The 72,089-nt window shown below is 38.4% G+C and overlaps 5 protein-coding genes across 12 annotated transcripts; 1 reads left to right on the forward strand and 4 right to left on the reverse strand.

Moving 5' to 3' along the window:
* Positions 1-2,713: 2,713 nt before the first annotated feature.
* LOC125197997 (BTB/POZ domain-containing protein) lies at positions 2,714-6,668 on the reverse strand. 3 transcript variants are annotated; one of them, XR_007172330.2, is made up of 4 exons: positions 6,001-6,668; positions 4,777-5,718; positions 3,742-3,933; positions 2,714-3,641 (listed from the first exon to the last, which is right to left on the reverse strand). XR_007172330.2 is itself a non-coding variant. In XM_048096470.2 (3 exons), the coding sequence occupies exons 1-2, from the start codon at positions 6,571-6,573 to the stop codon at positions 4,780-4,782; spliced, it is 1,512 nt and encodes a 503-aa protein (XP_047952427.1). In that variant the 5' UTR covers positions 6,574-6,668; the 3' UTR covers positions 2,714-3,933; positions 4,777-4,779. The 3 variants fall into 3 exon arrangements, 1 of the variants encoding a protein (XP_047952427.1); XR_007172331.2 differs by having other exon boundaries at positions 2,714-3,403; positions 3,511-3,933; XM_048096470.2 differs by having other exon boundaries at positions 2,714-3,933.
* Positions 2,986-3,906, forward strand: LOC125189686 (chitinase 2-like). The gene has a single exon (XM_048086939.1). The coding sequence runs from the start codon at positions 2,986-2,988 to the stop codon at positions 3,904-3,906; it is 921 nt and encodes a 306-aa protein (XP_047942896.1).
* A 3,267-nt stretch (positions 6,669-9,935) lies between the features above and the next one.
* LOC125190210 (putative serine/threonine-protein kinase PBL7) lies at positions 9,936-14,239 on the reverse strand. Of its 6 annotated transcripts, none has more exons than XR_016130161.1 (5): positions 13,931-14,235; positions 13,073-13,320; positions 12,292-12,945; positions 10,537-11,566; positions 9,936-10,260 (listed from the first exon to the last, which is right to left on the reverse strand). XR_016130161.1 is itself a non-coding variant. In XM_048087435.2 (5 exons), the coding sequence occupies exons 1-5, from the start codon at positions 14,046-14,048 to the stop codon at positions 11,264-11,266; spliced, it is 1,251 nt and encodes a 416-aa protein (XP_047943392.2). In that variant the 5' UTR covers positions 14,049-14,232; the 3' UTR covers positions 9,936-11,263. The 6 variants fall into 6 exon arrangements, 3 of the variants coding, with proteins under 3 accessions (XP_047943392.2, XP_047943391.2, XP_047943393.2); XR_016130162.1 differs by having other exon boundaries at positions 9,936-10,263; XM_048087435.2 differs by having other exon boundaries at positions 9,936-11,566; positions 12,292-12,683; positions 12,756-12,945; positions 13,931-14,232.
* Positions 14,240-23,689: 9,450 nt separating this feature from the next.
* Positions 23,690-27,968, reverse strand: LOC125187682 (mitochondrial hydrolase YKR070W). The gene is made up of 12 exons (XM_048084307.2): positions 27,636-27,968; positions 27,438-27,541; positions 27,305-27,340; positions 26,931-27,004; positions 26,807-26,847; positions 25,929-26,000; positions 25,642-25,831; positions 24,729-24,824; positions 24,553-24,620; positions 24,251-24,440; positions 24,082-24,165; positions 23,690-23,974 (listed from the first exon to the last, which is right to left on the reverse strand). Exons 1-12 carry the CDS (start codon positions 27,755-27,757, stop codon positions 23,921-23,923), a joined length of 1,131 nt encoding a protein of 376 aa, XP_047940264.1. The 5' UTR covers positions 27,758-27,968; the 3' UTR covers positions 23,690-23,920.
* Positions 27,969-28,668: 700 nt separating this feature from the next.
* Positions 28,669-31,911, reverse strand: LOC125191063 (mitogen-activated protein kinase homolog NTF6-like). Its single transcript, XM_048088525.2, has 6 exons — positions 31,570-31,911; positions 31,356-31,485; positions 31,114-31,251; positions 29,568-29,900; positions 29,200-29,383; positions 28,669-29,108 (listed from the first exon to the last, which is right to left on the reverse strand). Exons 1-6 carry the CDS (start codon positions 31,752-31,754, stop codon positions 28,945-28,947), a joined length of 1,134 nt encoding a protein of 377 aa, XP_047944482.1. The 5' UTR covers positions 31,755-31,911; the 3' UTR covers positions 28,669-28,944.
* Between the last annotated feature and the right edge of the window lie 40,178 nt (positions 31,912-72,089).

Raw genomic sequence — 72,089 nt, forward strand, 5'->3', positions numbered from 1 at the left:
CGCGATCGTCACCTCCTACGCAGTCTCCGGCCTCTCCGCTCTCCTCTTCGTCTTCTGCTAGACCGAATTCGCCGTCGAGATCCCCGTCGGTGGTGGATCCTCCTCCTTCCTCCGCCTCGAATTAGGGGATTTCATCGCGTTCATGCCGCCGGTAACATTTTGCTCGAAGGACTCATCGGCGCCGCCGGATTAGGGCGAACCTGGTCCTCCTATCTCGCTAGCATCTTCAGTATTAATCCCGATTTCCTCTGATTTAGTGTTAATTCCTTCTTTAAGGCTTCAATGTGCTAGATCTCCTTGCTGTATTAATAATTTTGTTAATTGTGAACGGAATCGCCATGCTGGAACGAAGCATTCATCAAATTTTTCCTTAGCGAAGAAATCCACGCCGATTTGAGAGCAATTTCCTGCTGCATTTTTCTCATTTTTTTAAAAAAATTTAAAATTCTAATATTAACTCTTAATCCAGTCAAAATGTAATTAAAATACAGTTCCGTCAAATTTTAACAGTTCCGTCAAATTCGGACCAAATGTGACCCGTTTTTATTTGTGAGGGACTGAAAATTCAAAAGTTAATGTTCCGGACCAAAATTAAAAAATCAATATGTTTAGAACCAAAAAGAGACTTTAGTCTTTAAAATACGGTAATAAGATTTGTATATATGACGGCAGTGTGTGCAAATTCATTACTACTTCATATGGTGTAATTTATCAGTAATTTTGTGTATTAAGGTTGAAATGATAAAATAAAATTATTCAATATGAAAAAAACATGATCTATTTTTGTTACAAGAATAATTATCAAGAATGTTTGTGCAAATAGTAAATTTTTTCATAAACACCCTGGCCCAACAGACTAGTTAGAGAGTTATTTATTGAGTGCGAAATATTTTTAGTCCGAAATAAATAATGGTAATAACTTAAATGTGGGTTGGTCAAATTGATATCGATATTTTGGTTCTACAATATAGAAATATGATAATCTTAGTTAGCTTTACTTAATAGTAATTATTTTTTCATTTTCTTTGGTTTACTATTTCTGTTTTTATATAGATTTCTCCCCTTGCGGCATTCTCTGCTTTTCACGTACTCCTTCCGTCCCAAGGAGGATGCCCTTCCTTAAGTGACACGAGAATTTATGCTAACTTTATTTTGTGTATGAAATGGTTAAAGTAAAATAAGAGAGAGGGAATAAAGTAGAGGAAAATATGTTTCTATTTTTAGTATGGTGTCATTTTAATTGGGACAAATAAAAAAAAGTAAAGTGGGTTATCTTTGAATTTTGACTCCTCCACTAAATTAGTCTCTATTTATATATGATAAAAGTGAGAGGCACATCCTATTTTGAATCATTTTTTCCTCTATCTTTAAGGCTCTGTTTCACTCTATAAATTTTAAATTACAATATGTGTCAACCAATATCATTCCTATTAGTTTGATACTCCATGAAAATACTAGTAGTACATTGTTGTCACTCTTCTATACCTATTGCTCGTCAAGGCAATCAAATCCCCTGTCAAATGCCACCTACAACGCAACAAATCCAACCCCACCATCATTTACACTGCCACCAAAGTTGATTTTCTTTTTAATCAAACAGTTTAACATAACACAAGAGGGAACTCGCAATTCCCAGCAAACGGCCGATTGAAAAAAATATCATAATCATTTAATTCTCTTTTATTACTTGTACTAGTTTTAAATTTTTTTTCTTCCATGCTCCTTTTTTGTTCATGTACTCGAACCAAACGTCACCTTAATTTGAACTAATTGAAGTAATATATAATTGCACAAGATTCCGCTTTCAATTCCAGTATTGAATAACCGCGCGTTAGAAATATTTACTTTATAGGTTTGCTCACATCTTAAGCCCAACGGAAGTTAATGGTATTCAATAACATCATGTCATCATCTATAGATTGACAACTATGAAATTAATTCTCATCTGTCTTTTATGCATCGCAAACATTTAATTTGGCTTACATCATGATAAACAATGTATTTTTAGATGATTAATCCCTGTACTTATTTGTAGGCACTTCAATGGTGGAACAACTTACCCAAGAATTTAAAACTGCTTGGTGATCGATCCCTTGACCATTTGAATAATAGGATAGACGAGTCTCATACCACTGAACCACACCACTTGGGTGTGTACGTGACCTCTTTAATTTGAAGTCCTACGTTTTAATAATCTGTATGGAAATTAATCAAAATCATGTTAGAAAGAATTATAACAATATATTAATATATTATGTGCAATTGGTCCATCTCAACTAGTACTACCTTTTAATTTGTACACTATAAATTATTTGTCGTTTTTCTATTTACATATATTTTTTCTTAGTTGAAAGTTGGTAGATGATATGGGAATAATGGGATTGCAACAAATTAACACTTATACTCACAGTTTATTAGTTCAAAAAATCAGTGGCATGGTCCAAAAACTATTCGAAATTAAAAGGTTCAAACTGACTACATCAAAATTTAGTAAAGTTTTTCCCGAAAAAACTCCATAAATTGAGGTGAACAATAAATTTGATGTAGTTATAATAGAATCAACTACACATTATTTGTTATTTAGAGGAGCTTTGCTAATATGCCGGAAAACTGAGTCATGACCATAACTTATTGAGGCTTTTATTTCAAGCATGATTTATAGAACGTAACGATCAGTTATCATACCATTAAATCAAAACACGACTGCAGAGGGTGATTAATTTGGTCTTCCTCTTAAACTTATTTGCAACACTCAAAATCTATTCGGCAACTGCAGTCCAAAAACAATGTAACAATTTGTACAAAACCCTAACAAACAAAACCATCACCCTACAATCAAATCACAACGCATTGTTAGAGCTGATCATAACATACAAAATCAACCGGCACCATTAATAGAAGAATCACACCAAAATCCAATTTCACATAGCATAAATATGCCTTATTTGTATATCCACACACACACCACAAAAATCGAAGAAAAAAATGTTAAGTAAATTTGCTCTTCTCTTCATTTTTCTTCCTCTCCACTCTCTGTTCTTCAATCTCCCGACGATCGGAGCAGCACAGCCGGAGAAGCTCTTCCGAGAATACATCGGAGCTGAGGACACCAAAGTGAGATTCACAGATGTGCCGATCAACCCCAGCATCGACTTCCACTTCCTCCTCTCCTTCGCCATCGACTACACGGATGGAGCCCACCCGACTCCCACGAACGGTGATTTCCGAGTCTACTGGGACACGAAGAACCTCAGCCCGTCTCAGGTGTCTGCGATCAAAGCTAAGCATGCAAATGTTCGAGTAGGCATGAGCCTTGGAGGTGACACCATTGGCCACAACAAACCAGTCTACTTTCATCCTAACTCAGTCAAGAGCTGGGTTGCAAATGCAATTCATTCCATAACTGAGATAGTCACAACTTACAGTTTAGATGGAATCGATATAGATTACGAACACTTCGGTTCAGATCCTGATACATTTGCCGAGTGTATCGGGCAACTTATCTTCTACCTGAAACAGAACAAGATCGTCTCCTTCACCTCCATAGCACCGTATGAAGATGATTCTGTCCAGCCGTACTATCTAGCTCTGTGGAAAAAGTACGGCCATCTCATCGACTACGTGAATTTCCAGTTCTACGCCTATCCAAGGAGCACCACTGTTTCTCAGTTTCTAAAGTATTTCGACGAACAAAGCTCTAACTACAAAGGAGGCAAAGTTCTGGTGAGTTTTGGGACTGACGGGAGTGGCGGGCTATCCCCTCAAAATGGGTTCTTCGATGCCTGCAGCGAACTGAGCAAGCAGGGGAAGCTTCATGGGATCTTCATTTGGTCTGCAGATGACTCCAAGAAGGCTAATTTCAAGTATGAGAGACAGTCACAAGACTTCTTAGCCTCTCAAAAGTGAGGCTATTATTTCACAGCTCGCTTTTAACTGCATACATACACCAAAAATAAAAACTAAAAAACTTGTACTCTTTCTGAGGGGTTGTATTATACCACTGTAATCGTGCCTTTTTTATTCTTTTTTTTTTTAAACTTAGTCTTGTGCCTCTATGTAAGCCCCAAACTCACCCAAAGTGGAAAGAGGTGAAAAGTCACTTATATGAGATATACTAGTAACCTATCAGTTACTTCATAAATTTTCTTTATATTCTGTAACATATGAGATATAGCAGTAGATATGACTCACTGACTGATCTCAGCCAATCTCTCTTTGCTATCTGCCCTGAAATGTGGCGTGAGAGACGATAGGTAGTTCACTTATGCGAGTAGAAAATGAGCCGACATTATTAAAGAAAATTAATCAAGCCTACTGGAAAGAAACTCTATTTTACAGAATTTCCGCAGTCGAATGACAAAAGGGGTAAGGTTACCAGGGTCTTCTTAACATGCCAGCAAAGACTAATTTCATAGTAACAAATATATGAAATTGTGCAAGCTTCAAAAGATTCCATCAATTTTGCTGATAGAATGTGTGATTAGTAGCTATGTAAACGAGTTACAGAGACATGGATGGAGGAAAATTAAGTAGTGAACTATTAATCTGATGAATTAGTTCAACATGGAAATTGAATATGTTTTCACACGGTTTACTTGGAACTACATGGTGGAAGTAGAAAGCAATTTTAACTGCACAACTACTTTTTCATTGATCTAGAATATGATGTCATTCTTATCAGAAATTAGAAGAACAAGATATAAACATATTGGATATGGGAAGGAATGAATTTTTATTTACATCATTACATGTGGCATGGAATTCAAGCAAACATACCCATCAGTCTGGAATATCACAGACAGCTAGCTGCAATTGCGACTCAATTGCATATTGTTTCACAAAAGCCCTTCTCCACCAGATTTCAAACGCTCTCTGAATATTGGGACAATCGTCGCCCTTGTTAAGAAACCTGTCAAACCACTTAACCAAAACCGATTGTTGTTGAGGCAGTGGTAGAGTAAGAATTGTTTGACTAAGCCCCTCCTCAATCAATTTCCTATCAACAGGTTTCCCCCCTATTCTCATCCAACCAAAATCGTCGTAAAGAGCTTCCAACCAAGTCGACAGCAAGGCAAACCTAGTCTCCTTAGGCACTAGAATCTGCCCTCTCCCAATAGAAATGCAGAGTTGGGCAGTGATCTTGCTTATTTCGTGGCGATACATAGTAGGTATCTTGGAGTGAAGAAGTGCTAGTTCCTTCTGGTCAGCCCATAAGTCCACAAACTCTTCCCCCAAGTTTCTCTCTATAAGGATGCCAAGAATCCACTGCATATTCTCAGCTTCTCGAGAAATCTCAGCCATTATAGCTCCTCGGTCTTGCCTGCTTTCATCCAAGCCAGTGGTTCCAGATAAGCACAGAACAAGAGAGCCTAGGCACCTGTGGCAAAGCTGATACAATACATCTCTTGAGATATCAAGGCCATCCTTATCATCTTCTTTTAGCAGTCGAGATATAAACCCTTTCATTTCTCTACGGGCCTTTTCATCTTTGGCCTGCAAGACACCTAATGACAATTTCAAGAAGACACTCTCCAGCCTTGAAGATGTTGAAGGGTCGGCTACCACTCTCTGTAGCACAGTTTCTGCTCTTGAACAATCAATCTGGAGTTGATTTAGATGCGAAACAACACTCTCCTCTTCTCCCTCAGACCATGGCACTGCTTCCAGATACTCCAAACATGCCCTAATCCCATCCTCAAACATAATTGCACAACATATCTGCAAATGCCAAGCAACTCTGGCATAAGAACATACTATCTCATTTCACTAATTTTTCACTTATTAAAGGCAGAACATACCACATTGCTACAACTTCTTGCTAATTTTCACATTATTAAATAAACAATCTCGAGATTGTATCTTACTTCCCAGTTTGAACTCAAATTATGCGTTTATGAGTCCAGATTGAGTAGAGAAAGCATCATTAATCACTCTAGATAAACATTAACAAAGAAAGAAAGGAAAATTGAAGTGGTTATTAGGAGAGAGGGAGAGGGAAACCTTCAAAAGGGCCAAGATCTTGGAGACCTCCATGCCGAGGAGCTTGGTCTTCAATTCGGCAGAGTACATGAGGACGACAGCCTCCACATAGACGGCCACGTCATCGCACTCGAGAATCTCGACAGAGTGGGTCCCGCTCCGGCGAAGTTTGTCGGAAAAGAAGCGGCTTTTGGCGGCCAAGACGCGTAGGTGGACATCGAGGGTGACCCGGAAGGGCGGCGCATCGGGCTCCGCGCGGCCCGCTACTGTGAGGGTGACGTCGGCAGGGCCCCATTGGTTGGAGATATTGAAGGGGGCCTGGGAGAGGGCGGCGGAGACCCTTTCTTGGAGCTTCTTGCGGGCTTCGAGGGCGGGATTTGGGTCGGCCGACATGATCTCGAAGAGGGTAGGGCTGTGGTGGTGGTGGTGGTGAGGGGTAGGAGAGAGAGGAGTGAGGCGAGAGGGGGAGAGGAAGGGGTCGGAGATGAAGCCCTGCTTGATCATTGTGGACACTAATTGTTGTTGCTGGTGGAGTCTTGAAGACATGGGTTTGTGGTGGGTGGTGGCGTTATTGCTCTTGCTATCAGACGCCATCGAATTCAGGAGACTGAAAGCACGCAAAAGGAGTAGTGGGCAATGTGCATTTAATGACTCCTTTGGATAAGAGACACAGGGAAGAAGTAGCTTTTTTACTCAAGTAGGAAGAATGGGGTAATTTTAGCCATTTGTTCTGAGAAAATATTGCCGTCATGCGACTATAATTACAACACTTATATAGCATCCCTTATAAAAAATTTGATGCATAGTACTTTCCGTTTCAGATGATCCTTTTTTTACCTATGTTTTATAAGACGAAGAATAATATAGAAAAGAGTGAATTACATAAACGATACCTGATCTTTTAAATGATACCTGATTTTTATTTTATAGAGTGAACTACAAAAATGGTCCCTGGACTATGGGTTTATCTCGCCCATAGTCCCTGGACTTTAAAAATATCGCCAGTAGTCCCTGGACTAAGGGTTTATCTCGAAATTGGTCCTTTTGGATTTTTTTGGTACGAAAATACCCTTTGATATTATTTTGGAGGGTTTGGGCAATTTGGTCTTTTTACACTTTTAACATTTTAAATCTGATATTATTTTAGTTATGTACTAACTTTGATATTATTTCAAAATTATCATTCTTCTTCCATTTTGTTATCCTTCACTGAATTTGTTTTTTTTTTATTTCAATATTAGACTTAATTTTATAAAATTAAATTTAATATTTAGATTTTTAAATATCAATAAATTTTTTTAATGAAAACTATTAATTCATGGACACTATAAATATTGATTAAAACTATTAATTTTTGTTATTTAAATATTCAATTGAATTGAAGAGGTACAGAAAAATAATATATTAATCATGATGGAAAAATAAGAGTTATTCTATTTAGTCTTCGTTCGGTTGTTATAATTGCTTGTGATTAAATATTATGAAGTTGACTAAAAATTTGATCCTACTTAAAATTTTATATAGGAGTATTTTTGTTGAAATTTTCTAGTAAATTTTGATTGTTTTCAAATTAATAAACGAAAATTATATTACTTTTACATTAGATGCATATTTATTTCAGAATAAATTGTGTTATATAATCTATTTATGTATTAAATATTGATTAAAACTAAGGTGTTGTCATACCTTATTGATTACATAGTACTATACACTATCAAATATTGATTATAACTATTAATTTTTGCTATTTAATAATTTTTATAATTAAAAAAATTTATTGATATTTAAAAATTAAAAGTTAAAATTTTGTAAAATTAAATCTAATATTGAAATAACAAAAAACAAATTCAATGAAGGATAACAAAATGGAAGAAGAATGATAATTTTGAAATAATATCAAAGTTAGTACATAACTAAAATAATATCAGATTTAAAATGTTAAAAGTGTAAAAAGACCAAATTGCCCAAACCCCCCAAAATAATATCAAAGGGTATTTTCGTACCAAAAAAAGCCAAAAGGACCAATTTCGAGATAAACCCTTAGTCCAGGGACTACTGGCGATATTTTTAAAGTCCAGGGACTATGGGCGAGATAAACCCATAGTCCAGGGACCATTTTTGTAGTTCACTCTATTTTATATTATTTTTGGTACCTATTAATCACATTTTTGGTACCTGATGTAATATTCATCCCAAAATACCCTCTAAACAAATTCATTTTTCCATTTGTGTCATAAAGGGTATTTTGGGCATTGACAAAATTAGTAGTACCAAAAATGATATTATGATACATTCTCTCATTCTCCTCACTATTTATAGTACTATTATGATTAATCAATATTAATATTATTATTTTGATTTTATAAATTAATAATTAATTTTTTTTTATATATTTAATCATAATTATAGTTATAATTATATTTAATTATTATAATAATAATATTATTATAATAGTAAAAACTAGTAATAATTAATAAATAATAATTATTATTTTATAGTATTAAATTAATAATTAATCAATATAGTCTTAGTCAAAATTTAAAATTGTGAATTGTATTCATAATAATAAAGAGTTAGTAATATTTTTAGTTAGGTGTTTCAACCCTAAAATGAGTATAAATAATTTAATTAAAACACTAAAAAGAATGCAATTAGATGTATGTATAAAACACTAAAAAGAAAGAAGAAAAAGAGGAAACATAAACTAAGGGGAAAATAAAGAAGAAAGGAAGATAAAATACTAAAAAAAAGAAGAAAATGTAGAAAAAAGAAAGAAGAATAAACTAAAGAAATAAAAAAGGAAAAAAAATCACATATTTGGTTCTATTTGATTAAAATTTTCAAAAATATCCTCCATAACAAAAAAAATCATATATTTAGTACCTAGGGTTATTTTTGTCATGGGGTATCAAAAACGATATAAAATAAAGATCAGGTACCATTTATGTGTGAAGGTGAAAGATCAGGTACCGTTTACGTAGTTCACTCTAGAAAAAAACTCGTTTGTCATTATTTTTTCTTTATTTTAACTATTTATTTTTATTTTTTTAAAATAAATGCGAAAAAGAAAGGGATCATCGTAACCGAGGAACTACAAAATAATTGAAAACCATTATTAATCTCTTCGAAAAAATAATTTCTGCTAGTAAAAATAGATTTATTTTGTGCATAGTAGTACTCCTTGTCACCTGTGTAGAATAATAGGAGTAAATACTAGGAGTTATATTTTTATTTGGTGTACGACACGTGACCAGTTCGCATGAAGGGTTCAAGATCTCTGCATAACCTCTTACTCTAATATAAATCGTGGCGGTAGCAGCAGATTAAATCACATGCAATTTATGTGTTTGCATATTATACTTGAATAATATTTTCAATCGTTGATACTCAGATTTAAAGCAAAAAACATTATACGCAAATTAATGACTATTCCATATAGTAGTAGTATTTACAATCAATAACATAGAAATTTGAATATTCTACAGGAAAACACGTTTCACCCCGTAATTCATCTTCCCAATCATGCCTCCCAACAACATAATTTCCAATTCTCATACGGATTAAGAAAACGCATTTAATATCCTTTGAAAAACTTAATATTAGTAGTTAGTGGAGAATCATATTTCGCCCTTATTTAGTGCTCCACGCTTCATTTTGACAAATTACCACTGCTAACAGAATACAGAATACAGTATTATTTTTAAAAATTCAGTGAAAAGATATACTGAACTTTTGGGATATCCCAATAGATGATGAACTGCGATCAAGAACCTCAGGGGACCGGTGGCTGTCTCCGACGTAGGAGACAAAGCATGTTTGGCACTGCAGCATCGAGTTTGTGGAAAGCTGTGGCGGCGGCCATAGGAGACGAGAGGGGTGGTGTGGTTCAACATTAAAGTAAACATTTCCCAAAGACGAGGAGAAGAACTTGCCGGTGCAGAGGCAATCAAAGCAAGTAGCAAATCAAGTGAATTCATTTGCAGATTTGGCTATATTTTCTAGTTTTGAGTCTATAAATGTTACACATTTAGCAACTTCATGAATTGGAGCTACAGTGTGGTATACTTGTCTGGCTTTTCCTAGCATAAGAGATCAACAGTGATTGAAACCTCACCGTTCGCTGCCGTAGATTGTTCAAGTCTTGCTCATCCAATCACTCGGAATAGGTATCGTTGTTCAGAAGCTGTACGCCGGAAATCCATGAAAAAGGTGGGAAGAACGTTGCGTTTTGTGCCATCAGTCGAGCAGCAGCGATCCATTCCTCCTTGCTATCGAAATTCACTGCTTTTTATACACAAAACAAACAATCAACCACCACTAGTCAAACTATGAATTTTATTTTCCTTTTACACAGACTCTGAAGATCTGGAAAACCATGACATTCCTGTTTTCTCTGTGATGCACAAGATCTGTACAATTCATCGATTTGATGGATGAGCAGTCAAACTAAATTGATTAAAAAAAAAGTCATTCCTTAATCGTGCGTTTCCGCAGCATAGAGAAAAACCTCACACGCACACCAGAAATCAACAGTCAATTAACATCGTCTAATCTTACCGGAGTAGGAAAAGCACCAGAGGATGAAGAAGCAGAGAAGCACCACGATAGGAATGAGATGCACCAGCTTCTCCGGCAATCGAGACTTCAAATTCTCCTTCTTCCCGGCGGAGGAATTCCTCTTGTAGAGCGGAAGATTAGCAGCCTCCTCGATCTTCCCCTTGGGAGAAGAAAACGGCACCAATCGGGGCTGCGATGCCTGCGGCAGCTCCACCGCGCGAGAGGTTCCTGCTTGTCTCTGCATCGTAGAGAGAGAGAGAATGGAACGAAACAAAATTATTCCTCTCAATTCTGTTAGTCACATTTCGATTTCTGTTTTTTATGTTTAGCATTCCAACTGATTGGCGGGAAAACTCTCCACAGTCACGCGCTTTGCACGCGACTCGTCTCTCTCATTTTGCTTTTTTTTTTCCTTCTCTCTCTAACAATAATCACAATAAAAAACCCAATAATATGTAAAAAAGCGAGAAAGATATAAGCTGCACATTTGCACCTCCATCCAAGTAAAAACCAACATAAAAGTACCAAGGCAATAATAGCTCTAAAACAGCCTCTCTATCCCTGTAGTCTGTATGCAGCAACAAATTGTTGAATAAATAGTTAAATACACTAGTAAAGCCGATGTTATAATAACTTGTAAACATCTATCTCTCCCCAAAAGTGTGGATTTACAGAGTTGAGTGGGAGTAAACTCCCTGATGGTCAAAAATGGTGAGAGTGGAAGCAGCTATATACTCTGCCTTCCCTGGGCTTGGTTGTCGTTGTCGTTGCGTTGGCCATATCCTTTTGATCTGCTTCGCGGAGTTTCGGGGCCTTGGACACCGTGGACACTCGGGTCATAGGCCTGCGAGGCAAGATAGTTGAGGGCCGTGACAATGTCAGCAACGAGGGGCCTCATGTTTGGCTGCTCTTGGACACACATTGCAGCTATTGCTAGAGCTTGGTATAGCCCTCTCACTGGGTAATGCCCTTCCAACGACGGATCAGCCATTTGGTGGAATCTTTTGCGGTCCTTGAATAGCGGCCTTGCCTGTCAAAAAATATCACCACCAATCAATATTCAATACAATGACAGTTAATTACATGGCATTCAAAGTTTCTGCTTCGACATGTTCAACGTATTAATAGCTCAATTATATGGAAATGAAAGCTAGGTCCTGTGAGCACCCCTAGTTCAGGCAAGCCTGGTTAAGCATCATTGTTCCGAAATGATTTAACGAAAAAGATTATACTATTTGAGATATATAAACACATATCATCACCTCACACATAGATGGGAATTTCTGGTAGAAAACAAAGCACCATGACCATGAACACTGTTAGGGATTCACACATTCGACGTTCATTCATAAAGGAGTTGGTCTGTATCGAATGAATATAGCAGCCAAAAGTTGTAATCTTCATTCATATGGCCAACCAATCATAATCAGCTATCATGCTAAGTTAGTGGAGCAATTTCGAGTGGCCTAACTGGCGAAACATCACAGCCAGCAGTTCGTTAAAATCATTTCATAGTGCCCGGATGAAAAAGTTTAACCTGTTGAACATGGACTATAAACATTACCACCAAACTACAAAAGCAGACGGTGCTTGTAGCTGATGTGACATTTCTCAAAAGGCCACACAAAACGAGCTATGTTTACTTCATAATATGGCACTTTTGATGGATACAATATTGTTTGAACTGAAAAGGCAATGACGTTTCACGTGGAGGTAAACACTGAACAATAAAGTATAGAAATTAGAGAAGCTTACCCATGAGACTAGATTTGCCTCTGGACCAGATTTTCTATTGTCAATGGCTCTCCTCCCCGTGATGATCTCAAGGAGAACAACACCAAAACTATAGATATCCGATTTGAAGGTGAGTTGACCTGTCATTGCATAATCAGGGGCACAATATCCATATGTGCCCATAACTCTGGTGGAGACATGAGTCTGATCACCGGAAGGGCCGACTTTAGCCAAACCAAAGTCAGATAGTTTGGGATGATATCCATCCCCTAACAATATATTGGAACCCTTCAAATCTCGATAAATAATGGGAGTTTTCATCTTGTCGTGCAAATACTCTAAGCCCCGGGCTGCACCAGCTGCAATATTCATCCTTATGTTCCAATCCAGCTTTTTCCTTTTCAGTTTAGGACCTGTAGCACAGCTAAAATGTCGGGTGAAGAGGGAAACGAGAAACTGTATGTTTCCAACTGGGCGTGACATACCGTGTAAGTGGTCCTCGAGAGATCCTAGAGGCATGTACTCATAGACTAACAGCCTCTGATCACCCTCAGCACAATAGCCAATCAACTTAACAAGATTGGGGTGGTCAGCCATACTTAAAGTCATAACTTCAACCACGAATTCCCTAATCCCTTGACATCCACCGCGATCAAGCTGCTTGACAGCCACAAGCTGCAAATGCACAAACTTTCAATAACTTCTCTTTAAAAGAAAAGGACGAAATAATTGATACACACGAAAACAAGGAGAGCAAATGGCGAAGAGGTACTATACTCGTACAACTTTCGATCTCACTGACCTCACCAGTGTCCAGCAAACGACCTTTATAAACTCTTCCAAATCCCCCTTCTCCGAGGAAATTTTCCTCCTTGAAATTCTGGGTCGCCGCAGCTAAGTTGGCAAAGGTAAAAGTCCGCGCTTTGGACTCCCCATCACGAGAACTCTTACTACCGCCATCTGCTTCGTTTGCTGAGGTCTCCACATGAGCTGGATTTGCAATGGAGCGATCCTCTTTCACAACCTTGGGCGAACTAACATTACGCGTATCTAAGCAATAATACAGCAACAGGATATTGAAGAATCAAAGGTCATTGAAACAACAAACAGAATACAAAAAAGGAGTAATGCATACAGGCAAAATTAATTGAAAATTTTCACCTCTCATAACATATTCTGAATAGTTACAGGACAAAGATATGATGTCTGCATTTGATGATGCAATCCAATCTCAACATAAAAACCTAAATTCTATAAAAAAAAATTCCAATCTTTGGATGCAAACAGGATTAGAAAGACACACGCTTGCGTATAAATTCAACATCACACATTTGCTCATGAAACAAAACACTCTAAGAAACATGGTTGTTTGAAAATCCATCAATAAGCGAGACACATAAATCGAAATTCATCAAACCCAATTTCAAAAGGAAAAAATACCAAATTTCCGCATAAGATCATCAAACGAATCCGAGAAGGTCACAAGCAAACGTCCAAATATCAAAACACGAGATTCGAAAATCATCAACACGATCTTTCTAGAACAAACGTCAATAATTCAAAAATGCGCGGAGAAGAAGAATAATAAAAATCGATTGCATTCGTGAAAACACAATTGAAAGAGAATCTTTTTTTTTACAGAGACTGATCGTGAAAATACCTGGTGAGTTTTTGGGCTGATCAGTTGTTTCAGAGAGGTTAATTTTTCTATCAATACTCGTTTTCCTCGTGTCCTTCTTGGAAATTGACGATTCGCGAGAGCAGAGGAAACACCCCATGGCTTCAACCTTTCTCTGTTTCAAATGCTTATGCACACGAATAAATTTAGCGGCGTATCTTTCTCTCTTTCTAAGCTACTGATGGAGAGCAGAGCCTATGGAAGAAGAAATTATTTTGAAACTACTTCTGGAGAGAACACGAGACAGAAGAAAGAGAAGATAAAAAAGAGTGATTTTTAAAATTGCTGATTGTTTGCCAATAAAAATTGTTGTATCCCAATTTCGCTCCCATATTTTAGCAAAATTTATCAAATAAAAAATTAATGTTTTACAGAACATACTATACTATAATAGGTAGTATTTATTATTCTTAAAAATGGGTACTTTGTTACATATACAATTAACAAATTAAAAAAATATATTTATAAGCACCATCTCATTAAATTAGAAAATTTAGCAAATATATAAAAATTGATTACAGTAATATTTTGAAACGACTCAAAATTAAAAAAATTATTACTATAATTAATAGACAAGGAAAGTATTGTTTATTTTGTTATGTAAATTAGGCTGGAAATTTGAGAATGTTTAAGAACAGTAACTTTTTAAGTGATGGGTGAGTAATTTATTTATTTTCGGGTTGATTTGGTGCATGCCACGTACAATAAATCCTACTGATCATCCACTAATGACGGCCGTCCCTCCTACGTCACTCAATTTGATGACGCGTAGAGCTGTGATTGGCTCGAGGTCCCGCTAGAAAAGGGGGATTCTTCGGTCACACGCCTGTCACGTTACGCACTGCGCAAAAAGTGGTGTGCGAGCTTTGTCTGTCAAGGTAACGGAACGTTGTCCCGTTGGATGAGTGTTGGCAACGCGCGTTATTTAATGCGTGGGATATGCGTTGACCTAGGCTTTATAGAATCAATAAAGTAATGACACGTGGATGATTAAACCGATGCGTATTAAATTAGGGATTTGATAACACGGACAGACTTTTTGCTCATAAATATTTGGGGGCCAAACATAAAAAATGATAAAATTGTCATATTCCCTATTTTTATATACTTTATTCCTTCAGCGATAATAGTCACATTTTACGTTTACCATAAATAATACTTCCTCCATTTCACTATGGTTAAGGCGAAATTTTTCGATACGGAATTTTAGAAAATAATGTTAGGTGTGTTAAATAATTAAATAAAAAAATAAGAAAGAGGAAAAAGTCGAGAAAATAAAGTATAAAGTGAATAAAATAAAGATAATAAATTAAGAAATAATAAAGTAAGAAAGAGGAAAAAGTTACTCCCTCCGCCCCACATAATTTTACCCATTATTCCATTTTAGTCTGTCCCATATAATTTTACCCATTTCACTTTTATCATTTTTGGTAGTGGACCTCATATTCCACTAACTCATTCCTACTTACATTTTATTATAAAACTAATACTTTAAAAGTAGGACTCATATTCCATCAATTTTTTCAACTCACTTTCTATTACATTTCTTAAAACATTTGTTGAAAAAGTTAATGGATACCAAGTCAAACTGTATAAAATTATGTGTGATGGAGGGAGTACCACATAAGGAAATGACTCAACTATAAAGAAACTTCCCGAAATAGTAAAATGACTCAACTACAGTGAAACGGAGGGAGTAAGTAAATATTATATTCCACTAACTCACTTCACTCACATTCTATTATAAAATTAATATAAAAAATGGACTTTATATCCATTAACTTTTTCAACCCACTATTTTTTACTATATTCTTAAAAACTCGTGCTCATAAAATATGTGACTCCTATTGTGGGACGGAGGGAGTATTAGTTTTATACTAATAAAATGTGAGTGGAATTGAGTTGGTATTGAGTTGGTGAATGTAGGATCTACTACCAAAAATGGTAAAAGTGAAAAGTGATAAATTTTTAAGGACGGACGAAAATGGAAATAAGTGACTAATTTTAAGGAAAAACATAAAAGTACTAAAGTATTGTTGGTAAAAAATGGTTTCCAAAAGAATTTTCAAAATTAGAAAGTGATTTATTTCGTGGAACAAAGAGAACATCATTTTTTTTTTTATTTAAACAATTTCACTACTTTAAAACTCTTTGATCCCATATTACGTCACGCGTTTTTTTCTTATGGAATTTTAAAAAGTGATATGTAGTTATATACTGGTAGTAAAGAGGGATAAAATATAAAGAAGATACAGTAGAGAAAATAAAATCTAAGTTACTAAAGTACAAGAGAGAAATAAGAAAAATTAAAACAATGGAATTTTGTAAAAAAATATAAATGATTCAATTAAATTGTGGAACACGAAAAGGAATTTAATTCACTTAATTTGAGAGCGGAGGAAGTAATATTTGTTACAAAAGAAATTTATTATTATTTCATAATAATACATTGTGATTAACATTTATTACATCATCCATGAAAAAATATTGTTTTTCATCTCCTGAAATTAGTCATTATCTATTTATGTAAAATTTCTGTTTTTTAATGAGATGTTTCTCATTTTTCACTAATAATATTATAGTCATTTTTCTCTCTATCTCTTATTTTGCCAATTTAACATTAAAAAGAAAACTCTTTTGCTTGGACGGTTGTAGTATAACAAAATTGGAATCCAAACAAAAAATGCAAACCACAAAATCGGTATATGAACCTAAATAATTATTTCTTTGAGAGCAATTGGTCGTTGGTATCATGATTTTTGGCTGATTTCTGAAATTTATCAAAAACTTAAAATTTGGTCGTAATTCGTAAAGGCCACAAACTTTATTGTTGTTAATTCCCCTACAATCTCTAAAATCAGAAATAATGTGATAAAATCAAAGTTAAGAGATAAAGTATGTTGTACTTCGTATATTTCTAAAAAAATGACACAACTGTAATAGAACAATAAAAAAAAAGAAATAGGAGTAATATTTAAGCTTTATGTGGATGACCACACCATGTTTGATTGATCTCTTTAAAAAAGAATTATTTAAAATTATATTGTTCTGATATGTAGTACATCAGATATAAATTTAATTACTACTATATTTGTTTTTATTTTGAGAATAGTAGTAACAATATTAAAGTGAATGGTTTTTATGATCTAAGTTTTAAATTTATGGAAATTTTGAAATTCGACCAAAATTATGATATACTCCATAATTTTTGTTATTAATAGTATTAATCATGAAGTAACGTGATAATAATGGACTTTTATTGAATAAACATTAACATAATAAAATAGCAATAAATTATTAGTGAGATGTTGTGATACACGGCAGATTATGGAATAAAAAATATCTTATGCTTTTGTTTTAGCCATTTTTAGCTTAATTTATCAATGAAGATTACGGAAATGAAAAATCACTTCTGCTTTTGTATTAGAGCATCTGCAATGGTGCTTAGGCCAGCAATAGGCCAGCCATTCTCTCCTCTGCCACGTCATCAACACTAAAAAATCCACCTGCCAAATCAGATTTAGGCCAGCCATAGGCCAGCCGCAATAAAAATAATTCAAAATATACTACATTTACGGAATTAAAATTACGATTAAATTGCGGAATTAAATTTACGAGACATATACGGGAAAATTCATTAATTGCATTTAAAAAAGGTACATAGATAAATAAAATTACATTTAAAAAGGTACATAATAAAGAAAAAAAACTATCGTCGTGCAATCCTCCGTGCCCACAACTCTTCAATTATATCCTTTTGGAGTTGAATATGAGCATCCACTTGGCGCATGTTGGCAAATTCCTTGAGGCGGTCGGCTTCATCGAGAGGTACCCCACGTCGTACACTAGGGGTGGCCGTTCCGTGGCTTGGACCGGCTTCATCGTCATTGACCCAACTAGTCAGTTGTACGCCTTCGTCTTCGACGATCATGTTGTGCAGGATAATGCAGGCGTACATTATCTGGGAAACGCATCCGACATCCCACAAACGCGTTGGACCCTTAATTGCCGCCCATCGAGACTGGAGCACACCAAATACGCGCTCCACGTCCTTGCGCGCCGACTTCTGTCGTTCCGCAAAGTAGGCCTTCTTTTCATCACTTGTTTGTCTGATCGTCTTCACAAAGACCGGCCACCGAGGGTATATCCCATCCGCCAAGTAGTAGCCCATATCATGCCGGTTGCCGTTGGCCACAAATGAGACGGCTGGACCGACGCCCTGGCACTTCTCGTTGAAGAGGGGAGACGAGTTCAGGACGTTGAGGTCGTTGTTCGACCCGGCTACCCCAAAATACGCATGCCAGATCCACAGCCGGTAATCAGCTACGGCCTCGAGGATTATCGTGGGATTCTTTGACTTGTAGCCGGTCGTGTAGGCCCCCTTCCAGGCAGTCGGACAGTTCTTCCACTCCCAATGCATACAATCTATGCTGCCTAACATCCCGGGGAACCCATGCTCCTCCCTGTGCATCTGCATCAAATTCTGACAATTTTCGGGAGTAGGGCTTCGAAGGTACTGCTCACCGAAAACGCTTATCACGCCCCCCACAGAAATCCTTCAGACATTTCAGGGCTGTCGACTCACCGATGTGGAGGTACTCATCCCACATGTCTGCCGCGCCTCCGTAGGCCAACTGCCTGATTGCCACCGTGCACTTTTGAATAGGGGTGTGGCCGGGTCTGCCAGCCGCATCGTGCCTGAAGCGGAAACACAGATATTGACGCTCTAATGCCCCAACGATGCGCATAAACAACTCCCTGTGCATTCTAAAACGCCGCCGGAACATGTTGGCGGGAAACCGCGGGTACTCTGAAAAGTAGTCGTCGTACAGCCGCTGATGTGCAGCTACGTGATCCTGATCAATCACTGCTCGGCGGTGGACAACTCGTGGAGGGCGAGGTATCGTCTGCTGTTCCACCCTACGCATGTACCGCTCCATCTCGCGGTTCATGTAGGCATTCATAGCCTCGTTCATCCTCCGTTCGTACTCCTCAGCATCCCCACCACTACCACCACCGCTACCACCCGCGTTACTCATCGCGCGATGATGCTCTTGTACAGAAAGTTAGAGAGAGAGAAAACTCGTTAAAACAAGTGGTGCAAATGAAAATGAAACGAAAATCGCGTTTATATAGGTTTGAAAAAAAAAATACAAAAATCGGCGCTGGCCGATCGGGCCGCCACAATGGCGGCTAGCCGATCGGCCAGCCCACGCCGATCGGCTCGCCGGTTAGCCGCTTGCCGCTTCCAATGGTTCGGCTAGTCCAAAGAATCGGCTAGCCGGTCGCTAGCCGACCATTGCGGATGCTCTTAGCCACGTTGAGTCGTAGTAGTATATTTTAGACTAATTTATTAATTAATTTGTAAGTACATTTTTGTACAAATGGACAATAATAACTTACACACTTTTCTTTGCATATACTTTTTCTTTTAAGGTCGTGGTGGAACAAGGGGAAGGTCGAAAGAACATGCACAAATCACAATCCATGTTTTGATCATTTGATGTTTTTCGACATGAATTTTCGTAGCTCTTAATAAATATTACTTCTCCTTGTCATTTAGGTTATGCCGTTGAATCATTTTATTTTTTCGCAAATATTTTTTTTTCTTACTTTACTATCTCTTTCTCTCTCATACTGTATTCCCTTTATATTAATTTCTTAAGAAAAATATCCATTTCCATCCCATAATTAAAATACATCAGTTTCTTAAATCTCATATTTAAAAGAAATATTTCAACTATCTTGGAACGAAGGGAAGTGGAGTAGTATTACTTAAGAGTTAATAAACCGTAAAATGCAAAATATGAGAGGAAAAAATAAGAGAGAAAAAGAGAAAAAATTGATAAAATATGAGAAAATTTTCATTTTTGACATGAGACTATTGTTCTTGGACACTGCAAAATAGCAAAATGAGACTATTTTCATGGACGAAGTTAGTAAAATTTTATAAAATGGAAGGTTTTAGTAAAAGTTCAAGTATAAATAAATTGAGATGACTATTAAGTTTTATAAAAACTTATTTAGCTAATACTATATGAGATCCATAAAAAAACAAAAGGTGTGATACTGAAGTGATTTATTTAAAGTCCAATTATCTTAAACATAAATTAAGAATTTATTTTAATACATACATAAGATATATTATAAATAAACATAGAAATAAAATAACACAAGAATTAAAGTCTAACATTTTTTTCAGTAGAACACTCCATTGTTCATGCTTGTCTTGGTTCATTATATAAGGACTAAAATTGAATTTTTCCAAAGGAAAAAATTGGGTAGCCAACGAGGGTGACACAATAATATAATATCATGAAAATGCTCAAGTATATTCTTATTGCTATCTTGGAAAATAAAATAAAAAAAATTTAGTGCAAAACCATCATTAATAATGGTCAAACACTGAGTTATCTTTCAATGGACAAACCTTTTAGTAGGCATATATATCACGTTTATGTATCACGAATTAAGTTGTGTAAACCTGTATACTCCATAAGACAAATATATAGAACTTCTAACAATGAATATAGAGCTGTTTTATATATGTGCAATCGAATATTGAGCTGTTTTACTCGAAAAGAATAAATGGAAATATTCATGCTATCAATATCATACCAAATATATGGTTATACAAAAAATTCGTTACGCCACGGTACACTGTGGTATAGAAAAATTGATACTGTTGTCGTACTGAAACTATACAGAAAATTGCGGCATACCGAATAACCAGAATTTTTGGATACAGTAAAGTGTGGTATTTAATTATTTGTTCACCCCTAATTAATAACAAAATAATAACAATATAAGCATTTATACATATATATTTTGCAGGATGGTGGACATAGCTTCTTTAATCGTTCAAATTTATACTGTAATGATAGAACTTTTTTTTCTCGAGGCACATATCCCACGTGTGTGGTGGTAAAGCCGTGAAAGATTTTTAATTAAGCTAATCAAATTAGGATTTATTAATCCGGAATATTATAATTAAGTCGCCGAAAGTGAGGTTGATTATGGAGCAAAACCTAATCATCTTCTATTTTCTCAACTGTTTGGGATCCCAAACAAGATTGACGAACTTATGATTGGCTTAAACTGGGATTAACCACAAATTAGGTGACATATAATTGTGCACCTGTACTTTGCCTAAATATTCCAAATCCTAGTCATTTTTTGTCGGGAGGAATAAGATGTCTAGACGGTATATGATTTGTATTTTCTGCATTATTTTAATCAGAGGGGTGAAAATGATTTAAATTAATAATTTACGGAGACGTGTTCTTCTTTAATTCACGACGTTTGTCTTTAATTCCTGATCCTGGAGTGGGTGAGGAGGGGGCAATTAGAATTTTACAACAAATCACAACTATTTCTATTAATTAACATTTGGACCGTGTAATGATTAAGATTTTGTTTGAACAGGTTTTCTCTTGAATGAATAATTATGTTATACATAGTTTTTTATTCATTTGAGACTGGTTTGTTATTATATAGAGGTTGAATTACAATCAGTATATATCCCAATTGATTATTAGAAACTATAGAAATTAACTCCATAGTATGTCCACAATCCTTGTCACCTTGATTAGCGTGAAACAAAAATAGCTTAGGACGGATGGAATATAATGTTTAAAGACATATATTATGTTAGGATCGTTTTCGTATTGTGTCTAATTATATTATATTTGTCGTCGTGTGTGATTTGTGTTTAGTTTTGAATGTAGTAGGTCAGTTTTGTGTTCGGATTAAGAATTTTCTTAACAAGTCAGATTTGAATTTGAATTTAAATTAGACCTCGTTAGATTGGGCCGTTACACCTACTATATAATTAATTTAGTAAATCACAATTATGTGTTAGTTTGTTACGCCATATCCAATAATATTCTAAAACCTACCGTACGAAAATACCTTTATCGGTATTTGAAAATGCATCTCATTTGACGTTTTTTTATTATACTACTCTTTCAAAAATTTTATTTATTGTGTTCAAGTCCAAAATCCTTGTATATTTATCGAAATTGGAAATAAAAGTGAAGAGTAATCAACATACGTGAAGAAATTTTTTTAAAAAAAACCATACGTGAAGAAATTGGAAGGAAAGGAAGAATTTACAGAAAAGAATAACATTGGTGATTGGTGGACGAGGCGGCACAACGCCGATCGAGATAATATCTTGATTTTATTAGTATGAGTATTATAGTATTATGATTTATGACTTTGATTGTTGACCTAATTTAATTACTGGGCTCCCTTATAAATAGTCCAATTTAACTAATCTATTTTATAAATATAAATGAATTTGTATTAAATTAGATTAGTTAATTAGTTGACCCAATTTAATTAAATAATTTTAATTAATTTAATTAAATATTTTTTTAATTCTATAAAAAATTTAAATAAATTTAACTAATAATTAATTGCTTAATATGAGTATGAAATATAACAAAACAACAGTTAACATTAATAATTAAAAAGATGCATAAGACAGAAATCCTTTGAATAAAAAATACTAGACAAGACAACTACATAAAATAAAAGTAGAAGATAAATATTTGTGGGAGCAGTACAAATTTTGAGTTTTTAATATTATTTATGCTAGTATGTTTAAACACTTAGATTACGTTAGTAAGTTGCACGGAGTAGCATGTTTTATGTAATTGTGATATAAGTATTTGAATCTATTTTTGTTTTAGTTTAAATATTAGAGTGAACTATAAAATTAGTCCTTACGTATGACTGATCGAATGCTGGAGGTACCTATATTTCAAAAAATGCACCAGACACCTCTACGTATGAGTATAATATCATTTGAAGTCCTTTTTCACTTTTTATGGTCTTTCATGCCCTTCCCACCCTCATTTTTTTCCAAAATGCCACTCCAAGGGTATTTCAATCTTTCCATATTTCGTAGTTCACAAAAATATTGATATATCTAAACATCTTCTTCTTCTTTTCTGAAATTCACATCTCATTTCTCTCTTTGTCGCCCTTCTCTCTATTTTTCTTATTTGTTTGAAAGTAATTAGTGTTATCTTTGTCGTTCCTCTTCTTCAATGTCAACCCAGTCGATGAACTTGTCAAATGTCTGCAAAATTGGTTGCAGGTGGCCCAGATTTAACTACGAAAAGTGTTGGTGTGGCAACAAAGCTGATTTAGAAATTGTCTCTGATTCAAGAGAGTGGTGAGAGTGAGAGTGAGAGTGAGAATGTTAGACAAGGAATGTTGAAGAAGGATGGAAGCTTAGTCTTATTTTAGGAGGGAACGAAAACCTCTTTGCATAGTAACTGTGAATTCTACACCAAAACATATCAAATTATCTCCCTGGACACACTGTCTTAAAGCATGCAGTCAATATCCCAATTCAAAAAGTAATGATGAAATATTGTAAAGACTGAAATGCCCTTAGTGGCATTTCGGAAAAAAAGGGAGGATGAGAAGGGCATAAAAGACCATAAAAAGTGAAAAAAGACTTCAAACGATATTATACCCATACGTAGAGGTGTCTGATGCATTTTTTGAAACATAGATACCTCCAGCGTTCAATCAGCCATACATAGAGACTAAATATGTAGTTCACTCTAAATATTATTATACTACTACTCTATTTTGCATAGTGTTGTGGATATGGGACTAAGCACATGAATAGTGTGAGTGCGTAAAATTTATGTGCCATTCCACGCACTAGATGATGCCCATAATGTTAGTGTCGGGTTTGAAATCCTTTCGCCAAAACAAACAAACAAATAATTGCTTCTCTTGTTTTAATCAACTGCAGCAAATATCAATATGACAAATTGACAAACTCAAAGGGTGTTGCCGAGTGGCATAAGACTCGTCCATCCGTAACGTCAAGGGATTGTTCCTGCCTTTAAGTATGGAGCAACACAACTTATAATCTATCGACTCCAATCTATACCACAAACAATGTAGTACTTCTTCCAAACCAAGGTATAACTAATTCCAAGATTGCTATGTTTCTTTGCTCAAAATATAATCCACCGCTTCTTCCACTGTGTCAACCACCTGCACATTACCATGAAACCACATCAAATTACTGTCACCTTTGGTGAAAACATACATTTACTTAAGGGCATTATACAACATGAAATTGAACTTTAGAGAAGATGTACCAAATCCGCGGGATATAATGGATGATTTTCCTTCCCTTTGAAAACCCCCGTCCTCGTCAAGATCGAGAACCAAGGATGTCCCGCCTGCAACCATAAACCATGTACTATTATCTAACAACATCTGAAGAGTTGGAAAATTAGCAAGAAATTTGTTTGCTGGGGAGAAAACCTGACGAGCTCCGTTAATGTCAACATGGGGATTATCTCCTATCATGTATAGCGTCTTGAACGGATGTACTTCATTACTCTCAACAGTTGTGCTCAAGGGTGCAACTTGCATTAGCACATTCTCAGCATTCTTGAATACAGATGGATTTGGTTTCCCATAGGATGTATAATCCAGAGGATTAGAGTACATTCTGAGCAATCAAAGAAGATCTCCTTAGAGTGTAGATTAGCAGATTTATGATTCTATTATCTGAATAAATTGGCAATATAAATCTATGATTTAACTCTATTTCAAAGCATTACCTGTTGTAGATGGATTCTAAAGCAATCCTGAAAGCACCCATGCCAAAACGCTCAGTCGGAAATAGACCCTACCTTTGGAAGCAATTAGTTAGTAAAGTAACAAAATATAGTTAACTCAGTAATATAGGTTAACACATAGGTTAACACCAGGCTTCATGTGTAGAAGGCAAACTAACTTGATAGGAGAGGTCGTCATTTGCAAAATACACAGGTGGTTGGCTGGAAATTTCTCTTCCAGGAAGACCTCCAGTGCTCAAAATGTCACACAGAACCTGAAATTGAGGCTATATGCTTAGACTTTGGGGGCTCTGCTCGAAACTAACAAAGTCCCAACAAAACTAAAAGAAAGTTACATGTTTAATTAATCTGTCATAGTAGAGGATAAGTTTCGTTCATCACAAAAGGATGGGTTAAGTAACAAACCATTTACCTTAACACTCAAAATATAGGCCTCGTTATCTAGAACAGAGCTGTTAACAATATTTCTATAAATTCCAAACAAGGCTGTTCCTCTGCAGGCTTAGGGCTAAACCCTATTTACTCCTATAAGAGTAAGTAGTTCAAAGCCGTCTTGTGATGGAGATAAAGTTGTTTCTTGTATTGAACTTTATGTCACACTAATAAATGGCTATGACTACATTATTTAGTTTGATAAATAATAAGTAGAGCCCAGGGCAGAAAATCATTAACTCAAGAGAGTAACTTTTATAACGCAGTTTACAAGCATAAACTTGTACTCCATTTTTCACTTGTATTAGAAGTGGCATGGTCAAGATATGATTAACTTATTAAAAGATACCTGTACCTATACCACGTAACCCTATTGGTATTCGACAATTCGTCACCCATGCAAGAGTGATGGAGCAGGATTCTATCCCCAACCCCTACCCCCAACTTCCGAAAAGAAATATGGTTACCTTTCATTCGTAAGACAGCAAAGATTTGGAGCAAAACTGTATCATGGCCTAAACTCTTTTCTAACCAATTACTCTATTAAATAAATTTCATAAAGCTAACCAAGCCATAACTGAAAAATGAATTGTATTCTTTTGTGAGAGGGTGAAAAAACGCGTTCAGATAGAGAAACACCTGAATGTCCCTGCTCCAATCAACAGAATCACTAACTATGAAGACAGCTTGCACTCTTTCTGAACAAGGATCAACTTTCCTGTGTCTGCTTTTCCAATAACCAACTTGTTGCTTGGACCAATTTTTAAATTTCCCCAGTGGGTCGATATGCTCAAAATAAGATGCATATTCATCGATGGAAAGAACATTTCTGAGAAATAATGGGCGTAATTAAGCAACACAGAAGAAGATTAGGCCACATTGACAAAATATGCAAGAGCAGATAACAAATGCATGGGAAAGCTTACTTGAAACCATATTCAGACATCACCGCAACAGGTTCACCTTTGCCTACTGCAATTACGAGATCATTTTCAAATCTGCAGAAAGAAGACTGATAAGCGAGAGCTTTATTCACTGAATCGTGAAAATCAAAATCTACTTTTATGATTTATCTCAATCTACTATATTCTCATGGACTTTTTCTCCAAGAACTTAATTGGCATTTCATAAGAACCAGTACTTCCAGTAAATGGATATGTTACACTAGTGTCAAATAATTCACACAATTGTGCTAGCCACCTTGGCGGAGCTGAAGTTGTTCAAAACATCTAATGATTTATAGCAACATGCCATCCGCATGGTTTTATGGAGAACAATCTATTCAACCAAATACAAAATCATGTCATATTAACCGTAGGGGTGAGTAGATTATAGAGGAAGCATTGCCAGAAACTAATCATAACTTCATTAGAATGTTCAAATATATTAGATCAATCAGAAATACGGTTAATTTAGTAGAAGAGGAAAACAAATTGCTAACCTAGAGAGAGAATGACTTCATGACTCATGTATCTAACAAGCAGGATCTAGTTCACATTCTTTTATATTCCTTCAAGGCATATGATGTTATTTATCAATAAAAATATCTTAAGAAACTGTGCCCAGGGATAATTTTTTATTTAGTCTCAGAGACTCGCCATCTCCATATAATATCAAGCAGAGTTTTCCCTCCAATGCTGACTTGTGAGAGTGAAGCAGTAGTTTGAAACAATATGTATAGTAAGATGTTTAAAACATTTTACCAAAGCGATAGACTCTTGACCTCTTGTAACACTATCTATTTGAGAAACAGTCAGTATATAGACTCAACAACAAACATCCTAAAATGAAATACGTAGATAACCTCTTTGCAAGCTGCTTGAAAGGCGAATGCCCCTGTATAACCTGCAATGAAATTAGGCAAGAGTTGGCCTTCTAACAATCAGGGAAATAAAAAATTCATGAATGTAAAATTAACTTCGACTCACCTGGGAGGCCGAAATAGGGACATTCAGTAATTTGCTCAATTCTGTAGCCCTTTCGGATTCAGGAACACCACCTCCTGTGAGTAGCTCATAAGTTTAGAAAACGAACATCATAAAACACTTGTCAAATATAAATCTGAAACAGGAAATCCCTTTCTCATTGAATCATTCAGTATTTTGTTGAATAAATCATCAAAAGTGAACTGAACCGGTGCTTGACAAGACGAATATACAGCATAATAGATCATACAACATGTAAGTTTTAGGAAAAAAAAGGAAAACTGATATACTTAACTAAGTCTACTAGAGCCCTCTCAGTAGAAAAGCTATACAATATACTTACTATTTAATTTTGAATTGCTGAAGGTAATACTCACCGTTGGTCAAAAATACATAGGGTACTCTCAGATTACCTGCAATCAGAAAAGAACAAAAAAAAATCAAATAGCTAAATCAATTTCTTAGCAAAATAATATACATTGCACTCCTATACTATCAGAATTCAGTTACCAGACTCGTCGTATAATCTTTCCAAAGCCTGCGGAGAGCCGCCGACGGGAGTTTCGCCACGCAGAAGCACGCCGTCAATGTCAAAAGCAATGCCGAAGGAGGAGCTTCCGGGAAATCAACAAGACAAAAATAGTATGACAATCAATCTCTCTTTTAGTAACGAACATTTTCATGTTCGCGAATATAAATCAAAATTACCGGCGATGAGATTGGGAGTGAGCCTGATCGGAGAAGAAGCGGCCATTGGCGGCGATTGAAAAAACTCTACTCCGATTGTGGCGAGAAGTAGAAGCTTTTGTCAGAATATGAAGAAATTTCATTTTTTTTCCGTTTCTCTTGTTCTACCACTGTTATTAATTGATGCCTATAGATCTTATATGCCTTCACCAACAAAATCAGAAGTTATTCAATCTGACTAATGATTGAAGGTCTAAAACAATTCCGTAAGATAGAAATAAATTGTTTTATTGGTAAATCATTATAAGCTCCTCCTCTATGAAGCATTTTCATTTTCGGCGACTCCACACATTCTTGTTCCTCTAACACAATTCGTAATATGCACCAAATATTTAAACGAAACGATTGCTCCATTAATAAGTTAATATACTATCAGCCATTTTTTTTTTACTTTTTGTCCAAATTGTGGGTCATATTTTATAAATAGAAAATCACATTCCATCATAAAGTATTTCTAACATTTATACTAAATTCAAACCTTAAAAAAAAAAAAAAAAACTCAAACCCTAGCGTATATATTATACTATCAAATACAGTAGTAATTTTACTCCATCCTCTTTAAAAGAATATTTTCTACAAAATTGTAATTTTACTATATTATTGTATGATTTTACTCACAAAATTGTAATTTTACTTCAACCTTCCAAATAGGACGATTTTCTACATTTTTTGGATGGACGCATGTGAGTAAACTCGACTTTTACGCCCGATGATGCAATGAGTAAATATTTGTTAAATTTTTATACACGATGAACTCGATCTACTAAACAAAATTCACTATTCCTACAGTGATGTGACACTCATTTTTAACGATGAAACAAATGAAGTTCTAAAATTGTTAAGACACCTTATGTCTATGATCATATATCCCCTCTGAAGAAAAGAAGATCCATGATCAGAGATTCAGTAGAATAATCTAAGAGCATCTTTATAGACAGAATCGTCGTATCACGCAGATGAAGATTAAGAACAAATTGAGTAACTATGAAAAATATATCAGAAAACAAACCACATGAGTGACCAACAATTTTCATTATGATACTCAGCAAACAACAAACCGCAAAATCAATTACAACACGAACAATTCTTTCGATTTTCCCTTACAGGATTGTTGGAGTTCCCCTTCCCGACATCCGATATTTTCTGAAGACAGATATAGGAATACATCTTATACAAAACCATAAACACACTTAACAAATGCAAATCTCCTATCTACACTAAGCCAAGACAAACAAGAAGCCGTAAAAACCAAGGAAAACAGATGTCATGACTATTCTGGGTTGAACTTGAGAGACTCCACCAATATTAGCTCCTTTATGTCCTCTTCACTTAAAGAGGATTGTTCAAAATCAAACACAAAGGGAGAAGGGCAAGTAGGCTCCTCGTTGATCTCATGGAGACTTGATAAAAATGGATGATTCAGTGCTTCCTCAACTATAACCATATAAAACCACTAATCAGCAACGAGATGAATAAATGATTAAAATGATTAAAATGCTCAAAGTACAAGAACAACCAGTCTCACCAGAAATACGTTTAGCTGGATCAAATACTAGCATCCTCCCTGCAAGATCTATCGCGACAGGGGATACACCTTGAAACTTCTGAGAAAAGGGTTGCTTGGGTACATGAGGAAGCTGCTTGATGTACCTTTGAGCATTCTCACTCCTTAAAAATCCAAGATCAGAATCTTCAGGGGAACCCAATAGCTGTTCAAAAATGTAAATAGAAAAGTTAAAGCTTGAGTTTCATGTCCTAATTTATTCATAAACTAGGGAAATATATATAGTGCCTGCAGGAATGATAATTTTTTTTCTTTCATCTTGAAATGAGAACAAAATAAGTTTTAAAGAACATGATAAGGTTGCTTTAACTATGGTCCAGGGAAGGTACCTCAGTTATCAGCCCCAGCTGCTGGATGTAGTCTTTGCCCGGAAAAAGAGGTTCTCTTTTAATGATCTCCATCAATATGCAACCAACTGACCACATATCTATTGCTGCAGTATACTCGGAACAGTTGAGTAATAATTCAGGAGCTCGATACCATCGGGTTACAACATACTCAGTCATTAAGTCTGTCTCTGTGCTGGTTCTTGCAAGTCCAAAGTCACAAATCTTGAGATCACAGTTAGAATTCAGGAGTAAATTGCTGGGCTTGAGATCTCGGTGGAGAACACCAGCTGAATGTACATATTTAAGCCCCCGCAGTAACTGATAAAGGAAATACTGCCAAAACCAGACACAGGCAACACATTAAGCAGTTATTCATCAAATCAAGCAAACATGCACTTCATAAGATCATTCTAAGGTATCCCAAGCGAAAGAATCATCACAGGGGATTCAAAAAGGTAAGTTTCCTAAGGAGGCATATTTTTCCAGTTATGATTTCAAAGTTGTGGTTTAAGATGGAGAACAGTAGTTTAAATGTTTAATCCACACAAAAAATCAGATTAGGCATAGAAGGTTGTAAAGATGATATTTAGTAGTATGATAAAATACATGATCCTTCTGTTGCTGCCAATGTGATTTTAATACAAAGATACATGAAGGTATGACTCAACCCATCCGCTGATCCAATTCAAGAAGGCAAAAAATTCTCTGGGGCAATAATAATGTGGTATTGAGAAAGGCAAATGTTTTCTGGGAAGGGAACACATATGTTAATCAATAAAAAGGACCTTGAGCAGATCACTATATCTTAGTTGCACCAACAGCAAACAAAAACAGGAATTTGTACTTGCAGCAGGAACAAAGTATTGCTGATCATGAATCATGATGCACTTGAGAGAAAGGGGGGAAAGAAAGGAGGAAGATATTCAAAGAAGTTTATACAGATTGTTGATAACACAGTGCTGTTATCAGTTATCACTCAATAGAATACCATTACACTAGTAGTGAAACACTGCAATCATGCAAATTACAGAACTATAAAATACGCAAAAATAAAAGATCACTATATGGCTTATGCGTTATTGGATCAATCCCAGAAAACATAATGAAATTCATTTTATTTATCATTCATTAGACCTTCATATAGATACATTGAGAACAAAAGACATCCATGGGACCTAATACAGAACAATAGAGGAGCGTTAGTCAAATATCCATTGGGGAACCAAATAGTAAAATCATGTCCTGCAGGTCAACATGTACCGTATGCAGTTTATTTTATTTTAATATCATTCAAGGCATCAATCAATACCAACTCTTCTAAATTGATTTATAGTCTTTTCATGCCCTCTCACTAGCATCTCACTGGAAGATATAGGCATCAAATTTGAGTCTCATACCAAGCTACAAAAAACTTTAATAATCCTGAGCGCATAATAATTAGAATAACTTAATATAATTTAGCAATTTAAGAAGTTGATGCGCTTAAAAATCAACGGATAAGAGGCAAATAACCAAATGATAATGCTAACCAAAAGCATGAACTCACTTGGCAGTGATCTTCAGTTAGTTCCTGTGTCGAGCATATTATCTGGTGCAGATCAGTATCCATTAACTCATAAGCAATGTAGACATCATTAAAATCCGCTTTATCTGGTGGTCGAATAATATCCTTAATTTTGATAACCTGCAAACAGTAATCAACAAACCTCATACTTAATGAATCCTCGAAGCAGAGACCTAATAAATTAACACAGCCGAAACAAAAAAAAATTCCAATAAACGATTTACATTTTCATGATCCATGTGTGTAAGCAGCTTGATCTCGCGCAGAGTCCGCTTTGCATCAATCCTGTTATCGAAAGCATTCGCGATTCTCTTAATCGCCACCTCCTCCATCGTCTCGGCATTGGTAGCAGAGCTGCGGGGAAGCAATACCACACCAAATCACACAAATCACTAACGGAAAAAACAAGCACAGCAGAATTGCGGAAATTGAGTTTACCAAACGAGACCGTAAGCGCCGCGGCCAACGGGAGTAATCGGCGGTGCGTATTTGGAGGGGACCTCGAAGAGGTTGCCGAGGACGTTGTACTGAATGAATTTTCCGCCATGGATTGGAACGCCTTTTACTTGGACAGCTGAAGCATTGGATTCGATTTCGTTTTCGTTTTCCTTCTCCCTTTCCATTTCGTTTTGCTGTGAGACTGTGGGAGACTGCAAATTTGTTAAGGAGATTTTGGAGGTATGCGAATTTGAAAGCTCAAGTGCAAGGGGGGAAAAGAACGGGAGGTGGGGAAGGGGTTTAGGGATTATCGAGTGTGGAGGGGCCTTTTTTTTCGCAAATTTGAAATATTCTGCCCCCATCCCCTCTCATTCCACTTTAAATTACATTATTATTTGTTGTTTCAAAATTCTAATTCCCCAAACTACCTAAACCAATAATTTACGGAGTACTAACATAAGGTGAGCAAAATTAGAAATCATATTACTAGAAAACATATTTATTTATGTTTCAACAGTTTTTATAAATAAATTGAGCCAAGACCAAGACCATGAGCATTGCAATATGCAGTTTTTATTCCTTGTTTTAGGCTAGTTATAATGAAAAAATAAATTTCAAACAGCAATGTCACCATGTGAGGAAATGAAAGTGGTCGAAATAAAAAACATTACTAGCATTAGATCATCTCCAATGGAGGCTAGCGGATCGGCTAGCCTATCCGCTAGCCTCCATTGCGACCGGCCAGATCGATTTCGGCTAGCTCACGCCGATTCACGCGATCGACTAGCCTCCATTGCAGCCTCCAAAATCGGCTAGCGACCGGCTAGCTTTTTTTTTTTTATATATATATTTTTTAGGTATTTTAATTAATATGTAATTTTTTTTGTATTTTAATTAGTTATGTAATTTTTTTTGTATTTTAATTAATTATGTAAATTTTTTTGTGTTTTAATTGATTATGTAATTTTTTTTGTATTTTAATTAATTATGTAAATTGTTTTAGGATGTAGTACTTTTTTTTTAATTTACATAAAATGATTGCATTTTTTCGTATTTGTGTCGTAAACCATATTTGTGTGAATGTAATTTTATGCACGGTGATAGATTTTTTTATGTATTTTTTTTAATTATGTAATTTTTTCTATGTAATTTTTTAAATTTAAATAAAATTATTGTAATTTATTTATTTAATTTTGTTTATTGTGGCTAGTCCTAGTGCTAATCCAATTTCTTGTTCTGATGACGTGGAGGATGAGTTTTTGGCTAGTTTATTACTAGCCTATTGCCATCGGAGATACTCTAACATTTTTATACTGATTGAAATTTGCAACACCAGTGGGGTAGCATTACTTGTGATTATTTTAAAAACTGCATTCTGTAGATGGATCCAACAATCCATATTTCAATTATTAATTTGTCTACAAAATTGGCTTTTGTCAACAAGTTATGCACTGTTTTTGTCCTTTTAATATAGTAACAAAATGGTAGAGGAGTATAGTAGTAGTACTAGTATTAGTACAATATTTTTATGAGAATATTCAGGGTAATATTCGACTATACGTACGGTCAATAATTTCCCCTAAAGCTAATACTCCCCCGTCCCCCATTAGGAGTAGCACTTTGACCGGATACGAGTTTTAAAAAATATAAAGAAAAGTTAGTTGAAAAAAGTTAGTGGAATGTCCATTTATGGTAAAAGTGAAGTGCTACTCTTAATTGGGGACGGACTAAAATGAAAATTAGTACTAACTCTTATTCGGGGACAGAGGAAGTATTTGGAGTACAGTTTATACATGTTAATATGTCATAATTTATCGTTGAACTATAGAACTAGAAAACGATCTAATCAATCATTCCCAGAAGCATATATTTTATTTTTTGTTATCCTAACATAAGACTGTCAGTAAAATTACCATATCATGAGTATCAATATATCATCAAATGTGAAGTGGCATCATTCATGTAAAAAAGCTTGCTAGAAAGAGAATCTTATTTATGAACAAAACAAAGTATTTAAAACAAAACAAGGTAATTAATCTCATATTGCTACAAGTAACATAACCACCGCGGCTTCAGCTTCTCAGCTGCAACTCGAAGAAAAGAAAAAAAATGGAAGTAAAAATTTGTACAAAATGGAGATGGAGCGATGTGTTGAGTATCCGTCAAGTATCTGTATAATGATGAGGTGAGATGGAGTTGGGAGTTTGAAGAGGGGTTGTACAAGTGGAGGTCTCTCCATTACCTCCTGTGTTGCTCTCCCACAACAACCCAGCTGCTGATTTCATCATACACTTGAAGATCTTGCTCTTGATTTGCCCTCTTCTCGGTGGAGGGCTGTAATTTGGCTTACAAACATGATTTGGGGCCTTGTATTCCATGAGAGAGACAAAAGTTCAAACAGAGGAAATGTTACTCTTAAGTCTTAATGAATGAATAATCAATAATGAGGTGTGTGGGTTGAAGACTCAGAGACTGAGCGTGTGTATATATATTCAAATCCTTTGACTTCAAAAAAATTCTTGGGCTCCAAGACTGATCTGATTGGCCATTGTATTTAAATAAATTTCAAAACAGTAGTAATATCTGACATGTACTCAATAGTGACTCAACAAAGTCACCAAATTAAGAAGATAAAACATAGAAAGAGAAGGGGGTATAAATATTTATTCATTTTTAATTATGGGAACGGATGATCATGTTTAAAATTAGCCCAAACAAAAAAAGACAAAAAAATGTTTTAAGTCGCAACAATCAAAGTATTTTGTATGTACAATCTCATAAGCTCGTATTCATAGTTCAGAGTGAAAAATTAAAATGAGTACTATGATTTACATTAGGAAATTGATATAGGTATGGCTATCAAGACCAGAGTTGTAGTCGGCCGGTGATGTGGAGTCTTGTGTGAGAGAAAGAGGGGAAAACACATTAGATATTAGGAGTAGAATTAATAGGTCAAATCTTGTGCACCAAGATTGGAATCAAAGTGGGCTCCATGCATGACACAAGTGTATGTATATCAATATCTGTAATCTGTTAATAGTACTACTGCATTAGTAAATCTGGAAAACATGGAATATTTATTAAATTGTTATCACTGGATTTTTGTGGTGGTTACACACACTACAGGAAATAACATTCTACTGACTACAGTTGAATGTTATAGTATAATACTCATTCCCTCCTTATACCCGATGTATTTATACACTGCAGCATGTTATCACAAAAGATAGTTGTCATAACAAATTTTATCTATTATGACACGACATAAACAGGTGTCGCAATAGTTAGCAACTTAGCATGGTTGCAAATTGCAATGCAACTGATTATGGATTTCTGAGTTCTGATTATGAATTTCTGAGTTCTGATTATGAATTTCTGAGCTCATAATATATGTCAAGATTCATAAATACTAACATATACTATGCATTCTCCTTTATTTGCATATAACTACAAAATAACCACTGGGAAATGAGTGACCATAACAAAACCAACCACAACAACTCATCATTCCATCACATACTAAAAAAATGATATTTTTACAGCAATCTCTGGATAAATAGTATATAATAATAAAACAAAAATAAAATAATAAAATTAGACCTATGTTGTAAATTGTAATTTCTCCATGAAACCAATAAATAACCATTCACCTATAAAATTAAATTGTGAAAGCTAATTAAGTTCTCTTTGAAAATCTTGGTGGGAAACTAAAATTGGAGCCTTTCTCCGGTCTTGGTAGCCGCTAATCCGACAACCGATTTCAGGACAATCTTGAACATCTTCTTCTTGATCTCTCCTCTCGGTGGCGGAAGCGTCTGATTTTTCTTCGAAACATACTTGTTTCCATAAAACTCCATCTTGATCAACAAGAATTTTGTAGATGAAAGCAGGGGCGTTTTTGCTTGAGCAAGAACAGAGGTATACAGGGGAAAACAGGGGAGGGAGTTTGTTGGATAAAATTGTTGAATAATTGCGGATTTTATAGTGAGTTGTATCCAAGTACTAATATAAGTGGCAGTAGGGACTTTCGAATAAATTCTGGTACTTGCTTTATACGACTTGTTATTTTTGAGACAAAGAAATACGTACAAATTTGAAAAAAAATAAAATTGGTTATGAAATACGATATGTAGTGCAATAGAAATCATGCTTAATATATGTCTTACATTTATTTTATATTCTGGTCTGATTAAAATGATTAATCATGATATTGAATTTATGAATGTGTTAAAATTTATTTATTACGTTTTAAAACAAGATTTCACAATTCATGCTGATGTCATAATTACAAAGAACCAAGTCCCAAAAGAGAAGAGTTGGAAGTCACCAAGAATATATTGAGCTGGAAACAAAAATAGACGATAATAATAACAAAACATAAATGGAGTAAGTGTCAACTTTTCATTTACAGTGAAATATTCTACTTGGACTTTGGCGGTTGCCGCCAATTCGTACACGTGATTAATAACATAATAGTATAAGCAAACAATTAAGCATAAATGAAATGAGCAATTATAAACATACTTCTAGAAATCAGACTTTATTGGAGGAGTATTAAATTTCAGCATAGAACGGGAAATTATTCTGAAATTTCTTAACAATTTCGTACTGGCCTCATCGCTATTAAGAAGGGTTTAATCTATTGATAAAATGGCTAATTTAGGACCCCTCTCCTTCAAAAAATATTTAGTTTTATTTAAAATGGTGAGCAACATATATTACATCTTTTATAAAATTTCATAGAAATGGTTTTTATGTATATCAAATTTTATACTGCATTAAAACATAGCTAAATGAAAGTTATTGAGTTCACGAATAACCTGAAATCACACGTTTTATTCATGAAATTGAAAGTATAAGACTTAATAAATAAATTATGTTTTACTTGTGTTGTGCATAAATGTTTGGAATTTATTCTCCACCTAGGACCTTTAAATATTAGGAGTATTACTAATCTCACACTAATATCTCGATTAAATATTTTTCACCAATTGAGTGGGGAATCAAGAGAACAGAGTGTTATTACTTATTACCCACTACTAAATTATTTTTTCCTAAAAATTGATTTATTAAGGCGCCAATTGTAGATAAATAAAGTGATTAAGAGCAATGTTTTGTTAAGCCTTTTTGTAGATAAAAATTGTTTTATTATGGCATACCAATTAATAGTTATATCAGACGATTCCAATTAATTACATGGCACTATCATGTCATTAATAGCGACAATATACATTTTTTTATTTCTTTCTCCTATTAAGAAAGAGTGAAAGACGAAGGTTGATTTTTGACAACTTTTGAATGATTTCTATCAATATTTTTTGACTGAGACTTTTCTTGAGCTCATTATATTATACTACTCCTTATTAAATGGCCACGTCGTTTCTTATTATCACTATTTTGATTATAACTTATAAGTTTCGTAGTAATTAATATTTTGTCACTTAAGTATCTATTCGTCAAGATTCTTAGCAATGATAGTATATGTACTACTCCCTCCGTCCCAAGGAAGATGACCCCTTTTTTTGGACGGCACAGGATTTTATGCAAATTTATTTTGTGTGTTGAGAGGAGAGAGTAAAGTTAAAGAGAGAGAATAAAGTAGAGATAAAGATGTTTCTATTTTAAGTAATGGGTCATCTTAGTTGGGATAAACTAAAAAGAAAAGTGAGTCATCTTCAATGGGACGGAGGGAGTATCAACTATCAACCTACCTAAACAAAGTGAACAACCCATTCTCTATTTAGATTTTTAAATAGGTGAAAGTCATATTAAAATCACGTGACGGGAAACTTCCTAAACCCCTAAAAAATCACTAATGTCTATTTATTTTAAAATGTGTTTGTTGTTAAGTTATTTGAATTGTTCTCTCAGATAATAGGAACTTAATTAAGTCAGGAGAGTGCATATACATTTTCCTATTGCATGGAGTAGTATATATATGTAAATGTAATCATATTGTTGTGTTATTGATTGTCATATGCGAACATGTTAAAAATATGATTTTTTTTTAAATCACGTTCAATTTGATACTCTATTGATTACTAGAATAGAAGTAAATAAATAAAATAAAAATTACAAGTTGCGCGATAACATGTTAGGGTCAATAGTTGTTTTTTGTTAGTTTCTTCAATCAGTATACTGTTAACCAGCAATTAGGTTTAGGGTGGTTTAGGGTCCACAATTTTGTTGGCGATGAAGACTTGTGGAATTCTTAAAATAAATGTTGTGCCCCGCAACGAAGAAAGTTAACGATAGAATTCAAGATGGTTCACACTAGGCCAACAAAATTAATAGACTGATGACGTTGCTTAATAGTATTTGAATAATAAATTGTTAAATTCTCTAAAATTCCGTCTCACGTTGACTTGGTGAAGATCTCATCTAATCTATATAAGTGCAGATAACCCTCCCCCTTATAAGATCTTTTAAGGGGTGAGTGACTCATTTATAATATGGTATCAGAGCGGGCCCAAATCGATGATGTTTTTCTTTTTATCTCTATATATCTCTTGCATTGTCTACCATCGATGATGGTTTCTCTTATCTCTTGCATTATCTACCCACGTGATGGAAGACCGATGTTCTTTCCGGCCCACACGCAAGGGGGCGTGTTAAATTCCACGTGATGGAAGACCGATGTTCTTTCCGGCCCACACGCAAGGGGGCGTGTTAAATTCCACGTGATGGAAGACCGATGTCCTTTCCGGCCCACGTGAGGGGGCGTGTTAAATTCTCTAAAATTTTGTTGCACATTGACTTGGTGAAGATTCTCTTATCTCTTGCATTGTCTACCCACATGTTGGAAAACCGATGTCCTTTCCGGCCCACACGTGAGGGGACGTGTTAAATTCTCTAAAATTCTGTCGCATATTGACTTGGTGAAGATCTCATCTAATATATATAAGTGTGGATAACCCTTCCCTTATAACCCCTTTAAAGGACGAATGACTCATTTCTGTGGCCATTTCTTTATCAATTCGACCCAAGTATTCTACTTTGTGTTCAACGTTTTGTTGTATTTTTAAGTGTTTCGTGATCTGAGGCATTTTTATTGAAGTACTACTTTATATTGTGATATTACATTTTTAAGGAGAATCCTTTCAGTGATTTAATTAAAGCCTAGAGGCGAAGCATTTGATCAGCAATCTGTTCTAAAAAGACGATTGTAGATTTTTGACAACTGTTGAATCATTAAATTACACTTCTTCAATAAATATAATTTATTTGAGGTTAACTATCACTTTTAACTCTAAATTATACTCGATTTATAAAAAATGGCTAGAATTATGACTAATTTTTTAATTAAACTCCAAACTATAAGAAATACTTCAGTTGGAATGCTCTATATCATTGTCACTTTGTATAAGTATACATTACTACTCCTATAATTTATGTTTTCCGGTTAACATTTGGAGACCAATGTTATGAACCCCTACTCTTGACGAAGATTACCGTCCAACTTCCTCACGCAACACTGCAATCCGGTGCCCTTAACACAAGGGTCGGCGGCTGAAATTGATTATTTGGCGCGGAGAATCGCCCTCCATCGGCAGTGAATTAGGTTTTCACGAGTATTACGCAAATATTTGGGCAAAATAATTCTTCATTAATTGAATACCGAATTAATGAATAGTCCTATTTATAATAACTAGGATCCTAGGGTTGGTTCGACCTAAACCTATACATCGGGAAAGAACCAACAAAGAAAACCTGACGGAGCTTATAAACCGCTCGACCCAATAACTGTTCAGAAAATAATAAATAATTACACTTTAAGAAATAGTAAAATCAAGCTTAAAAAATAAACAGCAATCTCGCTGAGGCAATTCATCAAGCAGCTGGTCTGCTACTTGGCCACGAAGTCTTGGTAGCGCTCCGGCTGCTTGAGTTCCTTTCGCGGCCTTAGCTTCCTTATTGTGTCCACCTCCGTGACTACCGGCTTCTGTTTCTCGGACTCCACTGATGTCGCCGCCTCTTCTTCAGTTGGCGTAGATGTTGGCGGCGAATCTGCCATAGTCGACGTCGAAGTTCCCTCTACTTCAGTTGGGTCGGATGAGGTCGTAACAACTCCCCCTTCCTTAGACACTCCCTTGTCCTCAAGGAAAAGAGATGGAAACCGTTTCATCATTTCAGCCAGTGGTTCCCACGACGGGGACTCCGACCCATCGGACCACTTGATCAGCACGTGTTCCACGGCAACGCCATTGTGCCACAAGATCTTGGAATCGAGGATCGATACCGGGTGAGCAATAGGCCTGTTCCCCACGAATTTATCTGGCAAGGGACGATTGGATCGTCCTTGATTGGATCGTCCTTGACAAATGCACGTAGTAAGCTCACATGAAAAACATCGTGAATTCGGCTCCCCTCCGGCAGCCTCAACTTATATGCCACAGGCCCAATTCGCTGCATCACCTCGAAGGGGCCATAAAATCTTTCAGCCAATTTAGCAGACAACGGTTTGGCCACCGAATGTTGGCGATACGGCTGCAGTTTCAACCAAACAAAGTCCCCCACATCATATTCCACATGGCGCCTATGCTTGTTGGCCGCCGAGGTCATCCTTTTGCTGAGCCCGCAGGAGGTTTTGACGCAACTCCACGAGCAACTCACCACGCTGCCGAATCAGTTCCGCGACATTGGGAGGGGTTTGGGTCGAGGGAGTGGATGCCACCAATAGAAGCGGCTCGCGGCCGTACAGTGCCCGAAAAGGGGAAGTTCCCAAGCCAGCTTGATGGAAACAATTGAGAGATAATTCGGCCCATGGTAGAAAGTTAGACTAGGTTGACGGACGGTCAGCCGTGAAGGTGCGAAGGTATTGCTCCAAACCTTTGTTCCGGATTTCAGTTTGGCCATCGGACTGAGGATGATAGGCGGTCATAAAATTTAACTTCGTTCCACTGAGGCGGAGAATTTTCTCCCAAACCGCATTAAGATACACCGAATCTCTGTTGGAGACTAAGGTCTTCGGAAAACCGTGATGACGAACAACAGTGTTAACAAAGAGATAGGCCACTCGCAAGGCATCAAAACAGGTAGGTAAAGCAGCAAAATGTGCGTATTTAGAGAGTCTATCAACCACTACCATAATGGTGGTGTTACCTCGCGATTGGGGGAGGCCAGTTATGAAATCCATTGAGACATCGTCCCACACCTGCGTCGGCACCGGTAATGGTGGCAGAAGGCCCGCCGATTTTTGCGTCGAGTACTTAGTTGATTGACACACAACACAAGCGTCGACGAAAGCCCGAACATCTTTTCTCATCTTAGGCCAATAAAACCTGGCGGCCAGTAGACGGAATGTACGCTCATGTCCCGGGTGGCCCGCCATTGGTGTACTATGATGCTCCTCCAGCAACACCCGCTTTAGAGATGACGATTGGCTGACCAGAATTCTCCTTTGAAAGTAGATCAGTCCGTCGATGAAAGATAAGTGAGCTGGAGCCTCCCTAGATTGGATTTTCGTCCTTAATTCCAATAAATCCGGTCGCGAAACTGTCTCGCGGTGCAACGCCTCAATCAGCTGAGGCACGGTGTGAGCGACGGTGGATAGGCACGCCGCATCTGCCGCCTGTGCGGTCTGTTCCGCTGCCTGTTCTTCTGCCGAAGGTTCGGCCGGCAGAACGTGCTCGACCTCCTCCCTGCGGGAAAGCGCATCTGCAACTCTATTGGAAGACCCCTTTTTATACTCAATCCGGAATTTGTAACCCATTAGTTTCCTCACATAAAGCTGTTGGTCGGGTGTCTGGACGACTTGTTGAAGCAGCTCCTTTAAACTTTTTTGATCGCTGCGAATGATAAATTCCCGGCCCAAGAGATACTGCCTCCATTTCTGAACTGCCTCAACGATCGCGTAGAGCTCCTTATGATATGTTGAGCCACTCGACGACGCAGGCCCAATTTGAGGCTGAAGTAGGCCATTGGGTGGCCTTCCTGAATTAAAACCGCACCTATACCCAAGTCGGAGGCATCGGTCTCCACATGAAAAGGTTTGGAGAAGTCCGGAAGTCGAAGAAACGGAGTGGAAATCATCGCCGACTTGAGAGCCTCGAAAGCCTCAGTAGCTCCCTCAGACAACACGAAGGCTTCTTTCTTAAGCAAATCTGCCTACGGAGCCGCGATCATGTCGTAATTTGCCACAAAACGGCAGTAGTATCCGGTCAAGCCCAAGAAACCACGGAGTTGTTTAACATTTCGCGGTACAGGCCACACCGTCATTGCCTCAATTTTTCGGGGATCCGCTTTTAACAAACCATCTGCAATTAAGTGACCCAAGTATTCAACAGTAGTACTGCAGAAGGAACATTTCGATAATTTAACAAAAAATTGATTGAAACTCCAAAGTTTTGCCAACAAAGTCAGCAGAAATTCTTCCCAAAGACTCTAGCCACGCCATGCCTAGAATCACATCCCATCCATGAACATCTAGGATATGTAGATCTGTCAAAAAAATTGCCCCCTGGACCTTTAATTGAGTTTGGCGGGAAACGTGGGAGCACATTATCGAGGCGCCATTTCCAACGTACACCTGGAAGGGACGGGTCGTCGACAGGGGCAGCTGCAACTGTTTGTCAATCCAGAGATGGAGGAAGTTGTGGGTGCTTCCGGTGTCTATCAAAATCCTCAACTCGGTGTCACCTATTGTTCCCACGACTTGGAAGGGAATGGATCTGCCCCCACCGGCCAAAGAGTGAAGGTGGGAGATATCCTCTGTGATAATCTCCTCATCATGGGGCTGTTCCTCGTCGTTCAGTCCCGGCGTGTCCACGCCGTCGTCCCCCACATAACATAGCAGCTTGACGGCACAAACGTGGCCCAGAACATATTTTTCTGGACAATCCAACACAGCCCTTTGCGAGAGCGCTCCGATTTCTCTACATTAGAAACCAAAATCGGTGCAAAACAGGGACGATCCTGATCGCGAGACTGCTGATTTTTAGTCGGCACCTGGGCTGAGTTGCCCGAAGGGGCTGACGCCGAAAAAGGTTGCTGCTGATACCTGTGATCTTGGTTCGCGGCCAATTGAAGTGCAAAGGTCATGGCCTCGGCTAGCGACTGAGGCTGTTGCAACTCTACTTTCTCTTGAATGGGCATTTTAAGGCCCTCAATAAAAATTGGAATAAGAGCGTAATCTGGGAGACCCTTTACCCGATTTAAGTACTTCTCAAAAGTGTCATGATATTCAGCGATGGAGCCGGTCTGGACTAACTTCGCTAAAGGTCCGATATAATTTCGGAAACTCTGCGGGTCGAATCTGTGGCGGACATCTTCCAAGAATTCTGGCCAGGTAACAAAGCGGTTGTTGTTTCTGTAATTAAATATCCACTCCGCCGCCGGTGGATCAAAAAGCATTACCGCGTAGTGCATACGATCTTCTTCATGCATCATAAGATGGTCGAAATAGTATTCGACTCTCGAAATCTAATTAGTAGCATCAGATCCATCGAAGTGGGAAGCACAAATCTTGACCCCATGGCGATTGTCTGATCCGAATTGGGAAAAGCCCCTATCTCGTGATCAAGGGGGATCCCAACAGGAGGATCAGCGGCGATTGTCAAAGCCACCCGCGACGACGAGTCGCCGGAGGATCCCAACTAGAAGTGCAGCGTGGTTGATAAGGCACGATCCTGGTCTCCGGATTAAAATCCTGGTACCAATCCCTATCGCGGCGAGGATCATTACGCCGAGAGAGACTGCCTCGCCTGCCGCCCCTCGTATTCCGGCCATCATGCAGCCCATATTCAGATTCCCTGTACGCCGCATACTCACGATCCTCCGAATCATAATCGTCATCAGGAGGACCCGTGTCATGGTACAATGGATCATCCAAACTATCCATCCGACGATCTGAATTATCCATCCGAACCTCCAACTGATCAAATCGGGTCATGATCCGATCAAAGCCTTGTGCCAGTGGATCGGCGGCACCGGTGTCCTGTCGTTGTCGACCAATTGAGGTTGGATCACCCCTAGGCGGCGGACGAGGTAATCCCGCCGTGCCACGCCTGTTACCCGCCGGTTGGCGGCGTGCGGAACCCACCATTAACTCCTGAGCGTTCCTCCCTTCCTCCCTGTAAGAACCGACGGTGAACCCCGTACGTCCTCCTCAATCTCCATGAGTTCGAGATGAAGCACCAGATGTTATGAACCCCTACTCTTGACGAAGATTACCGTCCAACTTCCTCACGCAACACTGCAATCTGGCGCCCTTAACACAAGGGGTCGGCGGCTGAAATTGATTACTAGTGCGGATAATCGCCCTCCGTCGGCAGTGAATTAGGTTTTCACGAGTATTACGCAAATATTTGGGCAAAATAATTCTTCATTAATTGAATACCGAATTAATGAATAGCCCTATTTATAATAACTAGGACCCTAGGGTTGGTTCGACCTAAACCTATACATCGGGAAAGAACTAACAAAGAAAATCCGACGGAGCTTATAAATCGCTCGACCCAATAACTGTTCAAAAAATAAAAATAATTTCAATTTTAGAAATAGTAAAATCACGCTTAAAAAATAAACAGCAATCTCGCTGAGGCAATTCATCAAGCAACTGGTCTGCTACTTGGCCACGAAGTCTTGGTAGCGCTCCGGCTGCTTGAGTTCCTTTCGCGGCCTTAGCTTCCTTATTGTGTCCACCTCCGTGACTACCAGCTTCTGTTTCTCGGACTCCATCGGACTCCACTGATGTCGCCGCCTCTTCTTCAGTTGGCGTAGATGTTGGCGGCGAATCTGCCATAGTCGACGTCGAAGTTCCCTCTACTTCAGCTGGGTCAGATGAGGTCGTAACAACCAATTGGAGGAATGGAATCGAATTAGAATTAATTAGAGAGTGGAACATTTTTTTTGGTATGCGAAGAAGAGTGGAGTATTTTTTTTCTATGCAAATCAATTTTTGTCCATAATATTTAAAAATATCCTATGATATCCATTAACTTTGATGTAATATTAATTGAACTATTTTTCATTGTTTGAATTATTTTTGGATGAAAATTCACTCAAGCCCATGAATGACATTTCAGGCATCTTAAAAGGTAATTTTAAATTAATTACACATTTATTTATTTCTAAGTACTATATTGTTACTTCAAGTGAAGAGATGAGGAGAAAATGGAGAAGAAGAGACAGTTAAAAAATGTGAAAGAAGCGAGAAAAAAGAAGGAAGAAAGGAAAAGAAGAATTAGAGATATAAATCAAATATTTTAATGAAGAAGAGAGAGTAAATAGAATGAAATGCAGATTTGAGGATATTTTCATCCAAAAAAAAGTTTGAAATAATGAAAAAGTAGTCAAATTATATTACGTAGAAGTTAATGGGCCTCAAAAGATATACTTACTTTCAAATATTACGGACCAAAATTGGTATCTTGACAAAATTCACTGAACAAAAAAAATGTTCCCTAAAGTTTAAAATTGTATTAATTCAAAAAGAAAGAAAGAAAAGAATGTCCTAATAACTTCCACAGCCACGCTACCTCTGTTATGGGATTATGGGACGGTGAGAATAGTAGGAGTATTATGGATACATCAGAAATGAAAAGAGTGGATCGTAAAAATAATTAAGAATTAGACCGGAAAACTTCTTTTTGGATTCCATCCCCTCCAAGATAAATGTAGGTGGCCTTTACTCAATGAAGTGACTATTGTGCCCTCAACTTTAATTTAAATTGACGATTATACCTTCTGGGAAATACACGAACCTCACCACTGTTCCCAGATTTTGACGCTCGAATTTGGAAGGTAGCTTGAAAATTTAATCACGAAATTACAGTGTGAAATAGCCATGAATCGTCGAATAACAAAATAAATCTAATTTGGAATTTTGGTGGGAGCAGACCACAATATTATCATTAAGGGCAATTTAGGAAAGGACGTTTTCGGGAAGAATGAGAAAATAATCGCGTGCATAATGTTAAAACTTGATTAATTATAGATAGTTGGGCTTTGGTTTTTGCATATCAAACAGTTTTGGCTAGAAAAAGTAGTATACTAAGTATTTCATCATTGGCATCAAACACCTACTTCTAAAACTTAATTGCTAGTACAAATTTCCCTCTAATCCCTGCCAATCCTTTCATGCTCATTGTTCCTTCACTTCCTTTCCGACGACCACATTCTTCTACCACAACCACGGATCTGTTCTGCCTTGAAACCCACATAAACTGGAAAATTAGTTTTTATTATAGTAATAAATTTTTTTTAAAAAAAACCAGTTCAACCGGACACCGATTTACATCCCAAGCGGATGGTTTTGCCGGTTCAAAATGGCTCGAATGTTGGACGTTAGTATAAAGGAGCAAATCAGAGTGTACATGTACAACACACCAGTTTACGACCTAAACAGCCGGTCCGATTCCGATTCGAAGTTACCAAAAAATAAGCATAAGAAAATTCATGGAAAATAAACATATAATTCGTCAAAAATAACAATCCAACGATTAATAATTAATCTGAGTATATTCCACACCGAAAATTAATGAATTGAAGATGAGAAAGTGAAAGCGTGGACCCTAACGGAGTCATGTCTTCATCATACACACAAATCACAATGATACAACACAACACAACACAACACAGCACTTTTTATTTAATCTTTATATTTGAGTCACTCTGTGAAGTAGCATTTCCTGAAAAACGCAGCAACGCCGCCGAGCACGTCAGCGGCTACCGAGCTCATCGAGGCGACGGAACCTCCCCATTCCTGCATGATCCTAGCTTTGATCGCGCCTCTCTTCCGCGGCAGCCTCTCCAAGGTCGCCATCATCATCATCTGCGGAAACAACACTTTAATTAGGGCGGAATCAATTTCTCAGCTCTTAAACATCAAATTAAACACTAATCTCCCCAAATTGGAAACTCAATTTTCGGAAAATGCCCTGCTTGCTAGGATGTTTGTGAGTATACGTGTGTGTATTTATGTGTATTTATGTGTGTGTGTGTGTGTGTGTGTGTGTGTGTGAGAGAGAGAGAGAGAGAGAGAGAGAGAGAGAGAGAGAGAGAGAGAGAGGTGCTACCTTTCTCTACTCTGCATGAGGTGGTATGAGGTTAATTTATAGGAGATTAGGAGTAGAAATATGTTGATTAAATTAAAACAAAAATAAAAATTAAAAAAAATGGAAACAGATGAGAAGGTTCGTGCCAACGCCACAGGTTCAACTTCAAATTGGAGATATAACAAGTTCGTATTAATCTGTTTCCCCTGTTCCAAATTAATCCATACTTCTTAATAAGTACTACGCCTTTACGAAACTTGATATGCATCTGATGTGTTTTAGTTTATATTATGCTCCATTTTATTAAATTTTTCTACTTATATTCTTTAGTTAGAATAACGTAAATATTAATTTATATTTTAAACTTCTTCAAAATTAGTATGATTCTTGCCTATAACTATTAACTATTTTTTTTTGAGGGGGGGGGGGGGGGGGGGGAGGGTTTTCATTTCTCATGTAATTATGTGATGACAATAATGTTTAATAGTAGTGCAATCTTATTTGAACTAGTTCGGCCATATATTTTACGTTTTCATATAGTAATATTTTATTTGTATATAACCTAAATCAGCGAAATAAAAATGAAACTATACATATGTAATAAGTACTAATTTCCATTTTGATCTGTCCCCAATTAAGAGTAACACTTCATTTTTATCATAAATGGTAAGTAGGTCTCACATTCCACTAACTCATTTCACTCACATTTTATTATAAAATCAATATAAAAAAGTGGGTCTCACTTCCACTAACTTTTTCAACCAACTTTTTTTTACATTTCTTAAAATTCGTGTCCAGTCAAAATGTTACTCCTAATGGGTGACGAGGAGTATAAAAGAAATATTTTATCGCTAGTGAAATTTTAAATTTTCTTTACGTGTTTTGCCACTATTAAATTATCAACATTTTTAAAATAATTCAGTTTTAAGTGGGTTGGTTGTGTATTTGAGTATGTGAATCTTGCATACCTATAAACAGAGAGGACTAAAGAGGAATCATACACATAATGACAATATAAGCATAACTGAAGATATGGAAAATTGATTGTGCTGGAATTTTAATTATAGATTATGAAGTACTGTAGATATTATTAAATTTTAAGGATTTGGAAAATTAAGTGAAAAAAAAATCTAACTCTCACTAAAATGTGTAATTAATAGATATCGTATGAGATTGGATATATTTTTATGATTACGGAACCAATTAGCGTGCATTTTTTTTAAATAAATACACTTCTCTCTCAAAAAAGAAGATAAGTACGAGTACAATTTTCTTAAGTTTATATTGGGGAGAAATATATAATCCATTTTCACACGAATCTTACGCGGTTGGCTGATGAAATCAACTGTAATTGCACATTGGCTACCGATTTTAAGGCTAACTTGAATGGAAGTTTAATTTTTTTTAGAAAATTTATCTTTTCTGAATACGATTTTAATAATAATAGATACTATAATCATGCAAACTGAGTCTTCCGTGTGAGATATAATAGCTCGTGCGAATAAAAAATTAATTAATTTATTTATTCCTTCTGAGGGCCAGATGAAAGGATTTGTTGCATTAATAAAAATACCACAAAAGTCAGTACCAAGTGGGCTTCATTCAGTGTATGTTTGATTTATTTTTTGTTTTATTTTATTTTTGTTTTTCTTCCAGATGAATTATTTCCGTGGCAATATAAGACCCTATTTGATCAGCCGTTATGGATTTCTATTTATTTTCTCATTTTTCTTGCTACTGTGACAAACACTTGTGCTCCATAATATTACAATGATCGTTAATCAGATATTACTTATAATATGACTTGAATTTTAACTATTTGATCATTTCGGTTTAATTGAATATAAGGTATTATCATTTGATTTTGTATTACCACTACTCCAGTAAAACATATAGTTGAAATACATCATTACCAATAAATAAACCAACATCATGAGTAATGTTATAGGAGTACGTATCTCAAAGGATAATTATAATTTGTGTGGGAGTTGTTTAACGGCAATTAAATAAATATTCAAGATTGGAATCTCGTAAACGGTGCACATGATTCAGTAATTAAATTCCGGCGCTGTGGGCTGAAATGGAAGACGCCGCTGTTCCCCAATGTCAAGCTTGCTTCATCAAATTTTACACTAACATTATAAGAAACTTCTCATAAACTAAGATTGACAATATAAAATACATCAAGCTACAATTTTGATTTGATTTATGGTTGCATCTCATATCTTGTTTTATTATTTTATATGTCATTCTAGCTTGTTATCATTTTTAAATGAATATAAACATAAGACGTTATCTTTCTACCAATTGGCCAACTCACACACGCATATTTTCCTTCTATATATTATGATTGTTACTAACATTGCTATTAGTTGGTCAAAGAAAATTACTCCTTTTGTTTGCTCAACTAGTTCAAGAAGTTTCTTGATCATAAGATGGGATTCAATACCCAAAAATTGAAGACTGGTGCAGAATACAAACAAAATAACATTGGAATGATTAAATTAAATATTCAAGATTGGAATCTCGTAGAATGAAACACATGATTCAATAATCAAATAGAGTTATTCCGGCGCTAAATCTTATTCGGTGTGGGCCGAAATGGGACACGCCAACGCCGGTGCTCCCTAATATCAAGCTTGTGTGAGATCAAATATTACTATAACATTACATGAAATTTCTCATCAACTGGGATTCACAATTATAAAATACATTTAGTTTGATTTTTTACTTTTTGAGTAAGTTGAGTGACTTAATCGAATGTCCTTTTAGCTTGCTATCTTTTTTCCTTTTATTATGATTATATATTTTGGTCAAAGAAAAGTTTTTACTGATCCAGATAAAGAAATTTGTTGATCACATAAGATGGGATTCAGATACAAACAAAACAATAATGGATCTCCCTTGGATTTTACTGTCTTACTGCAAAAAGGTAAAATCGAAAAAAGAGCGGATCCGATCCATTGAAGAGAAGCAAAGAGAGAATTAGAAAGAGAAAGACAGAAATGTTTATTGAAATAAGGCTCTCGTTTACGGTAAATAAACGAGAGCCTGTATTTGGTTCAACGGATACGACATGGGAAAAGAACCAAATGAAGAAAAACCCATGAAGGAGCTTATTATATGCTCAAACACACACAATCAAACTAGACTAACTAATCGGCAACAATCTTCACCCCACCTTCTCCTCTGCTGTTCTTGTTGGAGCCGAATTTATACAGAAAAAAAGTTCCTCTTATTGCCAACATACCATCTCCAATCTAAAACTTGAGAAACAATACTGGAAGAGGACCACAACTTTAAACCTATAAACACACACACACACGGAGTAACCGTCAGAAGCCATGATTAAAAGGCACAAGGCTTCTCATCTCATCTCCAACAAACTCACAAAATTAAACACACACGCAAACAGACTAACATATACTAGTACTACATTTCAGCTCGATCCGGTGAAAATCAGCGAAAAAACAAGCCTATTTCACCGGATCAGGCCTGGTCGGAGTAGCCGTCGGAGGTGTAGGCGCTCGGCGGCGGGGAGGATGACGTGGAGGTGGTGGCGGAGGCGGTAGTGGCTGGTTTGAATTTGGTGAGGGCTTTAGCGGCGGCGGAGGAGAGGTTTCCGGCAAGGCTCTCAAAAATTTGAGCCTTGACGAGGCCTCTCCTGGGCGGAAGGCTGGCGGTTCGCTTCTTTGGAGGTGGAGGGGCTGATTCCATAATTGGACCAGTTGGAAGAGTATATGTGTGTAGAGGAAGATGGAGAAACTAAAGCAGGAAGAGAGGAAAGCCCCAGTGGGGCGGAAAAAACTGTGAGAGGGGAGTCAGAAGAGGATATTGTGGTAAGCAGACATTGCTTTGGCGGGGTTCTTATTGGAGGAGATGAGGGTGTTTTCGTCATTTCAATCCACACGTTTTCCTGTTACTTTCCGATGTCACTCGTTTAATTTCACCTACGTCACTTATTTTATTGTTTAATCCTATTTACATTTATTCGTTCAATCCACACTTTCTCATTTTTGTTAGTTTTTTTTTTGTTTGTTTTGAGGGAATATATAGTATGCAAATCCAAATCTTAGATAAAATTACTAGTACTATAATTCATTAAAAAAATCACCTGGAACCGTTTATTAATTAGACTATTTGGACCGCTACTACTAGGTTGTGTGTATTTGTTTTTTTAAAGTTTCCTTGCATGTTTCTTACACCAAATTCATTTTTTGTACATTCGTATGATTATATCAATTAGAATTTGCAATTATTTTAGCATTTAATTTCATTTTTGTACTATTGTTTAGTAAGTTTAAAATAATTTATTTTCTAAATGATGAATTTATAATAGGAACTGGATCTTGCAAAGCCTTGGGAAATTTTGTTCTAGAAAAACTGCTAAGGAAACATATCAATTAGTTAATCACAGACCAGTGTGTAATTGTAATTTGTAAGTGTTTTAATAGTAGCATTTTTTTGCGATACTATCTCAAACTAATTAATCTATATATAATAAGTTGAACATGTGATTAAGAGTATTATTTTCCTTTAGCGTGTTTTTGCACGCATATTTATATGCAATGCATAAACATAAACACATACGCTTTCGTAGTGGTTTTCTTATATCTAGATCTAGATGCATCTTCTTGTCGATTAATTAAAGTGATATTTTAGTGTTTTTAGCTTCCATTTTTCAGTTGGTGAAAGAGTCAATGATTTATATAAGGTTTATGATCAATTTTTCAGTTGGTGAAAGAGTCAATGATTTATATAAGGTTTATGATCAATTGAGATTTTTTAATCTAATTGAGAATTAAGATGTATTATCACCCACTCAACTTTTATTAAATGAGTGGTCCAGAATTTGCCAGATAAAAAATATTTTTAGATTAATTAATTATGAAAGGACAGAATGGTAATTTCATGATACATTTTATTCAATAAATACTTTTTTAATTTAATTTTTTTTAAAAAGTATTTTTTTTAATTTTTTTAATTTTTTTATTTTTTCATTTTTAATTTTTTTTTATTTTTATTCTTTAAAAATTGTCAACTACATATACAATTCATGTCAACTACACACATATAATCTTAACTACATATACAATCCATGTCAACTATGTGTACAATCCATGTCAACTACATATACAATTCATGTCAACTACACACATATAATGTTAACTATGTATATAATTTATGTCAACTATACACATATAATGTCAACTATAAGTTGTTGACATTTGATGTGTTGACATTTCGAAAATGTTGTGGATGAGTGACTGAAAATGCATCTCAATTCTCAATTAAGCTAAAAAATCTCAACTTAATAGACCCTATGTTTATATATATATACTTACACACTTTGTATACATCATGAAAATGATGCAGTATTTATCTAAAATTCTTGTAATTATGATGATCCCATATTTAGTAAATTAATAGCAGCATAGTTCGAGCTATTTAATTATTCTATACCACAGGATTGTATCTTTATTAATCAATAGAAACATGCAATTAAAATAAGCCACACGATAAAGAAAGATAAGAAAAAAAAAATATTCTAAATTGTACGCACAAAAAATCTATAGTACGGACGAATTTTAAAATATTGACTAAGTAGGTAATAGTAGTACTATCAACTATGATTGAATCAATGATTCCTAGCTCGTCGGTCTAAACTAATAAAGATAATGCTAGTATTTGGCGAATAATAAAAATTAAAAGTACGTTAAATGTTAAATATACTAAATTGCTTGAAACGAGAAAGTGACAAAATCACGAAAATAATGAGCTTAAAAATTAAATCCAAAAATATATTTTCAATTCAAAGTTATAAAGTAGAGCATTGCAACCCATCTATTGAGATTGCATAATTTCTAAATGCAGTGGTGGATCTAGGAGTAAGAGGAGACGATGCAACTAATTTCCTCTTATTCGGATATAAAATTGCCAGCCTCCGTTTGCTTTTGATATCGCTCCGAAAAGTAAAAAATAGTCATATCCGCTCTAAATCAAGCTAGTAATTACATATATTTCGTCCACTTAATTTTGGAACCTGGATACGGCAGTAATGTCTAGGAGCACCCATATCTAACTGAATATCCTTTTCATCCCCAATTGCCTGGAAAAAAGGATGATCTGTGATCATATAAAAGATGAATAAAATTGTAAGTGGTGTGTGAAAGTCAATCCACTTGGTATGATTGACCAAAAGTGATGCCCTTTTTCCAGATGGAATGCAAAAGAAGCCAATTCGGACAAGCAAATAATAAGATAAAATTGAAACCTAAATAATTAGTTAGTACGAAAAGATAAGGCGTTGGATTAGTTTATGTTACTTTCCGACTAATAAAGTGAAGACTTGTTATTATCAGTTTATCACTTTATTATAATTCGATTTGATCGATGGCTGTCCATAACTAATCGACACATATTTATTTTATTCGGCCCCCTATACTCAAAGCTCAAATCAGATTGTTGAAATCTGTGATAATTACACATTAACTACCTTATTTGTTTCCTTCTATTTTTATTATCGCGACACCTATAAATAGACATTCATTCTAGATGTCCATCATATACTAACAAATAACAATGTTATTATACAAAAAAACACGTAAGCTTGATTTGTACTATTATTATCTAATCAAGTTAGATAATAAAGTTTTATTTATTATACTAACAAATAACAATGTTATTATATATAAAAAACACGTAAAAACGAGGATTTCCATAGAAACCAAAACATCACTAATCTTTTATTTATAAAATTACATTGGTTACTTGCGTCTTTATTTGGTTTGCAATTGTGTGCCAATCTAATCAAAGTTAGATAAGTTACTCCCTAAATTATAAAGATACTAGTACATGTTTATAAGTAAAATCGTGAGGTCTAACTTTTCTCTGTCAATAGAAATATGCATAGTACTAGCTAGATCATGATAGTATTTTTCTTAAAATCACAACACAAAATTATATCACTTCGTTGATTTATGAATATCAATATATGTTCTTATGTTTAGGATTTTCTTTGCATATAAAAGCTTCATTGTTGGACTAAAAACACATTATTAAAGATCAATATTATTATGAGTTTTTATCTTTCTTGAGTTCTCTCTTGAATTTTCAATTTAATTAAGCTTTTATCCGACCGATCAAACAAATTTCACTCTCAGTTGTGGCATTATTTGAACTCCATCTCACAACTTATTAGACAGTTTCTCCATTTTGTTTGTGAAATCATTCATCTACCTATATCAGTCATTCCACCCATCCTTGTAGATTCTTCATCATTCTTCAAACAACCTACGGAGAAATATAGTATTCCCTCCGTCCCATTTCAAAACAAAAAACAAAAGTCAAAAGGTACCCACTTTCAACCAACTCCACCATCTCGCTTCATTTATTATACACTTCAACTCTTTCTTAGAGCATCTCCAATAGCAGCTAGCCCACCGGCTAGCCGATTTGCGTCGCTAGCCGGTCGGCTAGCCGAACCATTGGAATCGGCCAGCGCGTTTTCGGCGAGAGAATAGGCGAGTGCACGCCGATTTGTGGGCGCTGGCCGCCATTGTAGCGTGCCGATCAGCGAGGGATCGGCCAACGGTATTTTTTATTTTTATTTCTTTGAAAATTTTTGAAAAACTATATATACGCGATTTAAGTTTCATTTTCATTTGCACCACTTGTTTTAACGAGTTTTCTCTCTCTCTAAATTTCTGTACAAGAGCAACATCGAGCGATGGATAACAACAACGAGTCCAGCCCGACGACGAGTGGATCTCAGACTCCCACGGTACCCGTGGGATCTGGATGGGGCCAGATGGGCGGGCAGATGGGCCAAGGGTTTAACGTCCCTTGGCAACAGTTGATGGGGATGATGGCGGGAGCGCGGGGCAGGCCAGCGGCGGGCAGGCAATGCCGGGGTGGGGAGGTATGCCCCAGATGCAACAATAGATGATGGGGATGGTGCCCGTATGGCAGGGAGAGATGCAGCCCGGTATGCATCCCGGGATGCAGGGGTCACCGGGGGAGGGGGGGACACGATCTATCGTCCCTCTCTTGATTTTTTGACGGCTTCGTCTCACACGTCGACCCCAGTGGAGACGCAGTTCACTGGGGATGACCATTTCTCATTGCATGAGCTGGGGATCGATATCGGGGAGGCGGACACTCCCGTTCCAGCGGGTCGGGCCGCGCCGAAGAAGAAGAAGACCAAGAGGAAGAGCAAGGTGGTCGGCGAGTCGTCACAGCCGGCTGTTGACGACACCCCCACGTGGAGGAAGTGGACGGTGGATGAGTACATCGCCCTGGCCAAGGCGTGGCTGTCGGTTTGCGACGATCCGCTGGTTGCGAACAACCAACGGATCGTCAACATGTAGGCTAAGATTAGAGCAGCCTACAGGAGGAACTGCCCGCACGCAAAGGACTACAGCGGGGAGGAGTGCCGGAAGGGGTGGGAATGCATCAGGGCCGCGGTCGGCCGATTTTCGAGGTTGTACACCAACGCCCTCCGCATGATGACTAGTGGGCAGACTGAGGAGGACGCCCGGAGGATAGCGGAGTCATTTCCCCATGCCGGGGACTTATAAGGAGTTCACCTTCTGGGAATGCTATCTGGTGCTGAAGGACTCCGAGAAGTTCCAGGCGGGGTGCGACGCTGGGTGGCCAAAGAAGCAGAAGCTGAACTATTCCGGTGATTACAGCGGCATCAGCAGCGGATCCCACGACCTCCCCCTGGATGTTGAAGAGTTTCCGACTCCTCCATCCTTTGCTCGTCGCCCTCGCCCGATTGGCCAAAAGCGGGCGCAACGGGTAGCGAGGGGATCCTCCCTCCTATCGCCCCCGGAGGTCCTCTCGGCACCCCCCCACGCGCGTACACCTTATTCTCGCGTCAAAAAACACGGGAACAGATGTACAAGGTCTTCCAAGAGTGGAGGGCCGCAACTGACCCCACGGAGAAGAGGTTTCTTCACTCGATGCTCGAGAACATGCAGGTGGATTTGGATGCCACGAGGGCATTGATAGGGGGCTCAGACGCGGGCTCAGATGCCACCGATGTGGAGGTCCCGGGTGGCAGCGGCAACGACGGCGATGGCGATGAGGAGTAGAGAGAGGCGGGGCTCGTGTGTGGAAGCCTGATAAGGCTAATTTCATGCATTGGTTATAGGGATAAATTCTGTGATTTCCTGGGTCTAACAAAGTTTTATAAGCCAGGTGTGTAGAGAAATAGCCAGCCCCAGGAAGAAGACAAAGATAACCTGGAAGAAGAAGCTGGCAGGAAAAGTGAGCAGAAGAAGGAGGAGTTACTAGACTGAGGAGCATCCGATTGGAGGGCAAAATGAGAATCACAGGAATAGTCTAGAAGCTCTATCCACTATAAATAAGAGCATGCGATCAACATGAAGATATCTCTCACTTTTCATTCGGCTCTTAGCTTAGTTTTTCCACTTTTCTCTACACACACTTGAGGGGAAACATTCTGGGGAGTGCACTTTCGGATCTAGCTGTGGTGTAACACCGTCTCTACGGAGGCAAAGATACAATCCTTTACTATTTTTCGCTTTACATTCCGTATTTCCCCGAGTCTTCGCTGTTCGAAGCTCGGTTATGCTTGTTATTGTTTCGCTCAACCCCAAAAATTGCGTGGCAGCAGCCAAAAATAGCTTCCAGGTCTTTGAACATGTTTTCTTACACATCCGTCTCTGTGGAGTCGATCCCTGCTTCCCTGTACTAATCTTTTTAGCTATAGCGGGTTGAGGGTTTTGAAGGGTGAAGGAAGTGATTGTGTGCCCAACGACAGGTTACCCAAGGATTCTCTGAGTTCCTAGACCCGTTGTCTAGTGGATTCTCTGGATCGGAGGATTTTATTTTAAACACATCTCGCTTACTCTTTAACTAACTCTTCAAATGGCGCCGTTGCCGGGGATGGATGACGTAGTTTGTTTACGTGTTTGAGGATTTGGTGTACATAGTTTTAATTTATGTTATTTGTTTTTCTTGATAGTTTATGAGCAATGGCTCACGATTTGGGAACTGGAGTAACCCGTCTGGGTTGAGGGACGCTCAAGTCAGGTGGCAGGTTAAGGAATCAATATCCACAGTCACCACCAGATCAGGGTTTACGACAGTAGATCTATTTCCATTCGAATCAGAAAGTGAGAAGGAGTGGAACTCATCGGGAGGGGAGGACCCGAACTCGTCTACAGAAACAGAGCACTCCGAAACCGAGGAGGAGGAAGATGTAGATATGGCACACCTGGAGGATCCTGATCCGGAGATCGGTTCACTCACCGCGCATCTGGATGGTGAACCCGCCCATGCCATAGTCTCGAACCAGCGCCAGAGGTCTATTGATATCAAGACAAATGTGCTGGGTGTTTTACCTACATTCTCTGGACGAAGGAATGAATGTCCTTACGAATTCCTAAATGAATTTAGTAAGCTGTGCAATATCCAAAAGCGACTCAACGATGCCACTGTGGAGGACTACCGTCTGCGTGCAGTCCCATTTGCCCTTAAAGGGGAGGCTAATACTTGGCTGTTGAGGCTTCCACCCGACTCGATCAACACATGGAAGGATTTCAAACTGGAATTCCTGGACTATTTCTTTCCGTCCAACAAAACAAATGCCTTAAAGAAGGAGATTCAGGAATGCAAGCAGGATTACTATGAGTCCTTGAGTCAGTACTGGTCTCGGTTTAAGGGGCTGATCGACGCCTGTCCAAATCATAGGATGATGGAGGCTGAGACCTTTTACTTGTTCTATGAAGGAGCTAATCCTGAGTCCAAGGACTTAATGAATTCCTCGAGCGGGAGGAATTTTACTGAGAACAAGGCAAGTGAAGCATGAGAGATTTTGGGAAGGCTGATCGACGCAAAGAAGACATACGACCACCCACGTATCATGAGGAGAGGTTCAGCTAACGCAATTAAGGAACAAGAAGGAGAAGGAGTCGGGGACAAGATGTTAGAGTTTATATACTAGAAATCACGTTTCCAGTGATTGAATACTGTAAAACTCTTATTTTATTTTCCAATAAATAAAACAGATTATTTTTGTCATAATGTTGTTATGTTTTACATTTAATGGATGTTAATGCATGTTTAAGTGTATAAGTTAACTTAACAAAGTCTATGTCTTTGTTTTAGTAGACCGGTTGTGGGCGTCGTCTACTTTAAGGTAATACGGTCAGTTCTAAAACAAAGAAAAAGATGAATTTCACAACCTAGATGGAATTTGACTATCCATCGAGAAAGGTTGCAATGTCAGTTCGCATATTTCTAAGCCTTACTGAAATAAGATGACATTGGTGTGGTATAGCACTGAACGGATCTAACAGCGAGACTTGCCTTAGGCTATCTACTGAAAGGCGAGGTCTTGATAAATATTTGTTTCTTAATCAATGTAGGTTAGCATTGAGCATACGGTATTGATTATGCACTACTTTGACTTATCAAATGGTGCGGGTTTTTCGTAACCCAATGATCCTGATATATTGGGTAGTGGTGATCGATATCTAGCGGTGCTAGGATTGCTATTATATTGAATCGTGCGCGAGCTGAGTCTCGCTTGATAATGTCCTCAAGAGGAGCGCGAAACAAGGTTTTATTATTCGGAACCTAGCTAGTTGGAGTGTGATTACTCTATGAATAATAAATAAGCGTTTCATGCTAAGTCCACTCTTGGAATTAATAAGAAGTTAATTAATTAAGTTAATAGCAGACATTAATTAATTAATGGACATTTTAATCTTAAGCACGGGAAATAAAAGTTAAACGGAAACCCGGATTACTTGTAATTTCGGATTTGGATGGGGAGAGTTCAATATTACTTCTGTAGTGGCTGCTCGTAATATTCCAATTATAACTTATATTAAATTGTGGGTTCAATTTAATTTGTAAAAAGTAAATTGGATGAGCCCATATCCAAAACCTTCCATAGATCCCTGTCTGGGCCCAAAAGGAACTTAATATAAATAGGAGAATAAAGGAGACAGAAATAACACAATTTTATTTGCTAAAATTTTCGAAAATTTCAGCTGTCACAAGCTGTAGGAATTTTCGAATTCCCCTCCTATTCCAAAAAGGATTTCTTCTTTCTTTATTTAAGTCCTAGTATTCTAGTAAGATCAGCCCACACTGATACTGGGATACAGTTCGGGAACCAGAGAGAAGATTTATGGTTTAGTACTCAAAGCATCACGTGGAGAAGAAGCTAGCCATCTTCAATTCTTTGGAGAATTAATTAGGTATTTTTCTGTTCCGTAGAAAAGCATGTTTTAGGTTTCAATATTCTTAAAGCATGATTGATTCAAGTTATGAGCATGATACATGTGATAATTACGCGAATAGCTTTTGTCTAAATAATCTGCTAAATAGATCTGATTATTATGTGATTAATTTATGCGCCCGCTTCCGCTGCCGGTTCCAACACAAGATAGATTGGTTGGAGAAGACACTTTTGAGTACAATTGAGAAAAAGAATTCCCCGACCTCGCAAGAGAAAGAGAAACCGCCAGGTCCAGATGAAAATCAACTCCAACTCTATTATGGTCCACCGCCCGATGGAGAGTTCCAAGCCCAGGTGAATGCAGTGGGGAATTGGAATCAAAATAATTAGAACACAAGCTGGAATCAGTGGAAGATTAAGGAGGCACCATGGAGAGACAACCCCTGTTTCAGGTGGGCAGATGGAAACCAACAGCTCCGGCTACAGTACCCAGGTCCAGCAGAATTGGCCTAACCGCAGTCAGGACGGACATCATAATTCGAACTGGTCAAGAAAAAATCAGGAAGGGCCAAACAACTGGGGTTATCGCAATCAAGGGGATCAGACCAATTGGAACAACAGGAACCAGGGTAATCAAGGGAGTTCTTATGTGCCACCACACCAGAGGAACGCCTCTAGAAACAGTCAGAATTTCCAGCATACACACCAGGGGAATCAAGGGTCAGGGAACAAGTTCGACAACAATCAAGGAGGTCAAGGGAACTATCGCCCAAATCAGGGGAGTGGACCGAGCCACAATCAGGGGTCAAGTTCAAATAAACCAAACTATAAATCTCCGAGGAATCTAGATTATATGGTACACGACCTAGTCAGCTCTCAACAACACATGCAAAACAATATGCAGGCAAACAATGATGTGGTACACAAAATTCAAGATGCACAACAAGAGCATAAATCTGCTATGGATATGTTAGCCAAGCAAATGTCGCATTTGGCCACTTCGTTGAATGAGATGAGGGGACACGAGGGAAGGATACCAGCTTCAGTGAAACCACCTGACCGGGCAAATATCAGTCAGATCACTCTATGGTCAGGACGGGGCTATGAGGGTCCAGTAATGAGAGAAGATGAGAGTACACCTCCTATGACAAGCCGGGGAGACGGGAAAATGACCACCGATAAAGGGGATGTTGAGATAAGGGACACCGGGGTAAAAGATGGACTTCAAAAGGGTGATCTGGAGACACCACTACCTCGTATGGCTGATCCATTCTTTTTAGACCCAGAGCCTGGAGTGGAGATTGAGGAAGGAAGGAAACAAGTCGAAGAATCGTCCGTCCCAGGTCCAACAGGAACGTTGAAGCGCATGAAACCATTTCCTCACTGAGGGGAAGCTAAGAAGAAGAGGGATGACACTGAGGACTTAATGGATATCTTCGGCAAACTGGAGATCAACCTGCCCTTCCCACAAGCTTTGGAGCTGCCTACATTCAGTAAATTCATTAAGGAGTTCATAGCGGGAAAAACCAAGCCCGACGGGAAGATAGTAATTGGAGAAAATGTGTCGGCTGTGATAAAGAAGAGGAGAATGCCATCAAAATGCACAGACCCAGGTATGCTCACTTTGCCCATTTCTCTGGGTGACATAAAAATTGAGCATGCGATGTGTGATCTAGGAGCCTCGATTAATGTGTTACCACTTTCGATATATAAGAAGTTGACAGGGGTGAGTTTGGTTGATACGAAAGTAGTAATTCAGTTAGCCGATAGAACATGCATTTCACCCGAAATTGTGCTGGAGAATGTGATAGTAAAAGTGCATGATTTCCTGTACCCAGCTGATTTCCATGTAATAAAAAGGAGTGATAACGAATCTGTATGGATGACTGGATGGAGGATGTGCATTGATTACCGTAAGATTAATGAAGCCACCAAGAAAGACCATTTTTCTTTACCCTTCATTGATCAGATGTTGGAGAGATTGGCTGGGAAGCAATACTTTTGCTTCCTAGACGGATACAGTGGATACTTCCAGATATTTGTGGATCCTGAAGACCAGGAGAAGACAACCTTTACCTGTCCGTTTGGCACTTATGCGTATAGAAGAATGCTGTTTGGATTATGCAATGCACCGGGCACATTCCAGCGTTGTATGATGAGCATCTTCTCAGATTTGTTGGAAGTGTGTATTGAAATCTTTATGGATGATTTCATGGTGTATGGGAATTCCTTCAATGCGTGCTTGGCCAATTTGGATCTGGTATTGAGGTGTCAGGAGAAGAATTTAGTCCTAAACTTCGAGAAATGCCATTTCACGGTACCAGAAGAAATAGTCCTAGGTCATGTGGTTTCTGAAAGAGGGATTCAAGTGGATAAAGCCAAGGTAGATGTGATCTCGAAGCTACCTTACCCCACAAATCAGAAGGAAGTTAGAGGGTTCCTGGATCATGCAGGGTTTTATAGGAGATTCATTAAGGATTTCGCAAAAATTGCCCAGCCACTTACACATCTCTTGCACAATGATGTGGAGTTTGATTTTGATGAAGGCTGCAAGAAGGCTTTCCAATTGTTGAAGGATAGACTTGTCTCTGCCCCGATAATCAGAGCACCAGATTGGAACTACCCTTTTGAGGTGATGTGCGATGCAAGTGATTTTGCGGTAGGAGCGGTTCTAGGTCAGAAGATCAACGGGAAGAGCTATGTCATTTTCTATGCCTCAAAGACCCTCAACCAGGCTCAGAAGAACTATGATACCACAGAAAAAGAGATGTTAGCAGTGGTATACTCGTTCGAGAAGTTTCGACCATACTTGTTAGGGTCGAAGGTGATAGTCTACACGGATCACGCAGCCATCAAGTATCTCCTGGCCAAGAGAGAGTCTAAACCAAGGTTGATTAGGTGGGTGCTATTATTGCAAGAATTTAACTGGGAAGTAAAGGATAAAAAGGGGACGGAGAACAAAGTTGCATATCATTTAAGCCGAATATTCAAAGGGGATACGGACGAAGCTATACTTGATGCCTTCCCCGAGGAACATCTTTATCATATATGGAAGTCTGCTAGACCTATAAACTGGGAAGCAGTGTTGACAGTAACAGGTCCAGGAACATCAAACAGAGGGAAGCATCCGATAAATGCAGAGCCAAGGTTCGTTGACCTGACTAATTACTTAGTCACAGGAGAAATGCCAGGTTCCCAAGAAATTTTCCGGGCCCAGAGAATGAAGCTGAAGAGTGAACCCAAATACTACTTCTGGGATGATCCCTACCTCTGGAAGATGTGCTCAGACCAGGTAATCAGACGATGCATTCCAGAGTGGGAACAGAAAGATGTCCTAAACCACTGCCATGCCTTAGCCCGTGGAGGTCATTTTGGACCTAGGAAAACTGCCAGGAAGGTTTTGGATAGTGGATTTTATTGGCCGACTCTGAACAAGGATTCTTTTGAATTTTGTCAAGTCTGTGAAAGATGCCAACTGACCGGGGGGATTTCTAGAAGAGATGAGATGCCGCAGATGCCGATAATAGTTTGTGAAATTTTCGATGTTTGGGGCATGGACTTTATGGGCCCCTTCCCATCTTCTTATGGGAACACGTACATCTTGGTTGAAGTTGATTATGTATCCAAATGGATAGAAGCAAAGGCTACACCCACCTGTGAGTCAAAGGAGGTAGCTAAATTTCTGAAGACCAATATTTTCAATAGGTATGGGGTACCCAGAACCATCATCTCAGACCAGGGAACGCATTTCTGCAACCGCACAATAGAGGCTTTGATGAGAGAATATGGTGTACATCATCGGCTGTCTACACCATATCACCCCAAGTCGAATGGTCAAGCTGAAGTCTCGAATAGGAAAATCAAAGGCATCTTGGAAAAAATGGTGAACACCACGAGGAAAGATTGGAGTGAGAATCTCGACGATGCTCTCTGGGCGTACAGGACTGCTTACAAAACACCGATCGGGATGTCACCTTATAGATTGGTGTTTGGGAAAATGTGCCATTTGCCCGTGGAAGTGGAACATAAAGCTTACTGGGCCATTAAAGAGATGAATATGAAGGCGCCGACCTGTGAAGAAGAACGGAAGTAGCAGCTACAAGAATTGAAGGAGTTAAGGCTGGAGGCATTTGACTCGGCCATGTGGTATAAAGAAAGAACAAAGTTCTGGCACGATAAGAGCCTCCGGGTCAAGGAACTTCGAGTAGGGCAGAAAGTACTTCATTTTCAATCTCGGCTGAAGCTAATGCCTGGGAAGTTGAAATTCAAGTGGATAGGGCCATACACGATCGTTGGCCTTCGAGCAAATGGAGCAGTAGAGATTCAAGGAACCGCTCCAAACTCAGTCCCTTTCCTAGTCAATGGACACAGGGTGAAGGTATACAGAGATAATACAGATCTGCATGTGGTGGCGGAGACGCCACTACATGCATCTGCTATTATTTCTTAAATTGGTCAGGCAAGTGGATATCCTCAATGAATTCCTAGGTCAGGTAAAATGGGGAATGAAAGTTTATTTGTACACTGACCTAGGAAATCTTGAGGATACTCATTTGCTATGTAAATACTTCAGTTGCTTTCTAACATAAGAAAATCGAAACAAATTAAAATTTTTAATCTTCCAAAAATATTTTTCGAAGCACCAAACTCTCTGGGGAAATTGTTTTGTCACTCATGATCTCCGACCCGAGAATTTGGTGTTTCGTTTCATTTGTTTTGTAAGTTGCTAGGGGGAGGAAGAGTCTTCGCAATTTGGAGGGAAGACAGTTGCTTTTGGAATTTCGAATTCCGCTTTTCGAGGAACGTACGGTTGCTTACATCATATCGCAACCGTTCGCCTGCCACTCTGAAAAGCCAAAAGATATTTTTCAAATCAGAAATCAACCAATCACTTCTCTCTCTACTCTCACAATTCTCTATCTCTCAATGATTTTTCCCCAAAATTGTTTCAAACCCTAACCAAATCTACTCCAGAAACTGTGGGTTTTGCAGAAACACCATGAAGAAAGCACAGGATACCACCTCGAAGAAGGGAGACCCCGCCGCCAAAACACCGTCCGGTGAGTCGTCCAGACAACCGCCGGCTCAGGCGACTTTTCCAGTCTTGGATATATGCTCTGAGTGGGGTGCACCTACAGTACCGAAGACCACCGTCGTCAGTAATCCTGAAGAGGAGGCGTTCATAAAGGAGTTAGAGGAGAAATTTGGCAGTAAAGAGGAGGCCATGAAACTCTTCTCTCGCTTCTCAGCATTCCGCCAACAACCGCAGACGATTCTCGACGAATCGACGGTGCAACCACCAAGTTCACAACCAGAAGGATCCCAAACCCTAGATCTGGCACATACGGAGACTGGGCCAACCCCAGACATCGAAGAACATGGACAGAGTGGTGGCAGAATGGAGGAGGAGAGCGTCAGTGGTTTTGCAGACGAAATTGGCAAGATGGCGGTGGACCACTCTGTGGATGAAGTCGCGAGGGAAGGTAACACATCTAAATTACAGTCTGTGGGAGGGGGAAACCCTATTGTTAAATCTGTGGAGGGGGAAACCCCTGTTGTTAAGCTTGTGGAGGGGGAAAACCCTGTTTCTAAAAATGTGGAGGGGGAGACCCCGAGTTTGTATATCGAGGGGGGAACCCCGTTTGATTTTGAGGGGGCAACCCCGACTTTGTTCGTTGAGGGGGAAACCCCAATTGTGTGTCTGAGGGAGAAATCCCTAACAAACCTGAGGAGGAGACTCCGAATAAATCTACGGGGGAAACCTGAATTATGTGTGCTGAGGGAGATCCCTGTTACTGCCGCAGGACAGAGGCGCAAGGAGGATGGGCCGTTAGAATTTGTTGATCTGGACACTGTGCCAGAGGACTCACCGGTTAATCTACGGGAGTCGAGGAGAATGGCACGAAGAAGCGTGCTGGACGAAGTTGATGAGGGAGACCGAGATAGGAGATCAGGGTTCCTGGCCCCAGGAGCGACGAGCGTGCAGGAGGGAGAAACTCCTGAGTCTGAAGAGGAGGTGGACGCCGCAGAAGAGCGTCGGGTGGCCAGGGAGCGCAAGAGGAAAGGGAAAACAACTATCGTCCCTCGGCCTAGGAAATCACAGAGACTCATCTTAGTCAGGGAGTCTCCCCGCACGCTACCAAAGGCTTCTGGACCGGGTAATGTGGACAGCGAGACGGAGGAAGAGTCAGAGGGAGAAGAAGAAGTCCCTAACTATGAGAGAGAGGAGATCTGGATCACAATGAAGCTTTTGGGAGCTATGACCAAGTTCAATGACTCCAGGAGGACACAAACGCATAAGGATCGGAGTGCAGTGGGAAAGCTGGCCAAATCAGGAAAACGGTGTGACAGAGACTCTCTGAAACAAATAGAGTCGGAGGAGGAATTCCTTGGCCACATCAAGGGAATAGGTTTCGAGTGGCTACTTAACCACAGCGAGCAGGAGGTGCTAGTGGAAGCAGCCCGGGAATTTTTCTCCACCTTTCGTTTCAAGACAACTACCGATTCGGATGCAAACTCCATCTCTTTCCGTCTCTTCACCATCTAGCATACATTGAGTGTAAGGGAGTGGTCTCTCAGAATGGGGCTATTTACAAATGCCGAGGATGACGAGGGTATATGGGATGACATAGTATACGGCCCACCAAAAGACACACCTGGATTCTCACCACAAACAGCTTGGGAGTATTTAACACACTGAAGTAGCTGAAGTTTAATGGTCAGCGAAAGAGTGTTCAAAATTAAAAACCCTCGATCTCGAAAATCCTCTAGACACTGGGTCTAGGAACTCAGAGAATCTTGAGCTACCTGTCGTTGGGCACACGATCACTACCTTAACTCCCCCTTGAAAACCCTCAACCCACTTTAGCTAAGAAAATTCATACATGGAAGTAGGGATCGAATCTACAGAGATGAATGCGTAAGTAAACATGTTCAAAGACCTGGAAACTATTTTTGGCTGCTGCCACACAATTTTTGGGTTTGAGACTTACTTCTTAGACTTGGGAATTTAAAGAACTTATCCTAACAGCTAGATCTAGACGGGATCTTTTAAGCATGCATAAACCAGAATAAAGCAAGACAATTACTAAACCGAGCGAACAGCTTCCTAAATTAACCTAGACTTGGGAAAAATTAGACGTGGGGACCATTCCCTAAAACGGCAGGGTACGACTGAAAAGCCGCAAAATAACTAACCTAAGGACTAACTAACAACGACATCATCTTCTCCAACTTTTACCACGAAACAACATGTGAAAAACAGAGCAAAACGAAGATCAAAGCAAAGTGAACGAAATTAAACCGACAGAAACGAAGAACAGGTAAAACTAAAGCAGATCTACAACTACTAGACGAGGCAAAACAAGAATGCAGAATTTAAACAACAAAATCAAGCAAAAACAAGCAGATCCATCCACGGGACGCTTAATCCACTCCGGATCCAAGCCATCCACAACAATCAAACATCATTTCCATCTTCGATCCTCACAAGTTTACGTAGATTCAACCGATCAACAACAAATTCCTTACAATCCAACTCCAAACTCAAATCAACCAACGATAATCAGTAAATCAAACCAACAACACCTCAATAAGATAAACGAAGCAAATGTAGCAACATCCATTGCAAAATACTAAGTATTCAACGATAATAACGAAACAGAGCCGAGCCTCGAACAACGAGGACTTGGAAAATACGAAAGTAAACAGGAAAGCAAAAGGTAATTGTTTCTTCGCCTCCGTAGAGACGGTGTTGCTCCACAATCAAACTGAAACATGAACCCCCGTACCCATTCCCCGTGAAAGTGTGTGTAGAGAAGTGGAAAACTAAGCTAAGAGATGAAAAGTGATGATCTTTCATGTTGATCGCATGCTCTTATTTATAGTGGATAGAGCTTCTAGACTGTTCCTGTGTTCCCTATTTTGCCCTCCAATTTGATGCTCCTCAGTCTAGTAGCTCTTCCTTTTTTTTCGCTCATTTTTCCCGATCGCTTTTTCTCCCCCGGCAATCTTCATCTTTTTCCTGGGGCTAGCGATTTCTCTACACACCTGGCTTATAAAACCTTGTCAGACCCATGAAATCACAGAATTTTACCCCATAACCAATGCATGAAATTAGCCTTATCAAACTGCTCACACTTAAACCATACTTGTCCCCAAGTATAAAGACAAGAAAAAAAAGAGAAATAAGACGAATTTTGATGTATGGTTATTCCCTGACCAAAGAAAACTCCTAGACCTAGACACTAACATACGAAAGAAAAAGAAAAAGAAAACAACACTTAAGAAAATAAAACACATAGGCATGAACTAGTTTAAATTTTTAAGCAGTCGTCCCCACAAGCTTAAGGTCGATCAAATAGTCTACACACTCCAATTCCTCCCCTTCCCTTTATCTACCTAGTCGGTTTGTCAGCTTGTCTAGATGGCCTATAGCTTACTAATTGTTGGATTCGCTCGATCACTCATTCCTCACCAGGGATGTTAGGATCGATCGCTCTTAGTTAGTTCCTGCTACTGATGCTTCGAGTTATGAGAATTTCTCCTTCTATCCTCCTTTCCTATTTTTTCTCTCTTTTTCCCCTGGACTTTGTCCAGCTTATACCTCCTCTTTTCCTGGACTTTGTCTAGCTTATATCTCCAGATTATTTTTTTATTATTTTTTTATCCTCTGGATTTTGTCTAGCTTATACCTCCAGGTTTGAAACCCTTTTTTTTTTTTTTTTATTTATCTCCTTTCTAAATTCTTCTCCCTAAGCATCAGGTAGCAGCCCCTTTTATCATGTTAGCACTCAATGTTAAGGCTTTTAACTCACATCAGTAGTGAGGCTTTACAATTAGGTCAGCTAAGACACCTTCTATCGTTCTTGCCTCCTCCAAACCGATTTCAACTTTTAAAAGAAAGAGGCCTCAAAGTTGCGTGCATCCTATTCTCAATTACTTTTACTAAGGGAATCTTGTCTTATTATTATCACCAGTTCATGCTAACACATAGATCCTAGAATGAAAACTAATTCCTAGACTTAGAGACTCTAACACATGTTGAGCACACACTGCACTAACTCTCCCACCCCCTCCCACTTCACTCCAGCTTGTTCCCAAGCTATCCTAGTGAAGGGGGGAAATGAGGGAGTTGGTGCACACAATCAAAATAAAACACAAAAAACTTCTCACACTTAGACCGAGCAACGGGCTAAGTGGGAGAAAACAAAGACATAAAACAGGAAATAACATACTGAGTATAAACAAAATCTTCTCACACTTAGACCAAGAATTGGGCTAAGTGGGAGATGACCACATTGTCATAGAGAAAAGAAAAACATGCTGAAGAAACACATAAACTTCTCACACTTAGACCAAAGATTGGGCTAAGTGCGAGAACACACAGGAAAACAATTACACATGCTCAACACAAGCAACACGGATATATATAAATAAAATAAAATAAAATAAAATGAATGAAATATAAAATTTACTTGGTCAACTGGGGGAATTTACTTCTGGGTCTGGCTCCCGTGGGAGCCAGACGGGGGCGGTACGTTGGGGTGGTTCACTTTCACTTTCTTCTTCGTCGGCGACACCGACACTTCTTCTTCAGACATTACAGGGGGTTTTGACAAGGGTTTTCTCACAGAGACAGACGCCAGGGCTGGAGACACGAGCGGGGCTACCGAAGGCTTGGAGGGGGGTGGAAGCTGCTGCTGGGAGGAACTTCCCGGACCGGGCTGCCGGACCATTTTGCTGGGTCCAGAGGGCAGCTTCTGCTGGGTCTGGGGAAGTATCTCTCCCAACCATTCTGCCATTCTCTTCATAAGCTTGACCGCATCGGTCATCCTCTCATTCTGGGCAGATGATCGTCCGGCGAGGGTATCCAGACTCCCCTTAATCTCCTGTAGCGCCTTCTTGACTCCCCCAATTTCTTCTCTCACCTCAGCCATCTCCTTCCGTAGCTCTGCCACATCCACAGTCACCACATCCTCCACCATCTCAGGTTCACGCTTCACTTTGTCCACATTGGCCCCTATGTTGTAGAAGCACAACTCCTGCCCTTCCATGTGTAAGAGCCCCTTGTTAAAAAAGTACTCGATGCTGAATAGCTCCGGGGGCTCACACATTGTAACACTCGGCTCTGCCTTCCCAATCTTCATTACAAAGTTGCGCTCTATGTAGGCGCCTAGAAGGTGGCAGGTGTACATGTGGCGGGAAGGGTTGACAGTCATCTGATGGCAGGCCTGGGCTAACCAATACCCAAGGTGAACTTTGATGCGTTTAGACATGCACCATGTAAAGTAGAGCTCGGTGGTGGTGATGCTGGAACTGGCCGTGCCCATCAGATTGTACCCGATGAATTCCTGGGCAAAACAGAGGAGATGGTCGGTGATGTGGATCTCTTTTGATACGCTGGTTTTGAAAATCCCACTCCTAGCGTGTGTCAAATATTCCCAGGCAGTTTGTGATGAGAATCCAGGAGTGTCTCTTGGTGGGCCGTATACTCTATCATCCCAAATTCCCTCGTCATCCTCAGCATTTGTAAATAGCCCCATCCTAAGAGACCACTCCCTTACACTCATTGTATGCTCGATGGTGAAAAACGGAAGGAGATGGAGTTCGCATCCGGATCGGTAGTTGTCTTGAATCAGAAAGTGGAGAAAAATTCTCGGGCCGCTTCCACTGGCACCTCCTGTTCGCTATGGTTCAGGAGCCACTCAAAGCCTATTCCCTTGATGTGGCCAAGGAATTCTTCCTCGAATTCTATCTGCCTCAGCGAGTCCCTGTCATATCTCTTCCCCGATTTGGCCAGTTTCCCTACTGCACTTCGATCCTTATGTCTTTGTGTCCTCCTTGGGTCGTTGAACTTAGACATAGCTCCCAAGAGCTTCTTCGTGATCCAGATCTCCTCTCGCTCATAGTTAGGGACCTCCTCTTCTTCAGACTCTTCCTCTGTCTCACTGTCGGCTTTACCAGGTCCAGGAGCTTTAAGCAACGCACGAGGGGATTCCCTAACTGAGAGGAGTCTCTGTGACTTCCTAGGCCGATGAGTAAGGGCTGTCTTTCCTTTCCTCTTGCGCTCCTTGGCCATTCAATTTCATCTAGCACGTTTCTCTGTGCTATTCTCCTTGACTCCCGCAGATCAACCGGTGAGTCTTCGGGCACCTCCTCCAGATCTACTACTTCCAACGGCCCATCCTCCCTGGGCCTCTGTCCTATAACAACAACGGGGACCTCGTCCCTTCCATAATTCCTAGGGATTTCTCCCTCAGCACACATAATTGGGGTTTCCCCCGTAGATTTATTCGGAGTCTCCTCCTCAGGTTTGTTAGGGATTTCTCCCTCGAACACAATTGGGGTTTCCCCCTCAACGAGCAAAGTCGGGGTTGCCCCCTCAAAATCAAACAGGGTTCCCCCCTCCACATACAAACTCGGGGTTTCCCCCTCCACATTCTTAGAAACAGGGGTTTCCCACTCCACAAACAAACTCGGGGTTTCCCCCTCAACCGATTGTAAAGCAGTTGCGTTACCTTCCTGGCGACTCCATCCAAAGAGTAATCCACCGCCATCCTCGAGTCCGCTGACGCTTTCCTCCTCGAGTCCGCTGCCGCCTTTTCCCTGTTCTACAATGTCTGGGCTCGGCCCAATTTTTGCATGCGTCTGATCTATGGTTTTGGAATCCTCTAGGTTTGAACTCGGTGGTCGCGCCTTTGATTCCTCAGGAATTGCCTGTGGTTGCTGGCGGAACATCGAAAATCGGGAGAAAAGTCTCTCGGCCTCCTCTTTACTTCCGAACTTCTCCTCCAGTTCCTTTAAGAATGCTTCCTCATCGGGAGTTTTGACAACAGAGGAGTCTGGAACAGAAGTCGGGTTCCATTTTGAGCGTATATCGAGCGCAGAGAAAATCGGCTGAGCCAGCGGTAGTCCGGACGAATCACCGGACAGTAGTTTGGCGGCGGGGTCTCCCTTCTTCACGATGGTATCCTGTGCTTTCTTCATGGTTACCTGCAAAACTCACAATATCTGGGGTCGATTCGATTAGGGTTTGAAAAAAAAATTTCGGAGAGTAATTATTGAGAGAGAGAGAATTGTGACAGTGGAGAGAGAAGTGACCAGTTGAAAAAAATATCTTTGGGCTTTTCAGAATGGCAGGCGAACGGTTGCAATATGATGTAAGCAACCGTACGTTCCTCGAAAAGCGGAATTCGAAATTCCAAAAACAACCGTCTTTCCTCCAATTTGCAAGACTCTTCCTCCCCCTAGTAACAAAAGAAATGAAACACCAAATTCTCGGGTCGGAGATCATAAGTGACAAAACAATTTCCCCAGTGAGTTTGGTGCTTCGAAAAATATTTTTGGGAAAAACTTTTTTAATTTGTTTGGGTTTTCTTATATTCGAAAGCAACTGAACTATTTACATAGCAATTGAGTATCCTCAAGATTTCCTAGGTCAGTGTAAAAATAAATTTCGTTCCCCACTTTACTTGACCTAGGAATTCATTGAGGATATCCACTTGCCTGACCACCTTAAGAAATAATAGCAGATGCATGTAGTGGCGTCTCTTCCACCACATACAGATCTGTATTATCTATGTATACCTTCACTCTGTGCCCATTTACTAGGAAAGGAACCGAGTCTGGGGCGCTCCCTTGAATCTCTACTGCTCCATTTGCTCGAAGGCCAATGATCGTGTATGGCCCTATCCACTTGGATTTCAGTTTACCAGGCATTAGCTTCAGCCGAGATTGAAAAAGAAGTACTTTCTGCCCTACTCGAAGTTCCTTGACCTGGAGGTTCTTATCATGCCAGAGTTTGGTTCTTTCTTTATACCACATGGCCGAGTCGAATGCCTCCAGTCTTAGTTCCTCCAATTCCTGTAACTGCAGTTTGCGTTCTTCTTCACAGGCCGGCGCTTCATATTCATCTCTTTAATGGCCCAGTAAGCTTTATGTTCCACCTCCACGGGCAAATGGCACATTTTCCTGAACATGAATCTATATGGTGACGTCTTGATCGGTGTTTTGTAAGCAGTCCTGTACGCCCAGAGAGCATCGTCAAGGTGCTTACTCTAATCTTTCCTTGTGGTGTTCACCGTCTTTTCCAAGATGTTTTTTATTTCTCTGTTTGAGACTTCCGCTTGACCATTCGACTGAGGGTGATAAGGTGTAGACAGCCGATGATGTACACCATATTTTTTCATCAAAGCTTCTATTGTGCGGTTACAAAAATGCGTTCCCTGGTCCGAGATGATGGCTCTGGGTACCCCATACCTATTGAAAATATTGGTTCGCAGAAATTTAGCTACCTCCTTTGA

Source organism: Salvia hispanica, chromosome 5 (genome assembly GCF_029641045.1).
Source record: "Salvia hispanica isolate PSC_SH4W2 chromosome 5, Shi_PSC_v1, whole genome shotgun sequence".
NCBI lineage: Eukaryota > Viridiplantae > Streptophyta > Magnoliopsida > Lamiales > Lamiaceae > Salvia > Salvia hispanica.

Bases quoted from the DNA above. Each gene is read 5' to 3' on its own strand.
- LOC125189686 (XM_048086939.1), top strand. From the start codon at position 2,986: ATGTTAAGTAAATTTGCTCTTCTCTTCATTTTTCTTCCTCTCCACTCT.
- LOC125197997 (XM_048096470.2), bottom strand. From the start codon at position 6,573: ATGGCGTCTGATAGCAAGAGCAATAACGCCACCACCCACCACAAACCC. The intron at 5,719-6,000 runs GTTTCCCTCTCC...TGGCATTTGCAG, and splicing joins AGATCTTGGCCCTTTTGAAG to ATATGTTGTGCAATTATGTT.
- LOC125190210 (XM_048087434.2), bottom strand. From the start codon at position 14,048: ATGGGGTGTTTCCTCTGCTCTCGCGAATCGTCAATTTCCAAGAAGGAC. The intron at 13,321-13,930 runs GTATTTTCACGA...ATTATTGCTTAG, and splicing joins TCAGCCCAAAAACTCACCAG to ATACGCGTAATGTTAGTTCG. The intron at 11,567-12,291 runs GTAAGCTTCTCT...ATTTTTTGACAG, and splicing joins AGGCAAATCTAGTCTCATGG to GCAAGGCCGCTATTCAAGGA.
- LOC125187682 (XM_048084307.2), bottom strand. From the start codon at position 27,757: ATGAAATTTCTTCATATTCTGACAAAAGCTTCTACTTCTCGCCACAAT. The intron at 26,001-26,806 runs GTTATCTACGTA...TTCTTTCTGCAG, and splicing joins TTCAAGCAGCTTGCAAAGAG to ATTTGAAAATGATCTCGTAA. The intron at 23,975-24,081 runs GTACATCTTCTC...GGTAATGTGCAG, and splicing joins CATTATATCCCGCGGATTTG to GTGGTTGACACAGTGGAAGA.
- LOC125191063 (XM_048088525.2), bottom strand. From the start codon at position 31,754: ATGGAAAGGGAGAAGGAAAACGAAAACGAAATCGAATCCAATGCTTCA. The intron at 29,901-31,113 runs GTGAGTTCATGC...TGGTTTTGGCAG, and splicing joins TAACTGAAGATCACTGCCAA to TATTTCCTTTATCAGTTACT. The intron at 29,384-29,567 runs GTACCTTCCCTG...ATTTTTGAACAG, and splicing joins AGCTGGGGCTGATAACTGAG to CTATTGGGTTCCCCTGAAGA.